General features: G+C 40.9%; 1 protein-coding gene across 1 annotated transcript; it reads left to right on the top strand.

Moving 5' to 3' along the window:
* Window positions 1–1175: 1175 nt before the first annotated feature.
* On the top strand, window positions 1176–38136 carry LOC310942805 (B-cell lymphoma/leukemia 11B-like; the record flags this gene model as incomplete). The annotated part of the gene is made up of 3 exons (XM_083908245.1): window positions 1176–1230; window positions 8179–8640; window positions 36131–38136. The coding sequence occupies 3 exons, from the start codon at window positions 1176–1178 to the stop codon at window positions 38134–38136; spliced, it is 2523 nt and encodes an 840-aa protein (XP_083764371.1).
* Between the last annotated feature and the right edge of the window lie 22812 nt (window positions 38137–60948).

Here is a 60948-nt window from a genome sequence, read left to right as displayed (position 1 = left end):
CGCAGAGCCGAGGGTCACTTTCACGCAAAACACTCCTCATCCCCTGGCTGTTGTGAGACTGTGCCGGGACAGCGAGGAGAAGGAGGAGGAGGAGTGAGAGCGAGTCTGACCACTATACCCTCCACTGGCGCCACGCGCCCGAGTGTTCGGTGTGTGCGAGGGCGTGAGTGTGTGTGTGTGTGTGTGTGTGTGTGTCAGTGTGTGTGTGTGTGTGTGAAAGCCACCACTAGTCGCCCCCAGTGCTCTTCAGTCTCCACTCTCCCTTCTCACCGCAGACTGAACGTCACGTCCGCACTTGAACTTGAGTTTTCTCCCATTGTAGAAGCCAGAGAGCCGCACACAGCCGCACAGCCGCACACAACCGCACACAGCCCGGGGACGCATGCGGGGACTCTGCAGCTCTAGCACAAAGACCAAACAGTGTGGCAGTGTGTCCTCAAACCAGCGCCGGGCTTTGACTTGAAGAGTTTAAGTCGAACCCACCCGCCCGACTGGCACTACCAGTGCAGCAGAAGAAGTGCCCGCCACCGCTTGGCGACTCCCCGAGGTGCTGCGCGGAACAGTTTCTTTCTTTCTTTCTTTTTTTTTTTAAAACACACTTTCCCAGGTAACTTTCAGGTGTGTCCGAAAGGGGCCACGCAGTGTTCAAGGTGGCCGGAGAGTGGACACAGGTAGTGACCCAGCACCGGGAGCTGAGCGCCGACCTCCCGCGCCTCGCCGCGTCTCTTCGCTCCGCTGCGCTCCTCTCTCCGCTGCGCTCCTCTGACATATGGTCTGAAAGCAGCCGCGGCAGAGCCGGACTACTGTCTCACCGCAGCCGCAGTCACCGCCGCCGCGACCCAACAAGGGAGGAGGCGCACAACCATTTTGGCACCGAGCTCCGAGCGAGCGCACGGACGCTCACCCAGGAAGAGCACAGCCGTTACCCGCTGCTGCTGGAGGGACATCCACTGGAAAGGGGTCACTGCGAGGGCCACGTTTGGGGCCAGTGCGGAGGCAGAGTCGGTGTCTGGTGGCCAACGAGCGCTCGGTTTTGGGGCCAGATTGCGGTCGGTATAGAGCAGGAGCAGCAGCAGCAGCAGCAGGAGAAGGAGCAGCAGCAGGAGAAGGTGGAGGAGGAGAGCCGACCCTTCCAGCGCTGCTCTCCGGGCGATGCCAGTGTAAATGCCAGGGCAATGTCCCGACGCAAGCAGGGGAACCCGCAGCACCTGTCCCAGAGAGAAATAACACGTAAGTCAAGCTGCACAACATCATTACGCCATTTTATTCCTTTCATTTCAGTCTTTTTTTTGCTTTTGAGGATGTTTTTTCTACTTCCTCTAGTTCGTAAAATTGCATTTTCAAACTTTGCCAAAAGTGTCTTCTGGAGGCCATGTCTATTTTTTTCTCCGTTTTTTAAAATAAACAATATTAAGCACATATATAAATGCACTTAAGTGCTCACTACAATGTGTAAATAACACGCTGTCATTTTTTTGTGGGGCGGGGGAAAGACTTATTTGACTTTTACGCGCAGCTCGTTGAGAAGCCGCACATCCGTCCTGGTGTAGTTCACTGACCTATGACTTCTTTATCCTTACAGTGTTTGTTTGTTTGTTTGTTTATCTGCGTCACCGGAGAACAACGACACTCTTGATTTGTTTCTATTGACAGTCAAATGTGCCTCTACGGTGATTTAATTAGGTTTGTGTTTTTTAACGCACTTTTACGCGCATATAATATGGAGCTGTGATACATGTCATATTTTGTCACGCGCAAATTAGAGACAGGTTCTAATTAATTAGTTTAATTGTGTCATTGATATATTAGACAAAACAAGACCATATTTTACTTGCATTAGAAAATGGTGGAGTTTATTTAAACACATCATTATATTCTTTTTTATACGCCTCGCGCTGTGTTCCTCTCTTCTCCAGCAGCTCTTTCTCTCTGTCTGTCGGCTTGTTCTCGCGCTGTTTACCCGTTTGTCTGCCGCGTGGATGCAAAGTTTATATACGTCCATCGGTTGTGAAATTAATAATGCCTTTAGATTATTTAACAGCTTAACATCTGGAAACAAATCTTTATATTGTGACATGCCACAATTAAATGGTTGTATGTATTTATCAAATCAGTTCAAAAGAAAAGAAAAAAGAAACAACTTACAAAAAAGAGTGGGAATTCACATTTCATTCATCATTTTTGGGCCAACGGAAATTAACTGTAGTTTATTTCTGTTAATATCAGTGACTTTTAAAAGTGAAATTTACACATATACTAGGCAAATGACTTCAGAAAGGAAGAAGGACCAAAAAAACAGAACCACCTGTTGAAGCAAAAAATGAAACTCCTGAGCAGATTGAAATGTTGTGGCCTTAGCAGCTGACATGCCTTAAGCAGTGAAACTTTTTTTTTTTTTAGAAAAACAAGGGTAATGGGATCATTAATCCAGCAGATCATTGATGGTGTATCAGTGTGTGTGTTTGTGTTTTTGTGTTCAGAATAGAGAGGGTTTGGCCCATGCTGCATGTGGAATAGTTGTCAAATTAATCTCTTTAAAAGCCTTTGCACACACCTACAAACACAGGCTGTGGCGTAGTCTTGAAAACTGCCCTGCATATTGAGACGGATTATTGTTATCACTTCAAAGACAACGGAAAACATTTTTGAATCGTACTCTGTCATTTGTAAATCAAATAAATACAGATCTGACCACACTGTAGTGCCATTCTGACCTGCAAAGGTCAGATTATAGATTATTTAATTTCACTGAGAATTAACACAAAGGGCAGAGAAAAACACAACATGTACACATAAACATGTACGAGCACACACACAGAGAGCATGTGTGCAAGTTAAGGCTAATAAATTAACTTTGTTTAGTGTATCACTTCTACACTCTCACTGTGTGTGTGTGTGTGCGTGCGTGCGTTCATGTGTCCTCAGAGCTCTGAACCCTTGTCTGATAAATGCTGCACATTCCATAATTCACACTCCCCAATTCAGTCTATGTTTGACACACACGCACACACACACACACACACACACACACACACACACACACACACACACACACACACACACACACACACCACAAACACACACACACTTATTGTGATTCTTCTCATGCTCATCAATAACCCTGACAAAACTGAAATTGTGGAATTGGGGTTCTCCTCCTCATAAGAAGGAAAACATTTTCAGGACACTTTCAGGACATTAGATTTTTGTCTTTAATATATGTTGACTGGAATGTGTGTGTTTTTTTTTTTAAAGTGATGAATACGGTGCCTGGGATCAGCTCTTTAGTGCACATCATACAGACTGAATTATAATCATGTCCATGTGAATTGTCCTCTGTCCTCAGTAAACAGGTCTAATTGTGAAGTAAATCTGTCCCCGTGCTCATTCACACTCACTTCCTGTCAAAACCAAACAATCTGCCCCAGAACAACTTCATCTGCACTTTCTCTCCCCCCAGAGACACATGGTAAAGATTCATCAGTGTGTGTGTGTGTGTGTGTGTGTGTGTGTGCATATTTGGGTGTCACCATGCTGAGACAGTTTACACCCAAAGGTGCAGACTTGCCTTCTGCTTCTCATTCACCGCAAATAACCACAGCTTTGCTCTGAGAGGCTGATTTAGTGTGAGGAGATGCAAACGGGACGAGAGCTCCCATTGTAGCCGCACACACACACACACGCACGCACGCACGCACACACACACACGCACGCACGCACGCACACACACATACACACACACACAAACAAACAAAGAGGGAGAGGTTGTGTCGCCCACTTGAGATGCATGTTTCCCTTTGGCTTGTCAAATAGCCATGCACCCTGCTGGGCCTAAGTCTTTGTTAGAGAGAGAGAGAGAGAGAGAGAGAGAGCGAGAGAGAGAGAGAGAGAGAGAGAGAGAGAGAACACTTAAGTGTTGTGTGTGTGTCCAAGAGCTGTTTAAAAAAAAAAAAAAGAAACCTCGAAATGATAAAAAAAACCCTGTGTTTTATTAAGTGTCACAAACTTATTGGACTTGTTCTTTTTTTTAAATCAGGTTCTTCCTGGTCTTGTTGTTCCATCTTCTAACAAACGCACAGGTTAGCTCACAAACCTTATAGTTAATGGCCTTGCGTTGTAACTAAAGGTACAGTCCGTGTTTCACACTGTCCGTTGGACACCTTTTTGTCGATTTGTGCACATTTTTCTATGTTTTTTTCTATTCATCGAAATATGTAAAAGAGAAGTGCACATGAAAGCTGAGAGGTTTGTGTGTGTGTGTGTGTGTGTGTAGGTCTACAGGAAGAGCTGTGCTCATTTCACAGACAGCGCATCCCCTGTGTTGTTGTCGATCAGCCCATGATGTACACACTCTTTCACTACTGATAACTACTCTCTACACACACACGCACACACATAAACACACACAGGCTCTGTTATCGTTTGCTCTTCAACCCCCCCCCCCAAACCAAACCTCCATCTTTGTCACTCTGTCTCTCTCTGCTGTCTTTTTCTATGTCTCTTTCCCTCTCTGTGTTGTCCTGCTAGGGGGAGCTCTCAGGCTGCTGGTGCTGCACTCGCTCTGCTGGTCGGTGAGAGTGTGTGTGTGTGCGCGTGCGTGTGTGTGTGTGTTAATCAGATGATATCAATGCTGAAAGACCACATTCACCTCTTAACTGTCAACACCGAAACACTCTGTGCTTAACTCTCTTAGCTGTCGCTCTGTCACACTTTTAATTTACACCATGTACTGTAAGTTGTGACATGTGCAGCTGTCTTTTGCTCTCTCGCTCTCTTTGTGTAATGCAGCAGGAATAAATGATCTTCATTTTTTTTATGAACATATTATTTATCACTTATATTTTAATAATTTGAAAGTAAATAGTTTGATTAGAAATTAATCTATAAGCTAGTCCAGATTTCAGAAAAAAACACTAACTACACTAAAAAAAACACCCCAACAACTAATTGGATGAATAGTAATAAAAAAATAGGAACACACAAATTAATTAAGTTAAACTTAATTAAATGTGTGTTTTAGAATTGAATACATTTGTCTAATCATTTGTAATGATTTGAATGTGTGAATCTGTGGACTCTTAATTTGTGTGTTACGCGTCCAGGTCCCTCAGGTTGTCTGAGACACAGCTTTACTTTCTGTCAGTCAGAACTCAACGTGTGGAGCAGCGTTCAGTTTTAACACTGTTGCTATTACCATTTATTTCTCAATCTAAATTCTGTTAATAACAGTTTCTCTCTCTAAATGCCTTCTTTCTTCATGTTGTCCTTCTTTTGCAGTTTGTCATGATGCCTTTTTGTCTGAACTCCCCGTATCATTGTGCATGTGAACTCTACAGTCCTCTAATATCTCAGTTTTTTTTTTGTCATTACACTCGTGTATAGGAGTGTGGCGTCACCTCCTGATGTAGCTTCAATCTCAATGGGTATTTACTTGATAATGAGTTACATTTGCAAATATAGGCTGTAACTGAAACTGATAAACTTTTAATATGTAACACTTCCTGTATTTTTATCTTTCTGCTCTATGTCCTGTGTGTGTGCAAGAAACATCTCTGCTTTTACCACAGTACAAGCAAAACAACCACAATTATTAGATCTGCTAAACATTTAGAGGTGAATTTTGATGAAGATTTGAATTCAACCATATTACTGCAGGTGTGTGTGTATGTGTGTTTGCGCATTCTGTGTGTATACAGTATATGCTATACAGAAAATACAGAATACAAAAATACACATTATTATCATTGGTATTATCAGACCAAACTTGAGAACTTTTTTGCAGCAAATTTGGGAACATTTGACAGTTTTTTGTATTATTGCTTCTATTTTTTACTTTTTTAAATGTCGTTGCCAATGCATTATCTAATGATTTGTGAGTGTGAATATAATGTGATGATGGTGTGGGGAGCACGGAGGGTCTAGATGCATTACCAGGACATTTACAGTGAAAGGCCGTCATCAAAGGACGCCAACCTCCCTGATGACGGGAATTCACAGTAGAGCTGTTTTGGCCTCAACATTAGCCAAACTCTATATTTTAGCCTCGCAAACACCTGCTGCTTTAGCCTGACTGTCAATAATGCATGTGTTATTTTTGAGACATTCATTTATAGAGATTGCATTTCCTTTTTTCCTTTTGTCTTCACCTCCGGTTAACCGAAATCCTATTAGCACTCTCGTCTGACTCACCCAAGCCTTATTAGGTAAATTAGGCCAAAGCAATGTTCTTTTTCCCCTTATACATCTGTTGGTAGGGAGCACACTGAGCACTCCACATGCGTTAAATATAGGCCAAAAGAATAAATAAATAAAACAGACAAATGTACACTCTTTGTATATAACATGAAAGTGGATTTGGCTGCATAGGAACCATATGGATCAGTGGTAGCTTCAAATGATATCATGCTATTCCAGGGAAATTTGCCATGATTATTTTTCAAACATGGAGCTGCGTTTTTATCGAGGATTGCAGGCACGACAAATTAAAAAAGAAAAAAGAGAAAGAATGTGCTTATCCATACTTTCCCAGGAATCTGATCACGACCTAAATAGTACATCAATTACCACAAGGTGGCAGCAGCAGCACTACGGAGCAATCGTGTTCTGGTGTGGGCTTAACAATGGGGTGAGTTGACTGAAACACGACAAAAAAAAGGATCGTTTCTGGATTCGGACATTTTTTTATGACGTTTTAAGACGTCCATGAAGACAGTTAGTGATTTCCGCTCTGGGGGCACACATTTACTGCTGCCTACATCAGTGATTACAGATGTTTTATCGTTTTGATTCTGTGTCTTTGTTCATTTCTAGCGAAGTGACACAAACTCACCGAATGAGGCAGCAGCAGCAGCAGCAGCTTCTGATCTTGTTTTTAAGCCGTGCTTGTGTTGCAGTGACGACAATACTGGCACTTTTGTAGCATGTAAAAATGTAAATTGTTGTGAATGATATGATATGACACGGCCCTGGTACACACATTAACATATACACACAGTCAGCTGTGTGTCACTCTTTGAAATCATGTTTCTATAATTATCAATTTCTTCGATTGAAGTCTGCTTTGCAGGGTCACTGTGTTTGTTCCAGGTCAGCTCACACACACACACACACACTCACGAACACGCACACACACACGCACACGCACACGCACACGCACACGCACACGCACACGCACACGCACACGCACACGCACACGCACACACACACACACACACACACACACACACACACACACACACACATGCACAGTGTCCTCATGCACATACAAACATGATATGACACATGGTGCATGCAGTACAAACATGCAACACACATGCAAAGGGAGGGGATGCTGTGCGGAAATGTGGGGCGACCGAGCTTCGCACACTGTACACCTGCTCTCTCGCACGCACACACACACTCACACACTTCCTGTGGCTTTAGTTTGTTTGGCAACACTGCAGTTGTTTACGTGTGTATTTAAATCAAAGTAAATGTTATAAATGTTGTAAACTTTTTTTTTTAAACATTTTTCTTCAGTAATTCTTTTTTTTTATGTTTGTATATTTTTTAAAATGACCTGTGGTCCTTAAACTCCACCAACCTCTCTATCTTTATAATAACATTTGTGTATATGAATGTATTAACATGAGTTTATTTGTTTGAATAAACAGTCATTGTATCTTTTTCTATTTAATTGCTTTTTTTCCCCTGTCTGTTTTAATGTGCTGGTCATGAGAGAAGTTGGCCTCATTTTAAGAAAAGCATATTCGTAATAGAGGATTCATGAGTACAGCGTGTGTGTGTGTGTGTAATAAGTAGCAGTGAATTTAAAATCTGAGGTGTGTGCTGCTCCATCGGGAGCCTTCACCTGATGCCCAACCTGAGGACAATGATGATGATTTTGATTATGATTATGATTACAATTTTACTTGTTCCTCTGTACCTCTTTGGGTCACTTCACTCTAACCTCCTCACAGGAGATGATATAATGACACATGTTCTTCGTGGTGGGCCGCAGATTTTAATCAAGGGCTCACATTATTTATTTTATATAGTGTGTGTGGTGCATACTCGTATAATTCATTTATAAAGAAAAAACGACTTCCTGGTCAGAAGGTGGGGAAACCCAGCTCTATCAGTGTGTAGCTAAATGGCATTTATCAGTCTGACATGTCTCTTCTGTTTTTCTCACTACAGCTGAGATCGAGCACCCAGATGGCGGCCTGCTCTCCGACTCCTTGCTCCCGCAGCCTGTTGGTCTACCTCCCCACCCGCTGGAGCCCAGCCTGGCCCACGCCCTGCCGCCTGGCTTTCACGCCGACCATGATCTGCTGACCTGCGGGCAGTGCCAGGTGACCTTCCCACTGGGTGACATCCTCCTCTTCATTGAGCACAAGAAGAAGCAGTGCCAAATGCCACTGTTGGCCAACGGCTGCTGTGACAAGATGAGTGATCGGGAAGGAGGGAGTCCCGCTCTGCAGGGCCTTCGTCACCTCGGCGGGCAGCGGGTGGAAATGAGAAAGGTGGTGGAGCCGGTGGAGATCGGCATCCAGGTGACGCCGGAGGAGGAGGTGGTGGGAGGAAGAAGAGGGGAAAGAGGTGAAAGGGGAGAGAGGACGCCCAAAGGAATTTGCCCCAAGCAGGAAAACGCACTGGCAGGTAGGCTCAACCTCACTCAACAAAGTATGTCATACTCCAAGACAATGAGTTTTTGCAACAGGGTAGGCAAAGCAGGAATCTCATCGGGGCCTCAAGCTAAAGAAGGCACCTGAGAACAGCAAACAGTCAATTCAACAATTACTCAGTAGACTGAACTCAACGCACATAATACAAATAAGCTTTTTGTTTCAGTTAGTGTGTTGGCATGAGGGTTTGTTCTGGTTCAATGTAGGGTCCCATGTCCCTTTTGCCCTCTTTTTGCCCACAGCTCATTCTTCCTTAAAACACCTCTGGTATTAGACTCTGGTTTTTAGGGTTACACAGACTCTTTCTGTGTTTCTCACCACAGTGGTGTTTAGGTCTTGTGTCACCCAGTGACACGGTGGGGATGGCAACTTTGAGCAAACAGGTTGGAGTGTGTCTGACAACACTAAGAAGCACCCGTGAAAAATTGTACGTTTTAAAAACCCGCCCACCCTTGCGTTGCTGCTGCGTACACACAAACGCTCCCTCAGTCAGGTCTGACAGTTCATAGTAGATTAAGGGAGCAGCATACAAATAATGTTGCACGTCACTTTAATGCTTGATGGCTTTCGCCTCCAGCAACAGGAGTTCTGTCCATCAAGCCTGACTTTTTAGCAAGAGATGCTAATGTTGCTAAAGTAATTATGAAGGGGGTTTCCATTGTTCTTATGTTGTACATTCTACTCTATTTTTTAAAACACATTCAATATTATAAAATTGTATATAAAATGTAATATAAAAAAAGTGTTATAGCAGAATTTGGCCATAATGATAACAAGTTTCATTATTTTCCAACACACACGTAAATATTCAAAGAAATAAAGCAGGTATTATGTGAAATGAAAGGTAATAACTGTAATTTAATCATGTTTTACAGATCATAAACAGTAAATATTTTATTTTAGAGTGTATTTAGTGTATTGTCACTCTGCTTTGAGAAGAAAAAAAAACTATTATACCATACTACCATAAACCAAATTGCCTAACCTTACAGAATTGATTTTATATATGTGAATTAAATATTGATATCGAATGATTTATAAAAAAGAATATCCCATATCGCTAATCCAGACTTGTCTTGTAATGATCTATTTATTTATATTATCTATTATCAATCGTCTCATGCTCCTTTCATAAAAAGACACAAAGCAAATTTCCCAAAATGTTGGTACTAGACAAAAGGGGGTTGAACCAGCAGTTTGAAATCTACATTTTTAGATTTTGTGCAGGTATTTTGTGTAGATGCCCAGCCTATCAGAGAGAGACAGAAGGCAATGTTCATTCCACTGGAAGGGGAGGACAGCAGAGAGAAGGGAGAGACTGGCACATTACCCACTCAAAGTCCTAAACCCCCTCAAGGACTCGGCTAGTTGAAATAAATTGTGCAAAACATGACAGAAAGACTCACCCTGACTTTTCAGCCTAAGCTGTCTGCTTAAAAGGTGAAAAGCTCATTAAAATTCAAATAAGCTAAACAGAAAAAAAAAACACTGTGAGTAGAAGGAGGAGGGCAAGGAAAACAGGGGGATGGGGGGGGGGGGGGGTTAATAAGAAACAATTTTTCTCCGCTGTTCAGTTTTTAGCATTTTAGCAGGAGAGCAGCTGCAGGAGGACAAGCAGCAGTTATCTCTCAAACCAGTCGTCAAATTCAGAGGAAGTCAGAGGACGAAGAGTGCTCTCACACCATCCCTGTCCTCCTACAGGTCAGTGGGTGAGGACAAACTCAACAAAGCTGCAGCAGCAGCAGTCGCAATTAAGTCACACCCAGAAAGATATCAATGACTAAAGATGAACATAGATACAAGATTAATATGTATATATATATATATATATTACTTGGGATTTATATTGTGCTTTGGGTATTGTCTTTTAAAAGTGGGTCCTAAAATTACAATCAATCCAATATTTTGTGTTTTTTAAAGATTGACAGGCAATATGATCCCTGTAATAAAAGACACCGGCAGTTTCTTAATATATAAATACATGAGCAAACATGTTACTATACATAAGAGGCTTGTTGATTCATGTAACGCAGGAAACCAGTTTCTTCTCACCTGGTTTGCTCTTTAATATTTGAGTCAAACCTGCCTGACATTTGGACACAAACACAGACTTAAACTCAGAGGAGAAGAGGTTATTGGCTCAGAGCCACGACGTGGAAATGTTCTCACAAGTTAATGCTCCTCACTCTGCTGCTCTGAATCAGTCAGATTGTGGTTTGGCCTGTAAAACTTCATCACTGGGTTCATATAGAACCTCTGAGAAGCATCATCACGTAACTCCTGAAATGAAACACTGTGTTCATGTCGAGGGCCAAATGAGGTACCATACATACCATACAATTCAGAGCAAATCAACCTTAAAGATGAAGTAAAGTCAGAGATGAAGACGTGTCATATATGTCAAATATTAGTGAATGCAATCAATACTTTCTCATAAAATGAAATAAATTGTATAGCCTCAGAAGGGCTAAATATCAACTACTGTTTCAAAGCTCTATACTCAAAAGAACATCACTCTAGAAGATAAATATAATGCAGACATTATTTATGAATCATTTTCTATGAAATCAGCAATAAAGTAATGACTTGATGTGCTGTATTTCTGTAGCACAGCACATACAGGCCTGTAGTCAGTGTAAAGCTAAAAAAGAAGAAGCAAATACAAATACCCCCTCTTCTGGTTCGGGCTCTGAGTTTTCAAAGTACACATTTATCTGTTTACTTTTTTTTTTACAGGCAAAGTAAATTGATGTGTGATATTAACGTGTGTCTGGAAGAGCAGGAAAGACATAATATCTTATTGGCCGACTGTGGGCTCTGGGCCTTGAGTTTGACGAACACATAAGGAAATGCAACTCTCTTACTGTAGTTGGCCACAATTTTAGGTTGGTATTATTCATGTTTATGTGTACAGGCATGTTTTTCCTGCTGTGTTTAAATGCTTGCAGTATATCTCACTGTTAATCCTCCTGTGGAATCAACTCCACATGTGCAACGTTTAGAAATTCGGGGGGCGCAATTGTTATGATATTTCTTCATAACAGAGCGCGCAATAATTTTCACATTAAAAGCAAAAACATATTAGCGGCTGAATTGGACGTGCACTGCAGCGGCAACTGTAAACTATATTGCCGCAATAATGTTTTTATGTTTCAAAAATTACTCTCGGTATTTCACAGTTTCCACATGAAATATGTCTGACTAGCACCTTATTAACACTCAGCGAGGACAGAGGGGTTTATTAATGGATCCAGAGTTTAATTTGGTGGGAACACGCTCAGCCCTGCTCATAATCACCGGGGGGATTGATATATGGCAGGTGGAATTTTCTTCCCCTTTGTGACACTTGCTGAGATTGTTCTCCCATAGATTTCTTTTTAACATTTAACATTAACATCTTTCATTGCCTGGTGAAGTGGAGGGTGGAGAAAGGCATAAGTAAAGGTAGAGAGAGAGAGTATGTGTGTATGTGTGTGTGTGTGGGCGGGGCGTCTGCGGTAAAAGTGATCAGGGAGTTTGAATGTCAGCGCAGAGCACGGCTGATGACAATGCTTCATAATTGGCTCCCAGCAGGTCGAATAAACAACTCCTTTGTTTTCAAACTTTTTCATCACTTCCATTTGTTTCCTTGTGTGAAATGGAACACACTTTCTCTATTGCTCTCTCTCTCTCTTTCTCTGTCTCTCTCTCTCTCACACACACACAGACACACACACACTGGTTTATATGACTTCAGAGGAACATTACATTGACTTCCATTCATTTCCTGGAGACTTACTCTAACCTTAACCACAACTGCTACTGGGCTAACCCTATTTAAATAGTAGCTCAGGAATGAACTGATTGGTTTGTTTTTTGTATTTGTTTCATATTCCAGAACCACGACCATCCTTGTTAGGGATGAGCCCGATATGATACTCAGTACCAAACTCACTGGATCAGATATCGGATGGATAAAAAATTTAATTATATATATATGTATATATATATATATATATATATATATATATATATATATATATATATATATGTGTATACATACATATACATATTTTATGCTTCACTATGCACAGACAGTAAATATGTCAGCAACAACATTTTAGCAGAATTATGTGTTGGGCTGTTTATTTATTCTTAATGGGGGGAGAATATTTGTTACACAGTTGGAGAATGATGTCTTGGAAATAGCCTGAGACTGTAGGAGGTAAATTCATCAACACAAATGCATTTTTTATCAACTACATATTTGGAAAGGTCTAAAATGACTGTACTGGACTGATCTGAGGTCCTACATGACCTTGGTATTTATTATTTATATTATTTTTTATCTTTATTTATATATTTCTTTCTTTTTTAATTTTTATGATTTTAAGGTATTTATCCCATTAAATAACACCCAGAAGTCTGAACTAAGCCTAACCATACAACATGTATTCATTCCTTAACGTGTAATAATTTATGTCACGGGAACTTATCACCGTAATGTGAACAGATTTAGGCCCCCACAACATGAGTTATACATGTTCTTTTCTTTTCAATGATATGTTTATTAACAGTTTTGTCAGTCATATATTTGTATATATATGCTTTTCATGTTAAACATGCCTCATTATCCAAAGTGCAGAATGTTTGTGTAGAACTGTAATAAAGGGACATTTAAACAAATACAAAAAAACAAACAAACAAACCAACAAATGATTTCATTTCTCAGTTTAAGTAGAATGTGTGAGGGACAGTTAAGGGTGTTCAAACGTGTATCCTGCTTAAGAAAAAGTGTAGATCGTGTTGCAGGCAAGAAAGCAGCGACTCTCAAATGTAAAAATAGAATAAAGAAGTAGAGAGCTGATGAACTCAACACACAAAAAGGTTGTTAAAGTAGTTAGAGTAGTTAATAATACAGTTAATTCATACAGATACACAAAATACAGGGCTGACCCTTTAGTGGCTAATATGTATGTTTGTTATTGTACTTTTCACATTTTCAGGGCGGAACAATTGTAACACTAGGTGTAAACAAGTTCTTCTTCCACACTGGCGGTGTGTTTCTATGTGTTTTTGTTAATATGGTCAAATCCTCCAGAGTCTGGTAAAGGCACTTGCAAAGAAAAGGTTTAAAATGGCTGGTAACTGCATTGTCGGACAATTGTTAGCTGGTTGAACTTCAAGTGGAACTTTGCAGGAGAAACAGGAATTGCTTTATTGCACCACACACACACATCTCCCAGCCAGACACTGGCAATAAGATCAAGGTAGTGAGAACGTTATTTTAGACATTCATCATGGCAGAGCCGAGCGAGGGGCTCATTAGTCGGATGGGCTTTTTTTCCGAATGGCGAGAACTGAAAAACACAGAAGCATGCAAAACGGATGCTCCACGGCTTGTGTTTGTCGGCTTCCTTGAAAACAAAAATGCACATGGCCAGGAGAGAGGAAAGGAATTAAGTATTTACTACTCATGTTAAGATTTCAAACAAGAAATGAAAGAAAGTCATTTTTTTACGGAGTTGAGATCAGGGGGCTGGTTTATTTAATTTTCATGCACGAAAAAAGTGATTTGTTCTCATGCACCTGATTGAAAATATTACATTTTCACTTTATGCACTGATACACACTCAATGTGGGTGCTTTGTCACGTCAAGTTAAAATGTATATTCATCAAATTGTTTTTTGTTTTTTCAAATTAAACACATGTTTTTATTTGCTGAAATGGCGTTGATTGTTATGAGCCTAAGTTGAGTAGCACTCACTCTGCCCTCTGATCCAACCTGCTGGACATTAATGATGACCACCACAGGGTGATGCTCCATGACAGCACAGCCACAAACACTCTGCTGTGCTGTGTGAGTGTCCACCTCTATGACACATACACACATATACAAACACATACACACACACACACACGCACACACACACACACTATGGACAATTAACTGTATGTGTAATATGCAAATTTTGAATTTTGGCACAAGAAAACACACACAATTAAAATATTTGTTTAAACTGCACACACACACACACACACGTACACACAGGTTTGTGCAGCTTTTCTTCTTAGGACTCTGCATTGACTTCCATTCAATAGTGAACTATTCACAATATGCAAAGTTTGGCGTCACAAAAACACACACAATTAAAATATTTGCTTGAAAATTACACAAACACACACACACACACACACACACACACACACACACACACACACACACACACACACACACACACACACACACACACACACACACACACACACACACACACACACACACACACTGAGCACAGTTGTGTGTGTCCTTAAAATATTTACCGTACACTTATTTAGAGACTGAACACACACTTAAGCTTAAGCACAGCGTCAGTATGTGTGTGTGTGTGTGTGTGTTTGATATAACAGCCTGTACTTTAAAGCCATTAAGGCGCCCGCTGCTCTTGTTTTTTTTTTTTTTTCTCTGTGTGTGTTGTTTTAATAAAGCTGCGAGGCCTCTTGGATGGAACGCCGGCCTTTTTTGAAGTGGTAATTACTCTGGTTTGTATCGCTGCTCGCTCACTCTCCCCTCTCTCTACATCTCTCACCCTCTGTGTGTGTGTGTGTGTGTGTGTGTGCGTGCGTGTGTGTGTTAAGTTTAGATAGAATCGCCCCGAAGCATTTAAAAGGCCTGAAAGGATGTAGACACACTTACGCACACAAAGAGGAGGTACAGTTAACGTGTTGGTAGCAACTTGATTTGTTTTCTTTTTTTCTTTCAGTTTGCCCATTTATTTCCCCCCTATTTTCCTTGTTTTTTTTAAATGAATTATATACATATACAGTATATTCACACTTCCTTTACTCTCTCTTAAGTATAATAACAAAGAAAATACATAATTATATAGAACAAACAAGGACATCGACACAATTCTCCTCTTTTTGGCTCTATACACCACTATTTGAAATGAAACGAGATAAAGATGTGCTTTAACTGCACATTTTCAGCTTTAATTTGAGGGTATTTATATCCAATACTATATGTGCCTCCCACTTTGTAGTGTGTATGTGTGTGTGTTCTTGTATTTGGTGACTGTCGAGACTAAAACCTGACCCTAATGAGGCAAAACCTCATTTTTGAGACTCTTGTTGAAATTTAGGGATAAGATTTTGAATTGTGGTTAATGGGGTGGTTATGGTTAAGGTTATTGATATGGCTTTGTTTAGGCTCACCAATATGATTGGAGGACAGAGTTTTTGCGAGTCAGTCCTGAAACTCCTGAGAGGAATCGTTATGCTAATGTGTGTGTGTGTGTGTCACGCACTTCTTCGAAATAACGCTCTAACTTTCCTGTGTGTAAATCCAGCATCCTGGATACAAACCAGACACCAAGAGCAGAAACAAGTGAGACGTGGCGGCTGGACCAAACACACACACACACACACACACACACACAGAGAGAGAGAGAGTATTTACCATCAATAGAGCATAAAAGGGCAAAGCAGCATCTCATGTGCTTCTTAGCATTTTCAAAATCTCTTTTCACGATTTTCGCCTCGTCGCCTCTCTCCGCCACGTTAATCACTTTGCATGCACTCATTTAAATATCATTTTTTTTTAAATCATCAAAGCCAGTGAACATCATGCATATTCATATCATCTCAACCCCCCCCCCCCCACCCCATCCCTCCATCCCCTGAATCTCAGGTTCATTACTCTGCTGTGTAGCCATTAGCCATCTCCCTTATCACATAGTTTACACACACATGCACCCTAGCCTGCAATGAGTAAACACACACACACACTCTCAAACATAGAGCTAGCTACCAGCGCTAACCAGCACTAATCCACTAACTTGACTCAAACACGCACAGGCTGGGGCATCGCTCCAGTCTGCACTGAGTGAGCAGACATGTCATCCATCCTGGCTGGCTGCTGGATGGCTGATGCTGGGAGTATTTGTCAAGAGGCTTGGTTAAAAACCCTCATTTGCATAATGACTTTGTAGTTCTGCATTAATAAAATTTGCATATGAAGCCATGTTAATTACTCCTGATCAGCCTTTTTTGCATTCATGCATGGTAATTTTCAGCAACTTGTGAAAATTGATGTCCTGGCATCAGGGATGCAGAGATTGTGGAAGAGAGTGTGCGTGTGTTCTTGTATTTGTGTTCTTGTGAGTACAGATTTGGAGACCCAAAACCTGGTCCTAAAGAGGCACAACCTCATTTTCGAGGAACTTGTTGAGTTTAGAACTAAGATTTGAATTGTAGTTAAGGTTAACCGGTTGAAGTAAAAGTTTGGGATAAAGGCATTTTTAAGGCTGTGTTAATGAATGAAAGTCAGTGCAGATTCCTAAGAAGAATAGCTGCAAAAGCGTGTGTATGAGAGAGAGTTTCAGGTCTTACTTATGACCTAAATCTGTTTACACAGTCACATTATAGGGACTTGTCTCCCTTGTGGGAACAAAAACCAAGTCCCTCTATTATACATTATTACATTTAAGCTGAAGGCATGTCGTATGGTTAGGATGAGGTTAGGGAAATTAATGTAAGTCAATGTAATATGTGTGAGAGAGGATGAAGGTGGGAGTTTTGGGTTCTTCTGACGTCTCGATTTCTACGTCTGTATATAACATTTATGAAATCTGCTTTAATTGTTGAGTGTAACAGGAGATGCTTGTTATTAGAATCCCATCCCCTCTCTCTCTCACTCACTCACACACACACACACACACACACACACACACACACACACACACACACACACACACACACACACACACACACACACACACACACACACACACACACACACTGGGGTTGGCTGGCAGCCATCTGTGAAGCTATTGTTTACTCTCAGTTCTTCATTTCAAAGAGCACAGACTGTGCTGTGCGATTCTCAAACTGCAACCGTGATTCACAGCATTCTAGAGATGCATATTTGCTTCTAATTTTGGTTCCAATCAGAATACTATTACCCTGTACTCTTTTCCCCTCTCTCAGAAACGTGTGTGTTGTAGTCAGTGCATTTCTTTGATGTTTATTCAGACAGCACACTGATGAAAACTCAACCACATTTATGTTTTTATATATTGTAGTAGAGGTTTGCCATTTTTTATATTTAAGTAGCTTTGTGAAACATTTTCCTTTATGAAAATTGCTTCTTAGTGTGTGAATGCTGATTTTAGAAGCTTTCCATTTACTTAAAGCTTTTTTCCCTCAAGGACAAGCTCATTTGAATTCCCCGCAGGACTGATCAGGTTTAGCAGACCTGCTAAACCCGGTTAGAGAGAGTTTCTTCATGCTGCCTCCACACTTCAGCCATTTATTCATACATTTCTTTGACCTTTGGTTTCAGTGTTGGGCTTTGAACGACACTGTATGTGTCGCGTGTGCTTTTCTCACAGTAGATGAGTAAAAAGTTGAGTGAAACGGAGAGAGCCCCGTGGTTAAAAAAAAAAAGGAGCGAAAAAATGTGTCTCTGATTCACTCTATGTAACGACAGAATTAAAGCCAGAAGCTATTAGCGGCACGGAGAGTCCGGGGCACCAGCCAAAGCAGATGCATTTCCAACAGGATGGACATGAATCACAGGCAGCTGAAAAGAAAGGTTTAAGAGTGGTGAAGCTGAGCTTCTTCTTCTTCTGTGTTTGTTTTTCTTTTCTGGAGAGGTTCCTGCTCCGCTCTGTTCTGCACATCCCACTGATCACCTGTCAGTTATTTCACTCTCAATGCTCACACTAACCCTCTCTGCCCATGTGCAACTATACACTGTAAAGGTGTAAAACACTGTGTCCTGTGCTTGCTGAGGTGCACAGAATCGGTGCAGCTTATACTGTATTTCTTTTTGAAGTGCCACTTCCTTGACTCAACAGAGTTGGTTCTGTTTTTGACTGTTAACACTCACCATTTTAACATAAAGGAGAAATAATGGCTGCAGTGTGTCAACCTCCGAAGGTATTTTGGTTGATGGAAATGATGAAACACAAGTCTGAAAATAACCATAATAAATTTTTTTTGCCATCTCTACAATGTCTTAAGAATAGTTTGTGTAACTTTGTAAACCAAACTCCAGAGAGAAAATCATTGATTTTACATTACATCATTATTGCCACCATAATTAATTCAATTAGTCATTCAAATTTGTTATTTTATGACTTCTTGTTCATTTGGATTTTACGCCAGTGACACAAACTAGAGCTAAAAATGCTGCTTTTGTCTGTGTGGTTTTACAAACTTTAGTTACCAGTTAGGAAATAAAATCTAAAGTTGAGTGGCAAGCTTTGTACTATTAAGCTGTTTTTGGTGAAGTGCTCTCTCAGCTGGCAGCCATGCTTTTAGTGAAAGTGAGCATCTTTGTCTCACATCTGATAAGACAAATACGAATGTAGAAACAAAAATAAAAATCCTCAGTCAAAATGAAGCAATGATGATCTGGTGCTCATTTTACATAAAGAAAGGAACAATAAATGATAAATGAATACATTTTCATTGCTGATGTGAAAGCTACAAAGACTGGATAGAGGTTTGAAAGATATTATTAACATGTCTTTTGTGCCAAGGCCTTAAAAACTCACTGTGCTAATTTTGCACCTATAGACCAGTAATGTTTTAATGCAGCGTTAAATCTCATGGTGCTGTATTAAAATTATTCTGAGTTATTTTAAATAAGAAATGTAAGAAAAGGGAGCTCAGCCTCAGTTCGATTGAATTCAGTCTAACATGAGAACATCCACATCATTTCCATCAGGTGTCATCAGAGCTGTAATGATTGCTATGAGGGGAAACGTGATCTGTGAATAAAATATAGGTTTCCTGGTGCTTAATCCCTGTGTGGATGGGAGCGTTTGTCTTAGCTGGCTTTTGCGACTCTGGAGCGATCGTATCAGGCGATAAAGCACTAGACGCAGTTTGTTTGTTGCCATTGTGTGCTTGAACAGGAGGCTGAAGTTAGGCAGGTCGTGTGTGTGAAAGTGAATGGAAAGAGGAGAAAGGCTAAGTGAGGCTGACTGGGCAGCTTTGTAGAGGTGACAATGGCTGGATATAAATACTATACTTCCCTCTGCATTCATGCGGACTCACTGCTGATGATATTTCAGGACGCTCCAGGAACGGCTGCACTCCTTGAATTCCATTGTTACACTGCTGTGTGTAAGCTTCAGGTATGGGTGTTAAAAATGAGGTGTTATGTTATGCTGATGTGTGACAGTCGCAACTACATATAAACAGGTCAGTCACACAGATGTTATTATAACACACGCTCCAAAACAGGGGTGCAAGATAACTTTTGAATATTCAGAGACGCACAAAGTGAATTAAATCAAAGAAGGAACAAAGTTGCACTATTTTCACCCCAAGGGTACTGATGTACACAATTTCATTCTTTTAAAAATGTAAAAAAGGAAATTTTCCTCGGAAAGTTATTGACATAAGTGCTGCACATTTTTATGTTTATGTTTGTAATTCTTCTATGGTGAATTAGGTTTTTATTCCTGGGGGATCAACCCAGTGGATGATCCACATATCTGATTTAGCAAAGATTTTCACACTGGATGCCCTTTCTGATGCAATCCTCTCATTTATCTGGGCTTGGGACAGTTTTGACATAATATAAATACATTAAAAACAACCTGATCAAGATGCACCCAGTTTAACGCAGTTTCCTTCCTTGTTCTATACATCAAGTTGCCATTTTATCCATGAAAAGGAGAAGTGACCTTGACGTGACAACTCGGATGATGTCAAGCATCAGTTCAAAAGTCAGTTTTATTGATTTACAATGTGATACGATCAAACCATTCAATAAGAATTTGAAGATATAAATAGCTTCCAACACGCATGTATTACATAAGAACATTTTAGGATCCTTTATAGAGAAATAAACGTTTGAGCTATACAGTATACTGTATGCTGCTGTAAATTGCTGCCTTTGCTAATTGTGATAAATTGCAATTTCAGTTTGTTATAGGACTGCATCTAACTATATCAATCATCTGTGGATTATTTTCTCGATAAATTGAGTGTTTGTTTGGCCCATAAAATGTCATAAAATGTTGAAAAATGCTGATCAATGTTTCCCAAACCTCACATGTCTTAAACCAGAATTATTCAGTTTAATGATTTCTTTGTTATATGGAGCAACTAAAAAATATTCAGATTTAAGGAGCTGAAAAATCAGAGAATTTTCAAACCGATTAATCGATTCTCAAAATGGTTGACAATTTATTTCATAATAATTGATTAATTGAATAATCACTGCAGCATTAGTTTGAAACCTTTTCATCGGTCAGCCCAAGCTTTAACCACCAACTACTGTGATAAGAAGTTGAATGTAGAACACATCTCATCACCAATATTTTCATATCATTGCACAGCGTGTTGCACTGCAGCTTTAATTACTGAGAGATTTTATTTCTTCAAATTCCTGAAAGGTGTTCAGAAAAGAAGGTACCACTACAAGAGTGAGACAGTATATATACTGTATCCAGTGTCCAGGGGAAAATGAAGCAGAAACAAAGATAAAGCAACAAATGATGCAGACAAAATAAGTGAATCTTTAAGAAAACCACATCTGTATTCGTGCATAAGGTGAAGTTGGACACATGCTGTGTCCTATATGAATTCAAGTTATTGTTTTCCACATAAAGATATCAAACTGTGTGTGTAAATCCATGCTCAGTCGTAGTGTGGCATCTTAATAAATTTGACAGTCTGGCCTGGGATTGGCCATAAAAAATGTTGCGTGTAGGGCATTGCCAACGCTCTTTTTCTCTCTTTGCTCTTCTTATAGACTTTTTATTGCCTGAAAATATATCCTGATTTCCAACTCCAGTGTTTTGATAAACACTGCCATTGCAAAATTCTGTGAATGAACCCTGGAGTTTTGCTCGGACGGAGACCAAGACGAGGGATTTTCTGTGGCAGATTTCCCCCCCACTGAGACTCAGAGACAAGTCTCCTGCTCGAGCAGTCTGCTCCATCTCACCGGCTTTGAGGAGCTGAATCTGCGTCTCTCAGCCTGACATCGATGGCTTCCGCTACAACTCTGCATCCAAGATTGGATTTTGTGAAATCAGGGATGGTATAGTCTACAAAATAGTCAAAGTCACAAAGGCAAAACCCTTTATGTTACATTGGAACTCAGACATCAGAACTGGCAGTCATGTCACCCCCAAGATTATCGCATTCCAATTAGAAAATTGTTAGCAATACCAGTATATTACGCTGTACGTAATATTTTGCACACAGTGTAGCAACATGGTTAAAGGTTGACAGATTTCCTGTTAACCAAATATGACAGAGGTGCTATTAACAGTTAAAGTAGCAGTGTTTGTATGGTGGCAGCCATCTTGGAATCCCATGTTAAAGGGATAGTTCGGAATTTTGGACACAAGACCTATTTTCCAACTCAGCCGGTTTGATGGAGACGTGTGGAGACGTTTTCAAGAAATTTCATTCAGTTCTTCTAGTTGCAGAGTTCGCTGGTGCTATGGCTTGTGCAAGTCAATGGTACCTGCTAGCATGGCATTAGAAACACTCATACCGACTCCACAGCGCACCCGAGGCAAGTCAGTTTGTAACGGTTGACTATCGATGTACATATCGGTGTTGATAGAATAATATTTGAAACAAAACTAACCTCGCATCGCATGAATTTTTGAGGGACTACTTTCTCAGCACTATACTTCCGGCAGTGGAATCAGTCCGCCGCTGCCGGAAGTATGACGTGCTGCTGCTGCTGCTGAGATCCTTCAAATTGCAAGGTTGGTTTTATTTCAAACATTCTATCAACACATATATGTATATCGATAGTCTGCCGTTACAATTGATTTGCCTCGGGTGCACTGTGGAGTGTTTCTAATGCCATGCTAACTTGTATTATTGACTTGCGCTAGCCATTGCATCAGCGAACTCGGCAACTAGAAGAACTGAATGAAATTTCTTGAAAACGTCACCGGCTAAGTTGGAAAATAGGTCTTATGTCCAAAATTCCAAACTATCACTTTAAGGTTGGTGAGGTTGCTCCAACTTTTCGAGTTGGAAATCCGAGTTCAGGTATTGTTTTTGTTTAAGGAACTTCTGGAATCCGAGTAGAAATTCCGAGCACAAAAGATTTGCTAACTTTGCAATCGGTGATGTAGAAGCTGAAATACTTTCACACACACCACTTTTCAGATATCCTAGCTCGCAAGCCATCCTATCCAAACTGGCCTGTTGATGCTTAAAAACAGAGTGGCATCACTCTCAGTGAAAAATAACTTGGCAGTGTTGTCAGTGCACAATACCAGGCAGCAGCAGCGGCTCCATCACGACCGCACAGACAGGAAGGGATTACCACAGTATTTTGCTGTGTTTGGTGGGGGGTGGGCGCTCACGACTGCCCCTCTACTCTACAATGGGCTATTGGCGTTTAGCAGCGGCCAAATCGGCACTTAACAAAAGCTAATTTCTCACTTGGTTAAACTGGGAAGGATTAGGGGCCCAGTTGTCGGCGCAATCCATGTTTGGTGAAGAGTGAGGGGATATGTGTGTGTGTGTGTGTGTGTGTGTGTTGGTGGTGGTGTTAGGAAAGGATTTAATCCTCAATTACAAGGGACTGAGGGTGTTTGTGTGTCTGTGGCAAAGGTGGGACGCTGAGGTTTAGGAACTTTGCTGGAAAAGACTGCTGCTTTGTCGTCCGTGCACATGGGGGGAGCGTGTATTTATGTGTGTGCATGCAGCCGAGGGTGGCACAGCCTTTCAAATACATGGTGATCCCAGTGTTTAGGAAGGTGTCAGCCTCCTAGCTTCACACAACACCGCCCAGCCTACATGCGTTATGGCAACAAGGATTTAAACACGTCCTGTGAGTGTCATAGAGACAGTAGATGGGGTGGTATATTATTATTATTGGTAACACTGCTACTACAACTGCTTTTACGTCTACGACCACGACCACGACCACGACTACAACAACAACTATTCCTACTACTACTACTAACAATAATAACAATAATAATAATAATACTCCATTTCAATTGGCAACTACTTTTAGGTATGCTGTGTAAACGAGTGTAACACCATTAAAGGTCCGGTAGTCTAGATTTTTGGCCTTATTCATCATTAATTCTAATCAATAAAACAATAATTGATTAAATTAGTAAATAGTTCCTCTGGACACTGTTTAGACCCTCATAAATAAATTTGTTGTGACCAAGGAGATTTTAACCAAAGGGAAGTTCATGGAGAGCGAGCGGGTGCTCCTATTAGTTAGTTCAACATTAGACTTTCAGAGATGGAGTGATTGCCTCAGGTCCCTTTTCCAATATGAAATGAGTCCAACTATTTTTGCAGGGATACTAACTGCATCCACCTGTCTGTTGCTGCCATTAACAGCGTCCCTTGTCCCTAAAACAACCTTATGACCATGTTTGCCGGTTTGTGTCACAGCATTTATTCACCAACAAACATCGTAACCTCAGAGCAGAGAGGACTGCCTCTTGGTGGAGTTCTGGCCTCTAACTGGATAAACTAATGTGGGAGTCTGGAAAAGTTGCTCTTAGATTTACTGTCAGAGCCTGAGGCTGAGAGACTCACACTCACAGTTTAATCCAGCTAAAGTATGACTGAGACAGATAATCGTACATGTTCACCGTAGTACAAATGATATCGAGTATGGCTCTTGTGATTGCTGTGTTGTCTGAAGAAAGCTGCCATTTTTAGGAAAACGCTACTGTTCAGTAGAGGTGGGCGATATTAGCTTAGAATTATATTATGATATTCCATCATGAGTTTCAAAAAGACATGCATTTATGATGCAAAATGAATGTATTCCTAAAAAAATTTGAGTAACAACTAATAAAGAGTTGATATAGATTGGAGGGCCACGTAAAATCAATTTGAGGGCCGCATGTGTTGCAAGTTTGAGATCTCTGCTTTAAACCCTTTACCACTACATTCAGTCAGTGCAGCTTGTCACATAAGGAGCATCTCGATCTCTTCCTCCGAGAACCAACTGCGTTCAGTATCTCTATATCTCCTCAAGACTTTTTTGTAGGGAACAAGGATGGGGTTAGTTTTTTCCCCCTGAACAACAAACCCGTTCGTTTGTATCAAAGAGCTGGCTCACCCCTGCTGACATCCCTGAATTATTCACTTAAAGGAAAAGATAAAGAAAGTTTGCTAGCTACAGTTGTTCCATCGATTTCTCTGGGCAACATCACAGATAAGAAAAAGAGGCTGTAGGAGAGGTGCCGGGCTGCAGCCAGCTCTCCTTTTTCCTTCGGCAAATAAATCAATGTTATGTGTAGTTTTTCTCTTGAGAAAGCAGCACCAGTCCTGTTTCTCAGGAAAGCAAATATTGCATTATTTTTAAAACGATATCTAATTTGTTATGTAGGTGTTTGGAGTGTAGCTTTAGGGGCATTTTCTGTGAGAACAATCTTTTCTTTGTTAGTTTGGCTAACATTGGTGAGTAAACAAAGCTGGGTGAGGGCCAGTAACTGGTATAATAATTCAAAAGACACGATTCCTTTCTCTTATTCTTCACTTTATTCACTCAAGAAGGTAGAGGACGTGCTTTAAAGTAAGAGCTTTTGATCGCCTGCTCTCTCTGTGAGTAATGTCACTGAAAACGGATAATTAGATTATACACCAAGAGAGTCTACACACATATTTGCACATGTGCATCACACCTTGCTACATTTTTGGCCCATTTTGTGACATTCCCAGCCAGCCACAAGATCCCTTAAATGCCCCGTTTGGCAACACTTGAAGGCTTGCAGATAAAAAGGGGACCTGGGAAGAAACTGCAGGTTGGCAGGTGCTGTGTTTTTCCTCTCCCTGTCTAAGACTGCTTAATCACCAGAGGGCTTCTGAATTGTTTAGCTCCCCAGGCCCTGTAGCACATTATTAAGTCATCAAGATGTTTTGGGCACACTGCAGCACTATATTCTATGTCCGCCCATATAGCCATTCACATCCATCCCAGGACTAGAGACATTTTCTCCCTGTGTCCAGCTGTGATTGGCCATTGGCTGGTATTTGGACCCGGAAAAATCTTCCCTTCATCTGCCTCATTGTGCAGTGAGAGAGTAAATGTGCAGAGTAAAAAAAAAGGTCTGTATTTATATAGCACTTTTCTAGTCCTGATGGGTTACTTCAGTTTTGCCATTCACCCATTCACACGGCGCATCTATGTGTAGTGCATTTTCTGAATCACATATCTTTCATACCCATTCACACACTGGTTGCGGCCATCAGGAGCAACACAGGTTATTGTGTCTTTTGCGAAGTGTGAATTAGATGGATGCGCACACTGTAAACTGTTTGACTGTACATTCACAGTATATTATATCTATATACTATATAGATATATATATATCTTTTTTTTTAATACATAATTTGTATTATGTATTAGTCTTTCTATATTGCACATTAATTAATGAATAGATAGTGAAAATGCATGTTATCTTGTTGGCTACTGGGCACATTACTTCCACAGCAAATGACTGTGTATATATTTTGTATATACAGTAAATTATTGTGCTAAGATACAATGATTCTGTACTGTACTTTGACAGTTGGTTTCTGTATATTTTACAGTATATTCTCATAAATTGGCATCTCTTTACAGTAGAGTTATACTGTACATTACTGGATTTAACAGTTGTTTAGGGTTCTTCAATCAGAAGAACAGGGCAGTGGTCTCCAGGACCAGGATTGAAGAACCCTGCCATAGAGTGATAATTCCTCTGTGTTTATAGTCGATTATAGTGATGTTTATAGTGGCTCTACAATCCTCAGGCTGAAAAGCAAGCAAGGTTCCTGAATTCCTAAAAACATTCTTGCAGTGAATAATTACACCGTGATGTGACCCCCCACACCAGTCAGACTTCATACTTCTCAGAAACATTCTTCTGCTGCTCTCCCTGATCATCTGTCATTCCCTCACTCTCTCCTCGTGTCTCTGCTGTTTCGTCTGATGTATGTATTTTGAGACAAGACTCTAAGACCGTCATGCCCTCACATGACAAAAGAGGCTTTTCCTGTTGTTTTTTTCTCGAGCGCTTTGTCTCCTCTTGCAACTTTCGTCTTTGCACTCATTATGCGTGATTGTGTTTCAAAGTCCGTGAGGAAATGCACTGGCGTGAGGCAGCTAACAAATAACTTGCAATGGCTCATGTTGCAAAATATTGTAGCTTGTCACAGGGTGTAGCAGCACAATGCTCTGTGTTTGTGTATTCGTAAAATATGAATATAGTTTTATTGACTTTATTGACACTCATTGACTTTGAACAATGTGTTGTTGCTTTACTTTGCTTGTGTTAAAAGGATACAACAATTTTATCCACTTACAAAAAGGCTCATATAGTAAAACCATGTCTGCTTATAGGTAGGGCTCGGCATATTAAGATTTTACTAATACTTTTTTGATACTTCTTATCGAACCGGTGTTCTAACGGTACTCTTGTTGTTACTTTTTCTGAGAAAGAATTAAACAGAATAAGTAAACCATAAGTTTAATGTTAGTAAAATGAAATATTTGTTATAAGCTTAAACAACCGTGTTATTGACAATGCACCATTGTGACAGTTCACCTGACTTAATAATGGTTACTCTTAACTCATTGTACTTCAAGATTTAGCCCTAGGGCTAAATCTTGAAGTACAATGAGTCCATTTAGTACCAACTTTCAGTACTCACTCCTACTTATACGTCAACCATATCTTAAGAATGCATTTGCTCTTTTATCTTGCTGTTAGACAACATTATGTAGTATGTGTATGTGAGCAGCTCATATTCAAAAATCCATAATCAATTTTACAACATAGGACAGGAGTTGTTCATCCACTGCTGCCTGCATCCGCTCAAATGTCTTTATTTTTTCTTCTTGAAAACATTCATTTTGATTCGGTTTGTGACACAATCTTACCAGAGGAGGCAGCAGAGCTCCCATAAAAAAGAGCTTTTTGTGGCCAAAATCAAGTTTTTCCTTGTGTGAGAGTGTGTGTCCAACCATGTCTGAGGATGTTTCTCAGCACAGGGTGGGTCACCAGGGGCAAGCCCAGAGCAGTCATTGTCGACTACATGTCAGTACCTCATATAACCACTTTTCAGTAAACCTGAACTATGCTTTAGAGGTTAAGAATCTTTTTTAATGCAATAGATGGCTACTGTATGTTGTGTGTCCTGAATGGGACATTGTTATTGGTTGTTGTCTTTTTGACATTAAGTATTAAGCACTGGAAAATAAGTCAGTGCTGAGTTAATAATTACTCACTGTGGATTATATGATCATGTAGCTCTGCTGTTGTATGAAATAATGATAAGAAAACTCGTTTCAGAGGTGTAGCAGTCTTTTTCAGACTGTGTGTGTGTGTGTGTGTGTGTGTGTGTGTGTGTTTGCCTCAGCAAATGAAAACAGATTGGAGTGGTTATGGGAGCAGGCCTGCTTCCAGTTATTGTGGAGACAGCAGGAGTACACAGAAGCTTCTCTCCTTTCCCCAAGTTGAGGCCTTGAATATTCCAACTACGAATCATAACAGTGGACCTCAGTCAGGCAGTAAATATCCTGTAGTAAAACTATATAAAGAGTAAAATATAAATGCATTTTTTTTTTTTTTTTAATCTTCCATATTACATTTGTTTTTGTCATCCCTCAAGCAGTACACCACATTTCGAGACCAAACTTCGGAAGATTTGATGCTGATTGTTGCCATTGTAGGTAACGAGATGTCAGATGCACAGGGCATTCTGGGATGATTAAATAGCGTAACCATAATAGTGTGGTCACACTAAACTCAGATTACCTACAAAAATCAACTCACAGATGAGAGTAGACACAACGGTTTGCATCTCTCATTCCAGGCCACGCAAACACAAACAATACAGTGACGCAAATTGCAAAAAAAAATTGCTTCTGCTGTAGGTATTGTGAATTGCTTGGGAATGTGAATCTTGGTTGGATGCTAACACGTAGCTGTTAGCCACTGTTTTCTCTCACCACATCATTTCTTCTTGCTTGTTTGATCGCTGTGAAACGATTCCTAGTTAGGGTGTGGTGATATCACATTCCAGTGCTTTTTTTTGTTTTTTTTCGGGCCTATTAGCAGCTCGATTGTCAGGGAGAAAACACATGGCTACTTAATATACAGCCAAGGCAATGGCGGCTCCTCATTGCTGCTGCAGAGCTTTGTGTGTTCACTGTTGAATGAAGATGGACAAGGAAAAAACGCAGAACTAAATTGTGGATGTACTTCTTAACAAAGACAGAGGCCGAGAGAGATTTCTGCTATGTGATTGGACTCGTTAGGATTTAAAGGTGAAGTAAGTAGTTTATAGTGCCATCTAGAGGAGAGGCTGAAATTTACAACAAAAAACTGCTCCTCTGCTCACCCCCTCCCTTCCCTGAGCGCTACGGTATCCTCAGAGGGTCAAATGTCATCCTCGTCGTCTTTCTCCATGGAGAGAGTGGAGGCGGGACTTCCGCTACAAGTAAAGAGACGCTTGATTTGTTCTCTCGCGTTTGTCCTTACAGGCTCCGGTAGAAACATGGCGTCTCGCTGCTAACAGTGGCTATGCAACAGCGGCCTGCAACCATGTTATTTTACATGACTTTTGAAACACTAAGAAAATGAAACGAAAACTATTATACAGCAACTAGACAATGCAGGAGCACATAATATGTATAAAAAAGTGGATTTTGGGTTATATAAACCCATAAATACTACACATTGTCCCTTTAAGCTAACGGTATTAGCATAAACGTTAGCAGACTTCATCGTTGGAAAAACAACATACAGATAGATTATTTAGTGGCCTTTTATTTCTGACTAACAGAGCCACTTAAATGTATTTCATTTGATTTGATATTAGAAATATGTATCTGTCTTTGATACTCTTAAGTATATGTTTTGTTTTTCATTTCCATGAAACAACAAAAACTTAACTATAATCAAGCATTCATTAATCTTTATTACTCTTTATTAATGTTCTTTGTGAGCCTTATTGTAAAGTGGGAAACATGTTCCACAAATTACCAATGGTTAATAGATGCTTAATTAGCATTAAGTAATTTCATAAACCCTGAAATAATGTTTGAATTAATAGCTTAATTAACCTGAAAAAGGTTAAACGTTAATTAACATTAGTAAATGCCTATGACAGCATTTAATAATGTTTATTCATGTCACCTCATTACCAAAGATGATAAGTTTGTCCAATGTGGGCTACTAAACGTGGTGTTGTAAAATTTTGACGATTGATGTATAAAAGGCTCATTCTGGGGTAAAGATAAACAACCATACATACATCAGGTAATTATAGACCTAATCATTTTAATCTTCTGCGCGATAGAAAAATAATTTTACATTTTACACACTGGACTTTTAAGTTCATCCTTCTTTGGGATAGTTAAACTCTCTCCAGCCTCCTGCTCTCTGTCCCTTTATTCTTTTTGCAGTGTCTTTCCGAAAGCTCACTAGTCATCCAGGCCTTATAAGGGCCTGCAGAGACAGAACTGTCCCCTCATCTCTCCCTCTCTCCCTCTCGCTCTCTCCATCCATGCCCTTCTCTAACCTCCATCTGGTCTGGATCTGCTCTTGTCCTCAACCTGCCCCCCTCTTCTTCTTCTTGCTGCCATTTCTGAATAAACAAGTGAAGTCTGACCATAACACTCACATAGTCCAGTCTTGCACTCCTTCACTTTCACCTTCCTCCTCCTCCTCCTCCTCTCCTTGCTGCCTCACCTCTCTTTCTGCCTTAGCCACAGGTTGTTTCTCACCTCCCCTCTTCTATTGTTTGTCTGGACAGAAATTTAAATGGTTGCTAAAGGTTAATTCAAGAGAAGATCCGAGCTGATCAGAGGCCATCATGTTGAATTCATAAACCTGAGCCTGCACTCAACTCCGTGATTCACTGCTGGAGCTTCAGGTAGGAAGAGTGAGAGAGGGACGGAGGGAGAGAGATCTTTTCTTCTTGATGTCACTGTCAGGCAGCGTTGTAATATGTCTTATTCAGACAGGAGGGGCACTGCTACATCATAGTCTGGGATGGGACTGTGGAGTGTGTATGTGTGTATGTTCCAGGAAACTCCCACTTGGCAATGTACTGTTTGGATGAGCTTCATATAGGGGAACAGGAGGAGGGGTAGGATTGAGACGGAGCAGGCGACAGGGAAACATAGAAGTGAGCGAGAAAAGGATCCAAAAAATGTGTTGGAATGTCGTCGTGGTCAAATCAGGCAAAGTATTTTGTGGCTACAATGGAGACCAAGCCAACACTTCACCTGACAACATGTCAATGATGAAACCTGAGAATCTCCACAGAGGAGCACGCAGAGTGGATCTGCCACATCCCACGCAGGAGTCATCCCACACCTCCTGCCATTGAAATAAATCACAGGAGGGTGTACATTTATTTCATATGTCCATCCATCTGTTCCTTTGTCCTTTTGTCCCACTTGCCATTTTCTTGAGTGACAATGAACTTCACATTTAAAGGCATTTCTTCAAATTTTTACCTGGATTTATTCAGGAGCACATTCACCAACCAGGTGAAATTTTGTCAGCTTTGGTCTGGTTTACCTTCTCAAAAACGAGGTGCTACAAGCCATTAACTACACTACGACTACACTATTGCCACTAAAATTAAATAGTTTTCTCTCTGTCATGATGATAAAACTGGAAAATCAATGAGATCAATGTCACTCTTTGGAATTTTGCTCCTGAAGTAGAGCAGGTCATCTTCTAACCATAAGATCAGCAGTTCACTCACTGACTCCTCTGGTCTGTGTGAGGAAGCGTCTTGATGATTTGTCTCGTGACAAGACACCAAACAACTTCTGGTGGCCATGGGGTTGGATTTGGCCCACAAACCACTTTTATCCGGCCTGCACTGTCCTCACAGGTTACCTCAAGTTGATTTTTATTTATTATAGTTTTATTTGACATTCATAAATGTGTTGAATTATTTTTGCCTTTGCTCAACCTTTATTTAGTTCATATCTGTATGGTTGTTAATATAAAAATAACATAATATAAATATCAGTATGAATACCTTATGAATGTTACAAAAAAAACAAACAAAAAAATCTTGACCACTTGTGTTTTGAAGTGTCTTTCACCATTTTTTGACAAATTGTAGCTGCTACTGCTAATATAGGCAGTGGACAGATATACAAGTGTCATGTCTTGACTCTCCTGATATTAATGTGACAATTGTAACAAAACATTTTGATAAAAAAAAAAAAAAAGAATGTGACCAAATGTGCCACAATTGGGGGCTGCATGTTTCGTTTTTTTTCTTTGATTTAAATTTTTTTTTTAAATAAAATTAACATGCATCCTATTTGTTTTTCAGCCAATGCATCATAATCGTGAATTGCAGTTATGTTGGTCAGGATGATCGTGGTTATATCATCTCGCGCCTATGCAAGACTGACTTTACTGCTCATGTTTGTTGCTAAAACGTAATAAAGATTCAGATAAATTGGCAGCAGATAGAGAAAAGTGAAAGTGGAGATGTCAGGGTTCGGATTTAAAGCTTTTGACTTGGAGTGTTTGTCTTCCTCTCAGCAGAAAAATGATCTGTGTAATCATCTGACACAATAACGCGATGGAGCTCTTCTGCAACATTAATCGCACTCTTTAAAGCGATCTGCTCTTCCTCCTGTAACAGCATATTTGACTACCTCTCTTCTCTCTCTCCCTCCCTCCCCGTCCGTAATAGCTGTGATTTAATTTAGCTATTTAACCTGTAATTCCAGCAATATTTATTGAGGAGTGAGGGGGAGAAAATTGGGCCATTAGCCGCCCCAGATGAATACACCGAGATGAAAATGAACGCAGCTAACTGCCAGTTGACCTTCGCACCGGATTTCGAGCCGTTCCCTCTCTCTCTCTGCCCCCCTCTTTTATTAGTGACAGCCACAGTAATTATGGCAAATTGAATCATAGTGAAAACTGGAATCAGTCGGTAATGAGAGTTTTATACTGTGTGAAAGTGAGGTGGGAGGGAGAGACACACACAGACGTGAGAGTGACCGAGGGATGAGGAGTGTGTATATTGTTTCTCATCCATATGGCTGCTGCTGGAGCGCTCGCATGTGCGCACACGCATGCACGCACGCATGCACGCACACAGTATGTCAGATTCTCACACACTGTGTCCAAATACATGCGTCTAAAATTATCAAGTCTTTTTCTAAAGATCTATGGGGTTTAAAATAAAAATAATGCAGTTTTTCATCATCCACGCCAGAGCACATTCTCTTTCTTACTCACACTTGTCCAAACAGGTTGTGCTGGCAGTGTGTAAAAGAGAGAAAGAGAGGAGTGTGTGTGTGTGTGTGTGCGAGAGAGAGAGAGAGAAACTGTGAGCCAAAGAAAACACAGGCAAAGGGCCAGACCGCACCTCCACTGACACTAACTCCACTACACAGAGAGAGGCTTAAACAAGCTGCAGAAACAGAACGAGAGAGAGAGCGACAATATGTGTGGGAGAATCGTCTCACTAAGGAAGGTCAGAGGTCAGTTATCTCTGTCAACACCTGCATGTTTTTTATGAAGTCCTCTCAAGCTAATAATTTTCCACTCCATAACTAATTTTCCACATACATTCGTGACTGTACACTCCTGTACTTCCTACACTATAATGGTACGTTGGGAAATAATTTGTTCATAATGTGAAGTCACAGAATATTATAAATACATAATTCTATGCAATAAATAATTTTTGCCGTAAAACAAGTATAAGAAATTCATACACATTGTATAATTTAAATAACAACAATAATAATAATGATAATAAGTTAGGATAGGCCATCTATATTAACAGGTAAATAACAAACAATAAAATAAAAATGATAAAATATCCACATGTGAAATGGAATAAATCATTTCTAGCCCAATATATATTTCTTACAGTAATAATAGGGTCATTATAACCAAATAATTGTTGATATGACATTGAAATTATTTTAACTGAATCAAGTCAACTTAATTTGTCAATTAAAAATCATAAAATAATAATAATGAGTATATCATTTGTGAGACAACAAATGACATGTATCGCCATAAATCATATGTAAGAAGGGGATTATGTATGAAACGTATGTTTTATGTCTAAAGGTTGGTTTATCTCTGACTGGTTTTTCAATGAATTATTAATTAGTCTTATTTTGATGCACTTTAGTCACTACACTTCACATGTGCTCCATTATCTGACCACACACGACCATGCATTCAGATGTGTGCGCGCAGACAGAAGGATGGACAGAAAACATAGATTACGGCTGAAACCGGCTGACAGGAGGCAGGATGCAAACACAATGCCTTGATGTCATTAACATTCTAATTAGCACATTATGTCATCATCTACTGACATTTGGCAATGTTCCGATAACTTTTTAGTTTATGTCATTTTTAAATAACATGAATAAAAGTGATATAACAACGTACAGTAAGCAGTGTTCATGGTTTTCATACACTTTATTTACTTTTTTTACACTCATCAGGCATATTCTGTACACAAGGGTGTGGAGTTATAGTGGGAATATGTTTTTGATGGACTCCTTTCTCATTGCCATAACCCAACCACTGTTTCCCAAACTTTCCATATGGGAACCCACTTTTCACAGATGGAAAACTATACTGTGACCCAAAACACGATATAAATTGTGTAATCTTGTGGACCTTTTCTGGCAAAAACACTGACCGTGTCGGGACCAGCAGTAACACCTAATATAATTTTGAATTGGTAAACAAATAATTTATAATGTTATTTAAAACACAGATGAAAATCTAAGCTTAAATTATCCTATTTTTTTTCAAACTGATTCTCCTACAATACATCTGAGGGTCCCTGTGGGAGTAAATGTGGATTATATTATATTGTACTTTGAAGATTGCTCAGATTTCAGCAGGTGTGAGTGGGCTATTTTGACCAATGGAATAGGGGCTCTACTTTAATCTTATTAATAATCTTAATGCTAAAACCTAATACAGACTAAATATGTAATAGACTTAATACTATAAGCAATGTATGCACACAGACTGTAAGTGCACATACATTAGAAGGCATAACTCAAACTGTGAGTCGGTGTGTGTGTGTGAGACAGAGAGATAGATAGCGAGAGAGGAAAGTATCTCTGCAGACCCCCCCCCCCCCCCCCCCACACACACACAACACTCACATAAAACGTGGGTCTCTGCATCTTACCAAATACAGTGATGAGCAGTCCTCTCTCTCTCTCTCTCTCTCTCTCTCTCTCTCTCTCTCTCTCTCTGTCCCTGTGTGTTTTTTTCATATGGAAATAGGAAATAATGGGGTGATTAAATAGAGTCATATATTAAAGTACAGCTGACATTAGAATTAGCATAATGTGCTCTCGCCTCAGGCTGCATACTTTATTTGCCATCTGCGTTGGACTCCCTTCCCCCAGGAGGGGCACACACACACGCACACACACACATCCCAAAAATAAATACCACGACCCACTCTTTCCACTGTGGCCAGAAAGAAATGTGCACACGCACACGCACACGCACACACACGCACACACCCCCCCCCCCCACACACACACACACCTCAGAAATGAACATCGGATGCCCGCTTGACTTTTGTCAGCAGATGAGAAGTTCAGCTGAGGTTACTCACACGTCAATGAGTGAACAGAGATTTATTATTATATTTAATTTTTTTGTCGTTTTCTGGGTCTTAAGGTTCAGTGTCTGGGTGTTTGTGTGAGACAAGAGTGAAAGCGTAGACACAGAGAAGCATAGACAAAAGCTGGGACATGGGGAGCTCCTATTGTCATGAGTGTGTGTGCATGTGTGCACGCGGTGTTGTGTTAGTGGTGATCTTAGGGTTGCTGTCCCCTATAATTAAGTCAAAAAGGGTCTACAGGACTGTGGAGCTGAACAGCTGTTCCACTTCTATCCCCCTTCACATACACACATAGGCTCACATGAGGGTGAGAAGAGTTTAAATGAATAATATAGGTTATTTAGGCAGTTTTTTTTTGTTTTTTTTTTAAACTGTCATTTATGAATAACACATTAAACATGGTATCTATTTGACCTGAACTCTTCCTTTGTGAATCAATGTCACAGTACATCTAAAGGGAAACAGAGTGTTTTATCCACGTGTGGTTCTTTTAAATACATTTAGTGACATTGCAATTTCCTGGTTGTGAATGTGGTTTAGGCACAAAAAGTTTTGAGCTGCAATTTCACAATGGTTTGCAGAAAAGACAATTCACAAACTTTTAACTGTTTATGCTAACAAACAGCAACATATATTTAAGCTTGGAGAGGTTCCCAGCTTTTTAAAAATGATATAGTTTGATATGTATGCACACACCTAAACATGTGGGTACAGATACATGCACATACACACACACACAGAGTGAACTTTGGCCTAATGAGGTTAAACTTCTCATTATTTCATATCTGAGTCCTGTTCTAAGGCCAGCCCTCAGCTGAAATATTTCATGAATCTTTTTCTTTGTGTGTTGCAGGTGGTAGGGATGAGCCTTCCAGCTACATATGTACCACATGTAAGCAGCCCTTCCCCAGTGCCTGGTTCCTGCTGCAGCATGTCCAGAACACCCATGGAATTCGAATTTATCTGGAGTCCAATCCCTCCAGCACTGCCCTCACCCCACGCATCACTATGCCTCCACCCATGGGCAGCGACTCCATACCACAGTCCCCCCTCGCCAACTTTCTCGGTGACAACAATCCTTTCCACCTTCTAAGGATGACAGGTCCTTTGCTCCGCGAGCCTCCCCCCGGCTTTGTGGAGAATCGCCTTCCCAACACTCCTCCATTTGTCAGCCCTCCACCCCGCCACCACCTGGACCCCCACCGACTGGAGCGCCTTAGTGCAGAGGAAATGGGCCTCATCTCCCAGCACCCTAGTGCCTTTGAAAGGGTGATGCGGCTAACGCCAATGGCCATGGAGTCCCAATCCATGGACTTCTCCAGACGGTTACGCGAGTTAGCGGGTAACAACAACAGCACCACACCACCGTTGTCACCCAGCAGGGCCAACCCTATGCACCGACTACTAAACCCCAATCCCTTCCAACCTGGACCAAAATCTCCTTTTCTTAGTACCCCTCCCTTACCGCCGATGCCCCCAAATAGCACCACCCCTCCCCAGACACAGAACAAGGTCAAGTCCTGTGAGTTCTGTGGTAAGACCTTCAAGTTCCAGAGCAACTTGGTGGTGCATCGGCGTAGCCATACTGGAGAAAAACCTTACAAGTGCCAGCTGTGTGACCATGCCTGCTCTCAGGCCAGCAAGCTGAAGCGCCACATGAAGACCCACATGCACAAGGCAGGATCCCTGACAGGGCGCTCAGATGATGGACTGTCTACTACAAGCTCCCCAGAGCCAGGAACCAGTGATGTCACAGGTGAGGGCATGAAGAATCGAGATGGGGACTTCCAGGGCGAAGGTAATGAGGAGGAGGAAGAGGAGGAAGAAGAAGAGGAACTTGAAAATGAGAGTCGACCAGAATCCAACTTCAGCATGGAATCTGAGTTCTACCGAAACAGGGAAAATGGGTCTAAACAACTGACAGAGGAGAAATCATCACATCATGCCCTTAACAAGATGGTAGAAGGTGGGGGGCTCAACTCTATACAACAGTACAATAGTTTGATAGTTGACAATCGTAAAAGAATGCCCTTCTCCAAGCAGGGCTCAGATGGACTGCGGGACACTGGGGATGAAGAGTCAGTGGCTGGGGAAATGGACCACCAGCAGCAGGAACAGAGGACCACCATTAATGGACGAAACTGTGGCTCTGGTGACTCTTTCTCAGGCCTCTTCCCCCGTAAGCCCACCCCAATCACCAGCCCCAGCCTGTCCAACTCTTCCAATAAGAGGATCAAGATTGAAAAAGACTTGGACATTCCCCCAGCACCCCACATTCCCTCTGAGAATGTCTACTCCCAGTGGTTGGTGGGCTATGCTGCCTCACGACACTTCATCAAAGACCCTTTCCTAGGTTTCACTGACTCCAGACAATCTCCGTTCGCCACCTCCTCTGAGCACTCGTCAGAGAACGACAGCCTGCGATTCTCAACACCTCCGGGTGATCTGCTGGACGGTGGCCTGTCGGGCCGCAGTGGCACAGCAAGTGGGGGCAGCACACCACATCTGGGTGGAGGCCCAGGCCCTGGTCGACCGAGCTCCAAGGACAGCAAGAGGTGTGACACCTGTGAATATTGCGGTAAGGTGTTCAAAAACTGTAGCAACCTGACAGTGCACCGGCGCAGTCATACTGGTGAAAGGCCCTACAAGTGCGAGTTGTGCAACTATGCCTGTGCGCAGAGCTCCAAGCTCACACGCCACATGAAGACACATGGCCAGCATGGTAAGGAGGTCTACCGCTGTGACATTTGCCAAATGCCCTTCAGCGTGTACAGCACTCTGGAAAAACACATGAAAAAGTGGCACGGAGAACATTTGATGACCAATGAGGTCAAAATTGAACAGACAGAGAGAACCTAAAGAAGGTTCCCTATTTCTGTACTTTGCGCCAGACTTTGACTTAAAAAAATAAACAAATGGGGAGCTGGATACTCTTTTTCTGAAATGTTACTTTTGGGTAGATTGTTGTGTTTTTGCCTAAGAAACTGCCAGCTGAGAAAAAAAAGAAAAAACAGAGATCTTTACACCAACTGAAGCTGTCTAAACTGCCTAATTTGGCGTTCCTTTTAAACAATCACTCACTTGAGTTATAACATATGTGGAGCCTTTAACTGTGCAATAATTTCTGTATTTATTGGATTTTGTATTTTGGCATGTGCAGGTACATTTTCATTTAGGCTTTTATTTTATTTAGTTTGACTTTGCCTTGCTGTCTTTTTTTTAGTACCCCCACATGTTATCCTGAGAGGTTAAAAGTCCATTTAAGTAAACATTTTTGGCCGCAACATGTAGGAAATTGTATATTAAGCTATATGTGATTTCTTGAAGAGGAGCTGAATTCAAGCTTCAGTTTTGAAAGTTGCGTTTATAACTGAGAATGCTAGAATTTGCATTTTCATTTTATGTGATTATGATGATATGCGGACAACAATCCTTTGGCACTGTAGCATGAACTGACTCTAAAACATGTCAATATAATTGGATATGTAGCACTGAGTGTCATATTTGACAGTAAATGTAAAATCAAACAGGTTTCCTCATGAAAAGACCATAAAAAGCCAGAAGATACTGATTCTATATGAGGCAGCTGCTGACTGGTATATAGTACCAAGCCCTGACAACGCTACAACTCACTTTCTTTTTTTTTTGCTTTCTACACCCTTGACTTACTACCACCTTACCCACATTCAAACATCCATGTATTATATTTTGCATGAAGCCATATGATCCAGGCTATATTATTTATTAGGAGTAAACTGAGCATGAAGCCATCCATAATACAGAGACATGAAAGAATGAGACATGAGAGCTAGCACAGGAACATCTCAGGGTGAGCTATACTACTTTTCTATGTTTATCCTCATCCAGAGGCATTTCCATGTCATTCTGAAATCCTTTAAGGGACAGTTGTCATCTTGACTCGACCGCCACCATATCTGCCTAATGTCCACACTTTGTTCTTATTTCAAAGAAAAGTCACAGCACCTACTTTCTGTAGAACATGAAATTGATAAAAGATGGTTAAATGTAGGGCTGCAACTAATGATCACTTTCATAATCGATTAATGCAGCTGTTATTTTCTCGAGTCATTGTTTGGTCCATAAAATATCAGAAATTGACAGACCATTTACTTATTCAAACCTCAAAAATTATGATTCAGTTGTAATGATTTATTTGTTGTATGAAGCAAAGAAAATATTCACAATTAAGAAGCTGAAAGAATCAGAGAACTTGCTTTAATTATAAAATGCATCTATTATAAAGTCAGTAGAAAACTAATTTAGTAAGTGATTAATTATTTCATTTAGTAATTGATTAATCATTGCAGACCTATAGTAAAGTGTATGTGAATAAATGGCAGAAGCTGCCATTTAAAGTGGATCTTATTTAATTATCCAAACCTGTTTAAGAATCAACATCCCTATGTGTTTCTGTCATGACATTCATCACAGTTTGTTAAAACATAACATTAGTAGTACATTTTTTTTCTTTGTATTGTTACAGTGATTCGCATAATGTGATTAATGAAGCCTCCTATGTAGGAATAAGAGTCGCTCAAAGGTTCACCATTACACATGGGAAACATGTATGTTTGTTCTGAGAAAGTAGGACTAAAGCAGCACCAGCTCGCTCCATGCTATTTGAATATCATGACCCCAGTTTCCTTTCAAATGGCACTTTAAAAAAAATAAAACAATAAATATCAGATCTAATTTAATGTTAATGAGTTTATAACAATAGACCTGCACTTTATGGTTCTCTGTACGACACACACAGAAACCTGAACAGAAAAGGGTCTAGAACTTGGGATCTTCTGACACTGAAGTGCCCAGGGTTGTTTGGCTTGGCTTCCCTAATAGTGGCACTATAAATAATAAATCAGAATTCTAATAATCACAATAATGAATCCAGGACAGTTTCTGTACCACCATTCAATTTGACATGAGTGTGCCTTGAATAAACAATCTTCCTATTGATTGTCACAGAGAAATGCAACAGATTAAGGAAGCATCAAATTAAACAAACAAAAAAGTAAAACATTTATTAATTTTAATGCGTAATGTGTACATCTCAACTCAATAATTGAATTCAGTCAATAATGGAACAATGCTGAGAGCTGCTAATGCTGTAGACTTTGGAATACCCAGCACTCAATACTATCGTGTCTGTGTGTGTATATATGTATGCATATGTACATATAAAGACACAAACAAACATTTATATAAATATATACATATATATAGAGAGGTAGATATATATCAAATTCTTCACAAAAGTCTCAGCAGAAAAACACCATGAGTGAACAAAAGCCACACAAATTCAAGGAAGACCTGGGCAGAAATCAGGAAAAAAAATATTTTAGTGCACTCTGTCTTAATATAAGTTTACAGTATTGAAACAAGTACAAGGGTAAAACAATATTTTGTGTGTATGTGTGTTTTGAACAAATATTTTTCCCCCTTTTTATTTTCTACTTCTAAAGTTTCTCGGAAAGGCGTGCTGGCGACATTATGTGTTGTTTTCCTTTCTCATTTTCTGTTATTTTTATTTTGGTGACGGGGTTTTTTAAGTATATATATACATAAAAATATATATATATGAATATATATGACATTTTTCTTGTTTACTGTAAAAATATACCAGTATTTGTAATATTGGAGAATGCCTGGGCATTTTACAAAAATAGAAAAAGATTGTTTCTTTTTAAAAAAAAACGTTTTATTTTTTTTTATTTTGCAGTCCAATTTGAATTGTGGGTCTCTTAAAACTGTTTTGTCACTGTAATTGTAAAAGTCTTAAGTTTAAGTAACTTTTCTTCTGAATTGGGTGTCATGAAATAATAAAAAAAATGAATTAAAAAAATGACTGAGCTGTAACACACTTGGATTTGGTGTGGGAGTTTGACGTGTGGGTAAGTGGGTCGATGCTACTCCATTAAACAATAGATGGTGGATGGAGGTGTCATATCAGAAATGTCTTTTTCTGGAAAAATCACATGGAGAATCTTGAGTTGTGTATCTATTTTCCTTCTCCTGGAATGAATTGCTTCATGGCTGGTTTGAAATACATGTGAAGGCACTTGTCTTTTCTTTTTTTTTTCTTGTAGGCCTTTGTGCATCCTTTGTGAATATGGTACTCTGAGTACCTCAGTGACTTCGTTCCAGGGACAAGATATGGGCTGCCTCGATTGATGTTTCCTCGCACTGGGCAGGATAAACACAAACCTGATGAATTTGTACTGTTGTATTGAATCACATTGTACAGTTGGGGGGGAGGGGGGGGGGTGTTGTGCGGTAGGGGTGGGGGGGGGCTGTTTGATGGCCTTTGAGTGACAAAAACAAGAGTTGATGTTTTGTTTACATTGGTTGTACATATTTTTCTATGACTATACTTTTTTTTTCTTTTTTAATTTGTTAGTGATTTCTAACAGGCACTAGCAGTGAATTCCTGTGTTTAGGGATGCGGGTGGGTGGGCGGGTGTGGTGGTTGATTCTTCTGTTTGAACTTTGTGACCTCCATGTCAGTTTTCAGGCACATGCCTCCCCCATTGATATTTTCTCGGCATGAGAACAGAGCACAAATACAAGCTGTTACAATTCTCCATCCTCTGCTTGTTTGTCTCATTTTTTACAGAGCTGAACTGACAAAAGACATGATTGTGGCATAAATGTGAAAATGTTTGTTCATGCACCATGAGGGTTCAGGATTCGTATTATTACGTACAACAACCACTTTCATAATAAAATAATATTTCAGTTAATTAAAGTGTGGTTGTATCATGTACATGACATAGATGCATAAAGACTTACCTATTAAAATCTATGTCTTCTTAAGTCAACAATATCTCATTAATATTTTCATGTGATTATGTGGTTATTTTCATGGCATTAAGTTTGTGTTAGTTATAGCGCCCCTTGTCCAGGTGCCGATTGAAAGCCAAGTCACACTATCAAATACATCATTATTAAGGTTATATAGTTTTTGTCCAATAAATATGTTATATTTAGGGATGCACAAACCATTTGGTGGCCAAAACACAGAGAGTACACTGTGGAACAGCACCTATTAAATGCTGGAAAGTCTCGAAACTTATGAACTCCCCGCGACATTCAGCTCACACCAGAAAACCTTATCTCTCTTTGAGCAGCTAACTTAAGAGATCAGCTCATCTGATGCATCTGTCATTCCCTGAATTACAGCACTAAAGTGTCTTCTACACAAAAGATTGAGACAACCGAGTGAAAACAATGAAAAGTGAGTCTGTCGCCACGTTTTACTAAGATCTACTCGGATCACCTGCACTTCATCCCGACTGTTCTCGATCCTCGCCATAAAGATCATTATTTGTATGTGGGGATAAAGCTGCGCATAGAGAAATGATCCAGTCTGCGTTGGATAAGGAGAGCCCGCTTGGAAACGGAGAAGCACTTGGCACAGGAGCGGCACACGGCACAGGAGAGGGAGAAGAGAACAGGGCAGTAGCGGTGCACAGAAAAAAAAGACAGTCTGTCTGCACCAAATGAAGGGGCACTACTACTTTTTTTTGTTGTTGATTTTTTTACTTTTAAATGTGACCAGCATTGCATGGCTTGTTTTAAGATTCACCGGCCGATTACTTAACTCAAGTGAAAACAGTTAATATTATTTATTTTAGTCTTTTTGTAAGACTATATAGTTGTGTTTAAGTATTGTTAATACACGTCTTACAATAACAAATAATAGTCATTATTTCAAAATGTCAACTTTTAACATTAAAAACACAGTGGGCCGCCAGTGGGCTGCCCGAGAGGCCCTACCACTGGGCTTAGCAGGTTTTCTGGGGGAAACCCTGAACTTCCTGTCTTGTTCTACGCTCTCATTTTATCATTCATGTATTTGATTTAATTTAGGACAATCTTGCACAACATTTGAAGAAATTGTTACAAAGTTGTTCAGAAAAGCATTTCCTAGAATACTCTGTTCTCCCCTTTCACCCCTTTACCTGGTAGTATTAGCCACCTGACACGTCGGTTAATGTCAGTTAACACTTCCTTTTTTGGTCACATTTTTAATGACTCAGTAGGTCAATCTATTCAGGCCTCAGCACACACACATTGCGATTAACCAGACTTTTTATTAAACAAATCACATCATAAGAATCTTTAACCTGGTTTTCATCATTAATAATTAAACATTAATCAACATCTGGTTTACTTTCTTATTTGCTTGTCACATCAAATCAGAGGCAACTGTTCTTAGTCTGTTTTCAGACAGTCACCACCTTAGATTTATGTTATTTAAATACTGAATAGGAAGTTAGTATATCTATATATATTTTTTACTTAGAACACATGAGCACCCATGAGCTAAGCAACCGAAAAAAGGTGTGGTCTCAGACCGGTTGCAAGTGAACTCCGGAACTGTTCATCGCTGGTGTGAACTCTATCTGCACCTTTCACTGGAAGTATAGTATTTACAGCGACAGCTTCAGTTTTTTCATCTACATCCACATATGAGGAGAATGGAGAACTGGGAGGAGAGTGCAGCTCAGTTGTCCTCTCTTTTGGAGTTGCACTGGAACGCAGCATAACTTTCAATCAGAGCTGGACTGGCACAAAAAAACCAGCCCTGGCATTCCTTGCAAAGGTGGCCCACTGTTATTGGTGAGAAAGTAATCGCTAGATATTGATATGAACTTGCAGCTTGGGAATTTTACTTTGTCTGTCAAGTGTCGTGTGTGCACATAGGGATCAGATCATTTCCCCACAATAATTTAACAGTCACATGCCACACATGCTTACATGCTGCCACACAGCAACGTTGTAACAACGTTTAAATCCCTTTGCAAGATATTGTAATTATTGTGATAATTATGTTTTTTTTTTTATTATGGAAGTGATAAAATTATGCCTGTAATGTAGTAATTTACGCCATGGGGACAGAGAAGTCTGTCATGCCTTTGTCTTGTTTGTCTCCTTTTGTGTCTCTCTCTCCATTTTATTTTGTGTTTCTCCCACACCTGCTATCTCTCCTCCCTGCCCCGTTCTCTTGATGAGCCTCATCCGGTTTGTGGTAGTTGTGGATGAGGCTCTTTCTCTTCTCAGATAGTAAAGCTGCTGTTCTTCCTGGCAAAAAGCTTCCGGTTGCTGCAAATTGTCTTGCTGTCTTGCATGAACTACATGTTTGAGGTCTCTCCAGAGTGGCTTAATGATATTGAGGTTCGGAGACTGAGATGGCCACTCCAGAACCTTCACTTTCCCCATGACTTAGAATCCAAGAAATGTCAGTGCAGCACTGGATGAAAGATACAAGGCTCTGTCAGAAGTCCAGAAACTCATTGACCTTTTATACCCACCGACTAATTTATTAATAATAATAACATTAATAATGATAATAATAATAGCCATAACTAATAATAGCCATTCAAACCCGTTTGTGACAAATTGTGTGCAGTTCAAATCACCAGGGTATGTAAACTTTCAATCAGGGTTAGGCAAGTTGATAACGCGGACGGCTCGTTCACATAGCCGAGAGGCATTTTGGTAGGGACACTACTGTGCATGCTCTATTGGCCCCATAAAAAATATAAGAAATAAACGCGGAAGTCCAAAACTTTTTTGGCATATGCGCTGGGTGAGCAGCTTCATAGGAATGAACGGAAGCAAAGGGGCAGTGCTCTATCCAGTTCATATAATACATCCATGGTGTACGCCTACAGTATAACTCATAACTAGAAAATGTCATCAAAAAAGGTATGTGAGCGGATGGGGCAGCCGGGTGGAGGGACTCCCTGGGAGCACATAACATCACTCAAAGAATGGTTTGGTAGCTGAATAGTGCATGAGCGGACTCTCCCGTCTCAGCCGGAAAATATTTCCTGAACTGTCCATCCTCATCTCTCCAACTCTCGATACTGCCACCATTTATTTTTTGTCAGGACAGTGTGCATGTACAATAATCATTTAGATAAAATGAAAATTTGGGTGTCCGTACATTGAGACGAGCGTGCGCACAGGCGTCCGCTGCGTTCACACGTGGCATGACACTTATCACCCGTCACCATTCATTATTACGTGTGTCTGTATGCATGTGTATCGGACGCATGTTTTTCAGTCTTTATGCAGGCATAGGCGACGCGGTTAAGCGTTAAGGTTGTCCTCATGCGACATTACTCCAGTTTATATAATGAAGGCAATATCCAGAAAGGTTTGTCTGCATTACAGAGAATGTATTAAATTATAAGGTACAATCTAATATACAATACATGTAATATAATGGACATCTAGTGGAATGCATTTAAATAAATAAAATAAAAATAGTCAAATCAATATTGAAAGCTGCACTATGTCCAAGAATCATCAAAGCGCTTCATTGTTGAATTGGCACATGGAGGCAAATCAGCTTCTTAATTTAAGGTCACTAACTCTCTCATCACGTGCCTCACACTCCAGATTTTTCTTTCTGATTTTGATTTAATTTCATCTTTCATTTTCATAACAGAGGAGGAGAAAGGGGAAAAAATAGAAGAAGAGGAAATCCAGACCCACAATTAGTCTGAGGGAGGCAGTAGTTCGGAGACGGACAGACCGGGGTGAGTTGTGATTTGGCTTGAGTTTCAAGGCAAATGGGTAATTAAGGCTTTTCCCTGGTTGGCCTGCACTTTGAAGTCTCCTACAGGGAGGATTATCCCAGCCAAGAGAAAGAAAGTGAGAGCGAAGTAATGAGACCCAATAAGAGAGGGAGAGAGGGAGAGAGCAGGGAGTGAAGCATTGCTTAGAGGAGAGATTAAAAATCACATTCACATCCATTTGTATTGCAGGTTAAACAACACTCTAAACAAATCTCTGAGCACTGGAGCATGTGATACAGTAATGACATCATTGTTACAGCTACAGTGACTGTCACAAATGTAAATGTTTGTTTCTCTCCATCCATCCATTATCTATACCGCTTTATCTTCCACCTGAGGGTCGCAGAGTGTGCTGTGCCTAAGCTGACATACGGCGCTAGGCGTGGTACACCCTGGACAGTTAACCATTCACGTTGCAGGGTCACATAGAGACAACAACCATTGACTCTCACATTCACACCTATGGTCAATTTAGAGTGACCAATTTACCTAATCCATATTGACAAATTATGGGTATTAGGAAAATCCCCATGTTTTTGGACTGTGGGAGGAAGCTACTCCATGCAGAAAGGCCCTTGTTCCAACCCTAATAGGAACCTGGGTCTTCTTGGCAACAGTGCTAACCAAGACACCAACCGTGTGGCCTTGGAGTGTGACGACTTTGGGTACAAACTATATATGGCATATTGAGGGATTTCCAATAAAAAGTATTTCCTGAAAATGCATGTGAATGCTGACCGCTGAAAGCTGAATGAATACAGTACTGTAAGTGCTAAAATATGACACCTGGAAGTTGAAAAATGTAAAAGTGCAGAATCAAAATCTAAACTCAATCTATAGATAAAGTAGATCTGTAGTATATGATGAAGTAGTAGCAGTAAATGAGGATGTACTTGAAGTAGTAGTAGAATAAAGGAAGTAGTAGAAGTAGAAGAGGGTGTTGTTCAGCAACTGCACCCAGGATAAAGTGTTAGAAAAGCTAAAATGAACATAAAACTAACGTCATAGAAAGACACAAACCATAAAAGATATGAAAAAGCTGAATGACAGCTGACTAGTTAGTCTGGTAGGCTGGATTAAAGTTCACATGAAGTATCTATGTAGCTGGAAGTGGCCCACAGTAGTATCATTTCAAAAATGAGCAAGAGGATTTGAAGATTTCCCCTAATCATTTGAATGGAAAAAGGCTGGATATGAAGGATGAGAAACATGCCAAAATGTGCAAACACACTGATAATGTTATCAGGTTTTTATGTTATCTGTTGCTTTATGAAATATCTAAAACAACTATGAAACTATGACCTACGAGTACAACAGGAAGACACTCTCTTAAAGTACTCTATTAAATATATGAGATAATTGCAGCTCTGGTTTACATCTTTTTTTCTCAGCTCCACAATGTTCAGTAATATGGTATAATATAAAAAATGACCACAAATTATGACTGAATAGCATAGAGGAACATGTCATGATTTACTTGATTCAGAGCATATAATGACAGGTCAAGGATTTTCTTCTCTCTGCCACCAAAGCTTTGTTATCAGCCCTGCAACCTGCCTTTATTTCCAATACCTTTTATGTGTGTGTATGTGTGACAGAGAGGTGAAGGGAGGGGGGTTGGATTTAGTTAGACAGACACCCCTGGTTATTCAGAGGTATGGAATTATGAGTGGCTGTCAGCGTTTACTGTACCTCCTCCCCTCCTCATTAAAAAAAAAGCAACTTCAAATGACTTAAGCCGCTGGTCGTCAGCACCAAAGCCACACTGTTGACAGGTAGAGTAGAGTCTTAAGCCTTCAAGATCAATGCTGCTGTTCTCCCTCGACAAACTCCCCCTGCAGGGCTCCTTCCTGACTGAAGTGCAGAGGAATGAAGGAGAGAGGCGGAGGGAAGGTGGGGGGTGAAGGAGAAAGAGAAGAGGGGTCAGGTGAGGAGGGGGACTCATATCTCATTTCCACAGGTTAAAAGACAACAGCTTAAACCTGCAATCCACGCAAATTGTTCTTTGCTGTTATTTGTTCTACGTTTTTATCATTTCCGGTGACTAGTCGTTAACCGTGAATCCTTGTAGCACACTTTACTTCTACATCTTCCTTCCTGCTCTGAGGGTTAGTGGTTCTTTAGGGTCTGTGTGATCCCTCTCCCTCCCACAAAGGCAGTGAAGTCCTGGTGTCAGGCACACCCCAGCGGGCAAACAAGGAGGAAAGGAAGTCAGTCACCACCTTGGTGGTGACCTGACCCGACGGGCAGCACTTCAGGCCATTTGGAGTGAAGGTCGTAGAGCATCAGGAGGAAGCATTGGTGCTGAGGGATGTCATAGAGTTTGTTGCATATGTCCACCTGGATGTGGGTCCACGGTTCCGATGGCCATGGCAAGTGCAGCAAAGGTGAGGGCAGGTCATTCTTACCACTGCTGAGGCAAGCTGTACATGTGAACTTGGTCAAAATGAGTTGCTCAGTCTCAAATGAAATATGGGAAAAATGGCTCTGGCTACCACCAAAAGATACAGGAGAGCCATTTGGGAATTAGAGATGTTCCTCTGAAAAATGGCCAGTCACCAGCAGAACTGTTATTTAATAGAAAACTAAAACCCAATAGTGTTAATGGAATCAGAAGCGGGTCAGGGCAGTGACAAAATGTTGCATAAAACTGTGACATAGGTGCTAGGTCACTGAGCACTCTTTATCCAAAAGACAGAGTTAAAATCCATGTGGCATGATTCTTGTGACGGACATTGTGCTTATGACTCTTGACAACACTCTCTGACCAATCAGTGACCAGCAGTCTGTTGACATCACATTTTAGTATCGGCTCAACTCTCTTAGAACCTTGCCAAAGCAGGTACCAAAAGAACCCACCAGGTAACAGTTACTATGCATAATAAGAGTTAGGTCTAGCCGAGTATGGAGTATGGAAAAGCACCTTATATGTAGAGAGCGTCACAACTTCCACTAACATGTCAGCTCCTTTTATTCTGGTTATTGTTAATGGGAAACTTGACTATTTTCAGATGATGTTAGCAAATAAAACATGTTAAGATTGTCTTTCAGTCGTTTTTAGTAATTAGCCCTAGATTCAACATGACTGAAAATGCTAAATACAGAGTGTAGAACATCTCTGCATCATTGGCTGATAGCTTACCGGAAATTGCCGGGCTGGTTTATTGAAAATAAGGAGTAGACCGTGCCCATAGTCAACTAATAAGAAAATAATCCACTTTGGCTACTTCCTTATGTGAAAACATTGTAGTATGGATGTAGCTTTAGTATGAAAGAGGTGACAGTGTATGGAGGTACAGCTGGGAGGATAGTACTGGGTCCAGGCATGATGTTTCACAGCCAATCAGAGAGGAGTCATCCGATACGGTTAATAATTATTATCTTTCACCAGCCTTGTCCCCATCCAATGGATTGACATGCTCGTTTCATGGCTCTTTCCCTAAGATGCTTCTATCATCTCCTGGGTCACTGTTGTACTTTCCTGCAGCAAATGAATCCTAACATCACATTTCTGCTCGGTTTGATGCCCGAATGCAGAGGAAGCAGCACTAATTCTCAATGAAGGAAGTGATTGTTAGCTAATAGCTCCATACACGTGGTGATTTAACTCTGGGATATGTTTGATTGAGCCTTTTCTGTTATTAAGCGAAGATAAATGTGATGGTTTTACGCTGCGACAAACTTCTGATTGTGACACTTTTGCGTTTGATTCTCTGTGACTTCTTCAAAAAAAGAGACTATGTGAAAAGACGGAGAGATAGAGTGGAGTAGTATGTTAGCTGTGGAAGTACTGAGGGCACCGTGTAAGAAGTGCATGCGCTCTTTTTTGATATTCAGATTCGCCTGCCTACACACAGCATTATGACACATTTGGATGATCGCATTGTAGGATTTACGGGCCTGCCTTGTCATTTTCAACAACAATGCCACGATTTAAGGATGCTATTTCTCACACGGCGCTCCGCATTAACGCTGGGGCCCCTGAAAGATTTACATAAATCTTTGTCTTAAGATGAAAGCAGAGTGGGGCTTGAGACAATGAAGTTAAGCTTGGAAATGGGAGAGAGAGGAGAAGAGGAAGGAGAGCCGTCACCGGGTGTTGGTGGTGGAAGGGATGAGGAGATGGAGGGAGGGAGGGAGGGAGGGAAAAGTTTGAGGATAAATCAACCAGTAGTCATGCTTATTTGTAGAAACACTCAACCCCCTCCCGTTTCTTTCTGGCGTCCATATGGTAGAAATAATTAAAAAAGAAAAGAAAGAAAAAAGTGAATAGGGAAGGAGGAGGGAAATTTGCATTTCTGTATCGGAGAGGAGTTTGTGCTGAGGGGATAGACAAATGGAGGTGAAGGTGATGAATGCATGTGTGATTTAGTGTAGCAGCCTGAATGAAAGGCTTCTTCTTCATCTTCATCCCCACCCCACCCCCCGTCCTCTAATCTCCTGGCCTGCAGCAGTCAATGGGAAAAAGTGCCCTAGTTTGTTGCTCCTCCCCCTTTTGCCTTGATTTAATTCATCCTGGCTGATTGGGAATCTGCTTACATTAAACCCAATGAAAGACAGAAGATAGGATCATACAGATCTGACCACTAAAGGCAGTCTTTTTTTGCTTTGAAATAGAGAGGAGGTTACAGGGGGAAAAAACTGATTATGGGCCACAAGAGACAGTAAGAGAGACGTGAAGCGTGAGTGACAGTATCAGCACCATTATCACTCAGCTCCAGCCGTGTTTCACTGCCTCTATTTCACAAAATGGCCATGAATATATAAATTAAGCCTTTAAGGAAGAGGCAGGTGGCGTCAAAGCAGGTTCTGCATGTGACTGAATGGTAAATAGTCTGCAGCTACTTATCTAACCTTAATGACCTCACAAAGAAGGATCATGGATGTTGTGAAGGACAGTTGGTTTGACAGAAGAGGATGCAAGGCACAGGGCAAGATGGAGGCAGATGATTCACAGTGGCAACCCCTAAAGGGAGAAGTCGAAAGAAAAAGAAGACCTCTCAAAGCATTTCACACAGTTTTGCTGTTCACTCATTGGCACCCATTCACACAGCGTATCCATTGTTGAGGAAATATTAGGTGACTTACCCAGGGACAATTTGACATCCAATCTAATCCAATGTTATGTAGGTCATACTATGAAAAACAATAAGACATGAGCGAAAAAAGCCAAGTGTAAAAGCAATATGACACAAATCAAAAAGCTAAATTTCACTTACTTTGTGTTAAAACTGTAGCACCTAAGTTTTAATTTTAACAAGATAGATTCAAACCAGTCCATACAACTTTCTCAGGTCACTTTTTTACCTTTTTCATCAACGAAGCTCTACCTACAGTTTCGGAGTACATATCGTTACAACACCACCGTAAACACCCATCCATCCAGTCTACCACATTTTCCTCACCGCTGACAGCCACCCTGGCAATGTGCATTTGTTTTCAAAGGAGCTGGGGAGATTTTTTTTAAATGAATTTATCATAAATTAAGAAAAAAAGTTGATGGGAGGTCGGCTACAAAATACCCACTCATAATTGACCGAAACCGCCGAAACAATGTGCTGTCCAACTTGCTGGAGCCCGGCAGCCTCGGGTTGGTCTTTGCTGCCTGTCTGTGTTTTGGAGTTGTGTGTGTGTATGTGAGGGCGATTGGCTATGACCGAATGATCTGTGGGTCTGCGATTGTGCGTTCCGGTCAGAGTCTGACTGGGGCACGGCGGGAGTAGTGTTGTGTTCATCACAAACGATCAGTTCGAAAGAACTGATCTTTTGAGTGAATTAACTGACTGGAATCACCTCATGAACTGATTCGTTCCTTTCTTAGTTCAGTTGAGCTCAGCAGCGAGCATGGAGGACGTGAATCACGTTCACAGCTCACGTTGTATCGCGAGCACAGAACTGTCCAGTGACTTGCTTCCGTGGCTTTCTAGGTCTTTTGGTGTTGCTGAGCTCACCGGTGCATTCTTTTTAAGAATGTTCCAAACAGTTGATTTGGCCACACTGTTTTTGCTATTTCTCTGATGGGTTTGTTTTGATTTTTCAGCCTAATGATGGCTTGCTTCACTGACAGTGACAGCTCCTTGCATCTCATATTGAGAGTTAACAGCAACAGATTCCAAGCTAGTCTACAAGCCGATGTGTCCTTGGGCAAGACACTTAACCACACGTTGCTCCTGACAGCTGTGCCGGCAGCGTGTGAATGCAAACTGTAGTAGTGTACAGCAGCTTTGAGTGGTCATCAAGATGGGAAAAGCGCTATATAAATACAAAACAATTCACCATAATGAGGCAAAAGCCCACACCTGTCCATTAGTAGCTTTTCAGTCAATTGTCCCATTACTTTTGATCCCCTAAAAAGTGGGAGGCACATATAGAAAGTGTTGTAATTCCTACACCGTTCACTTGATTTGGATGTAAATACCCTCAACTTAAAGCTGAAAGTGTGCAATTAAAGCACATCGTGTTTGTTTCATTTTTAATACATTGTAGTGGTGTATAGAGCCAAAAAGAAGAGAATTGTATCGATGTCCCAATATATATGTATAATATTAATGTTTAATTTATTCTAATTTTAAATTTTAGATTCGCACTGTCATTGTATATGTATTTAATGGACACTATAATATAATGTATATAAAAGTATTTTATATGTTCATTCATCAACACTGTAGGTTGCGGTAATGAGGCTTAAGTGCTTAGCACCACCCGCCATTCAACCAGTAGAACAAGGAAGTACACTGCTGTTCCAATTGAAGAGATCGTACTCGTGTTCTCCCATACTTGGCGAGTATGTACTCCAGTAGTACTTCTCAAGTATGTATTTCTCAAGTATGCAAGTATGTACTGGCATACTTGGGTATTGAGAAAGGGCCCTTGTGTCTCTGCTCACTCCCCCTCCCTTCCTGTTTTCTTGATGAGCCTCGTCCGGTTCACCTGCATCTGATTTGCCACACCTGATTTCTGTTCTCCACTCACCTTCCTCCCTACTTAAGCCATTTCCAGCGTATCTTTGTCAGATTGTCCCTCGGGTCTTTGTCTTGCTTCCCGTGTGGTCATTTCTTGCCCTGTCCTGATTCCATGTGTTTTTTTATTTATTTATTTATCTGCCTGCCTGTTTTTTCCTGACTGCCTTTTTAATCTGTGACCTGTCTGCTTGCCTGTGTTCTGACTAGTTTTGTTTGACCATCCTGTTAAATAGATCATGCTTTTTTAAAATTCTGAAACATTGCCTGTGCTTGGTTCCTCTGTGTAAAGCCTGACACGCTTGAAGTGGTGATAAGGTCTTAAAATATGTTGAGATGGTCAAGAAAAAGTCTTGTCTTATTGAAATGTTTCCTTATTTTATGACATTGAACACTTCAATTTCCAGACATAATGGTGCTATATAGGTTAATTGTGGCAGCCTATACAAACAAAAGGAGACATTTCTGCAGAAAGTACAAACTTTTAACAATGTTGTGAATAACAGTGTCAATGATAACAAAACATTTTACCATTACACAACAAGAGATGCATCAGACCCTCACGTACATCTCTGCCCTCCTCTGCAACATGTACGTGAGGGCTCAACAGGCTCAACCACTGTTGCTGCTGTGAGTAGGGATGTGGCCTAGTGGTCAAGCTTGAGACCGGAGGGTAGCCAGTTCGATCCCCAACCAGTCCGCGGCTGAAGTGCCCTGCTCCCCGAGCGCCGCTGAATGAAGACGATGATCGGTATGTGGGATCCATCAACAGTGAGGGAGCACCCACCACTCATTGTAGGCATCATCGATTCATAGATTACTTATTTATTTGCGGTGACTTATATCGCTTATCAGGAGTTAGCCTCAGCAACCTTTAGTTATACTCTTTAAAAAATAAGTTTCCGGAAAGTTTGAAAAGGCTGTGTGGGTTTGACATGAAACTGCATTTTAAAAATTACACTAATGGACCTAATGAGGGCGCTCTGATTAAATGTCAAGCATCTGAGCACAAATGGTGAGAGGCCAAGGCTGCTTACACTTTAACAAAAAACCACAACTGATGGTATATTTTGCAGCTCGTCAGCTCTGACATTGCTGATTGGCTCGGTGGGGTGTCTCTGAATTAAAGGTCAAAATTTTAAAACTCTGAAAGGCCAGAGAGAAAGTGACACCAGTCCGATTTTGTAGAAACTTAAAGAGATAATGCATCTTGATTGGCCCACCAGGTATCTGCATTATCCATGCAAAATGATGGTCTTGAAACTCCAGACAGCCATAATGCCAGTTATCATAGCAATTTTTGGTCAAACATTATTCCACTTTCAAGCTTATAACCTTTATTTTCAAATCATATACCAGCCGTTGAAAAAGACTTTGGTAAAAAGGAGTGAATGAGTGTTCTAATGGAGGGGTTGGGGTTCAGTTACAGATCCTCCAGTTCGCATGTTGATGACATTTGAAAACCATCCATCCATCCATTATCTACCACTTTATCCTCCACCGGGGGGTCACTGTGCCTATCTCAGCTGACATAGGGCGATAGGCGGGATACACCCTGGACAGTTCGCCAGTCCCATTTGAAAACCATTTTTTTAAAATGTCAGATTGTGATGCATCAATATCAGAGTCTTTAAAACACTTTAATATTACTGAATCTTTTTTGACCTTGGGACAAATGAACTATTAGTCTGGTCAGGAGGTCGGACAAGTGAAAATAAAGTCAGTGTTGCCAGTTGAGAAATGTAGGATTATTGTACCAGAGACATAAAATGATCGTATTTTGAGGGAAATTATAGTACACCCGTCATAACCAAAATAACAAGTGTATTGATGTGCTATAGTCACTCTAGTGTCGAAAAGTCACTCATGGCTTTGTGGCGTCATTGCGGAATGGATTCATCAGCGGCTCCATAGTTGCGTTAGGCTAATGTGTCCCCCATAAACAATGACGGTGGGAACTAATGAGCCAAATCATGAGGCCTGGAGGCCACCTACTGTTAGGAAATAGACATAGCACCAGGTTTACTCTTTTGACAAAGAGGAACAGTATTCATGATGACTGACAAGAAAATAAAGATCTGGCTTCACATATTAACATTTTATTTTCAGAGCAACGACATGACTCTGTCGTCAAAAACTAATAAAATAAACAAAAACAACACTTATGCAAATGTAAGTGCCTGGTACCAGGTTATAACTTAAAGGCGCCATCTGTAACAATGCGGCCAAAAACAGTTACTACACTCAAAATCAAAACACTGCTGCGAGTCTTAGATTAGAAAGAGACTAAAAGACACACCTCTGTGTCATCTGAACTGCCGCCGCAGCCCGCGCCGAGCAGAACCAGCCGCAGCCGCTGACAGAACAGAGGGGGGTTGTGGAAGCGGGTATAGCAAGTAAAATACTTCACAAGCTTACATAAAATTTAATGTTAAATGTAATAACGTCACAAATATAGCTGAGTATAAATGTTTGTTTATGCTACTTATTTACTTGGGAAGGAGGTCACGGGCAAGCTTTTGTATAACCTGAAAGTAAGTGGTGGGCCACATGATATTGACTGGGGGTCTGCATGTGGCCTCTGCAACACAGAAACAAACGGCCAAAATACTTTATAGAGTCATAAAAGGACAGACAATCCACAAAACACACAACAGATACAGAATAACTGAGCTTTTCCAAGGAATTGGAACCATTTCAAGACCTTTGCGACATTTGTGTGTTACCAGTAACCCCTCTTATTGTACATAATGTGTAGACTGTACAGACATTAAATGGTCTGTAATTATATTGCACTTTTCATGTCTTTACTCAAACATTCATACAACACGTGGAGTGTATTTTTCCTATCACACATCCTCGTACCCATTCACAAGCTGCCAGCACAGCCATCAGGAACAATGTGGGGTTAGGTGTCTTGGACACATCAACATGCAGGAATCTAACCCTTGACCTTCCAGTTTAAAGATCACAATCTTCCACTGACCCACGATGCCCCATTACTCTTGATTTGTTGCTTTTTTCTGCCTGTGCATAATTTTAGTAGAATGGCCATCTTTAATGTATCTGTCATTTTAGTCTGCAGCTATAACATATGTAATATATATTAATGCCCTGTATACTTTATATCGCACCTGAAAGAAATAATAAAGAAAAGAACACGCGATACCCACAATAAAATGACAAACTGCATTCACGGTGGCTTTTGTTAATGTGTTTTTCTTCTGCAGTGGCTCTGAAAAATGCCAAGTGCCTTCTAATTAGTTGCTAATTTACAACCGAATGGATCTACATCCAGGAGGTTAATGCTGCCTGATTCCACAGGAAATAACTGGCCCTGCTCCAAACAGCAGTGATGGCTGAGGCACTGCATCTTCCCTCCCCAAGGAGATGTGGTAACATTAGTAATTACCTCCCGGACCACAGGGCCAGATATCTATCTGTCCATCTTTTTATGAAGTCCACACATTGAGATCAGTCAGGGAGGGAGAGATGCTGTGAGGTGTTTGTCATTGTGGTTAAAGGACGTTTTAGGAGGATTTACAGAATTACAATTAATTATGTGGCGAGTAAATTAAAACATCAATTAAAATAAATAAAACCTAGCGTTACAATCGATCCCTGGTCCTACATGTAATCTGGGATGCATATTATACATTGTGGTATACAGGAAGCCCAAGGGTTAGTAGATAGAGGTGAGCTTGGCTTGACGTCACTACGTTCTCGTCACATGTTGGTAGCCATCTTGATTGCCCAAGAAGCCATCGAGAGCGAGAGCTGACAATAATAACACACGGGATAGTTTTAGCAATGGGAAGGATCTGTTCCAACCAAAAGGAAACTAACTCGACAATCGACTATCGTTTTGTGGTTTTCATTCGTGGAAGCAGCTTCTCGTAAGCCTTGTGTCCGACACTATGAAGAGGATACTGGGATGGCTGGGATAGAAGCCATACGGTGCTCTGAAATCAAGTTTACTAGCATCACTGGTGAAAGGCTGACTGTGGCCCCAAGTAGACAGCAGAACTCCCTCCAGAAGTGTGAGACGAATTGAGGTCCTGGGTCCGAAACAATGTCTCTGGGGAAACCATGTATTGTAAAAATGTTATTCAACATGACCTGCACTGTTTCTTTGGCGGGGGGAAGCTTGTGCAGGGGAATAAAGTGAACCATCTTAGAAAATCTGCCCACCACCGTCAAGACCACTGTGCTACCATATGAAGGGGGAAGTCCTGTGACAAAGTCCATGGAGATGTGGGGCGTTGAGGGCACCCTTCGGGTTTCTGGTGAGAGACCTTGTTAGCGGCACAAACAGAGCAGGCACTGACATAGTCAGATAAGCCGTTGACCATTTTAAGACACCAAAAACGTTGTTGCAAAACGAATAAAGTCTTTTAATACCAGGATGACAAACAGTCTTATTGGTGTGGGCCCAAAGAATCACCTCCCCCTGGACAATCTGGGGGAATAGTGACACCTTCGGCCGCCGCTTTAACTTTACCATCTATCTCCCATGAAAGAGCTGATATGAAACATGTTGCGGGAAGGATCGCCTTGGGTTCCGAATTTACTCAGTCATGGGTGAATATTCAAGAGATATTTGAGATTCTTTGAACCGGATCGATATGAGAGAGTAAAGTTATAGCGGCTGAAAAAAATAGCCCATCTGGCTTGTCTAGCATTTAGCCTCTTAGCTGATTTTGGGAATTCAAGATTCTTATGATCAGTTCAGACCTGAAACGGCTGAGAAGCTCCCTCCAGCCAGTGTCTCCACTCCTCCAGGGCCACCTTAACTGCCAGCAGCTCACGATCACCAATGTCATAATTACATTCAGCTTATATTCAGGACTGGCGAACTGTCCAGGGTTTATCCCGCCTATCGCCCTATGTCAGTCATAAGGAAGGTGAGGTGGCAAGGAGGTAGCTTTTATTTTACAAAAACTTTGGCTAAGTCGTGGTAGCATGGCGGAATGCATGGTGGAACGTTGGTGAGGTCAGGGTTAGTGTAACAGGAAATAGGTAATGTGCTGTGGGGTTTTGGCAGACAGATGTTGGCACATTTTGGCCCCCAGGAGGTTATTTTCCGACTCATCCAGTCAAAATTGGAATTGTGATTTTCCATCCACGGCCGCCCTAAAATAGCCTGATGAGCCAGAGTCCAGAATGTGAAAACTTAGCTTCTCTATGTGGGAGTCCGGGAAAACTAATGTCACTGACTGGGTGAGGTGGGTAATTCTACCCAAGGAGCTGGCGGCTACAGCTCTCACCTCAAGGGGGTGTGGGAGCTCGAACACTCTCAAACCGACGCTCATGACGAGTGAAGAATCCATAATGATGGCATCAGCTCCATAGTCAATGAACACAGGAATAAGCTTGGAATCAGAGTCAGAAATAATCTTTACCTGAGGCTGGTGCAGGGCTGGGTTATTGATCACGAGGCTACAACCCACTGTGAGTCGTTTCTTGGTTCTGCTTAGTTCCGCCCCCCTTGACATGACAGGGGCTCACCAAGTGCCCCAGTTTACCACAGTAAAAGCCCCTTCCAGCTCTCTGTCTAAGAAGGCACTACTCAGCGGAGAGATGGGCATGGCCCAGTTGCATGGGTTCCTGAGGAGGAAGAGCAGACAGCCTCCATCCCCGGGGAGGCGACGAACGAGCCCGAAGGCGTCCCGGCTCCTGGTCCCGCTCAGTGAGTCGCTTGTCAATTTTTACTGCGAGCGCGATGAGAGAATCCAGATCTTCTGGGAGATCGGTGGAAATCAGCTGATCTTTCACAGTATCAGAAAGTCCTTGAAAAAATGCGTCTGATAGGGCAGCAGGGTTCCACACACTTTCAGCGGCGAAGGTGTATGTCTGTCTATGGTGTAGTCTGTAACGCCTACCTTGCCTGAGCTTGAGCAATGTTCTAGCGGCTTCTCTACCTTGTGTGGTCTGCTCTAAAGCCCGTGTGAATCTGACGAGTGAAGAGCAGGCTGTCAAACGTCGGTTGCCCAAGCCTCTGCTCGTCCCATGAGGTGGAACATGAGAAACGCCACATTGGACCTGTCAGACGGGAAGGCTGATGGCTGTAGCTGGAAGTGCAGCTTGCACTGTGTTGAGAAAACAAGTCTGAATCTGCTGAGTCCATGTCTGGCCAGTTTGTTCTGTTAAGAACTTGGGCTAAGGCAGCACAAAGGACCCAAATGCAAGATTCAGAACATGATTCAGTCAATAATCAGCTTCCTCCTTGTCTGCTGCTCCACCACATTCCTGAGAGGGACCAGCCCCCTGCAAAGCAAAGAGTTGGCCTTTTTCACCAGTTTGTTGAGGCATCTACAGTTTTTGTCTATAATGTTGCTCCCCCAGTTAACAGCATAGAACAGTGCAACTGCTAACGTTGATTGGTAGGACATTTGCAGCATGTCACTGCAGACTTTGAAGGACCTGAGCCGCCTCAGAAAAAAGAGAAGTCTTTCTTTTCCGTTTTCTGTACACTGCATCTGTGTTAGCAGACCACTCCAGCTTTTCATCCAGTACCACCCCTAGGTACTGGAAGGATTGTATAGTCTCACCCTCCAGGGAGAGCAACCCTCATACCGAGAAGCTTGTATCTCAGTATCTGGGGCTGCAAGGTGTTGAATGTACTTGAGAAGAAGAACATGGTCCTCACATATGGACCAGGCATATCCCGCTAAGAATATGTCTGTTGCAGCATGTACAGAACCACGTCTTCCACTCTTGTGTGTTCCTGGTAGGCAAACTGTAGGGGGTCAAGATCCTCAGCAACCTGCAGCCTCATGCGACAGACTAAGAGCGGCACCATGGTCTTCATAATGTCAGGGCCACAATTCAGCTCCACCGGTCACCTTATTTTGGGGTAAAATTCTAAACCAGTGTGAGGAGTGCCTACATTCAAAAGGCCACACCTTCTTCAAATATATTTGTAATATGTTGGCTTGTAATTTGGTATCTGATAATACATTTTAAAGCCTTTATAGTGCCGATAATATTGTAAATATGCGTAAAACCAAGTATTTGTTCTTTTCAGCTGTGACATGATGTGATATACCACATGCAAATAATACAAAATAGCCATTAGCAACACAAATGTCTATATCCTTTAATCCTTGGTTGATCCTTTGATGTCGAGTCTTTCTATCATTTTGAAGCACAATTCACCAAGCATTCAATTGTTCACCCACTAATAGTGAACGAGAGCTGGGATTAGACCATTGCGAGTAGGGCAGGGCGATTAATCAATTTTAAATCAAAATTGGATTTATTTGTTTAGACGATGTTGAAAAAATTAAATCGATTTTTCCTTTTTACTCTGCTCACTCAGCTCCCGTTCCCTCTGCTCTATTCCCACCCCCCTCCCCCTATAGGTCTCTGAAAATATACTGACAATCTTGCATTATCCCATGATGATGTCCCACACTTTATAATCAGAGGTAGCTGTTGCAGACCTGCACTTTGCTTTTTCTGCACATACCAATGTGCAGGCTGAGGGTCGCAGATGCAAACGGACTGAACAAACTCATCTCCAAAGCCAGTAACATTGTGGTGGTGGAGTTGGACTCTCTGACGGAGGTCTCAGAGAGGAGAATGTTGTCCAAGTTAAGGACAATACTGGACAACAACCTCCATCCACTCCATTAAGTACTGGTTGGTCACAGGAGCTTGTTCAGTGAGAGACCAAGATGCACCAAGGAACGGCACAGGAAATCATTCCTGCCTGTGGCCATCAGACTTTATAACTCAAATCTGTAGAGGGATCCGGTCAATTTATTAATTATCATATTGATAATTTCTATCCTGTACACATTGTACATTTTTGTCATTCTTGTTTTAAATAAGGGCTTTGTACTGTTTTATTTTTTATCTTAATTTCTAGCACTCTATTTGTTGCTCTTTTTAATTTTAATTTTAACTTCAATTCTTTAATTTTTACTGACAGTCGGGATACACACTGGACAGGATCACCAAGTACTGTATGTTGTCAGAGGTAACATAAAGTTAAACTTAAATGCAGCACAAATTCACAATGCAATTGCATGATACAGCCTAATAATATTTTCATCAGATCATATTACAATTTCTTGCCAGGATATTATGTAGATGAA

Source organism: Microchirus variegatus (genome assembly GCF_963457635.1).
Source record: "Microchirus variegatus genome assembly, chromosome: 21".
Lineage (NCBI taxonomy): Eukaryota > Metazoa > Chordata > Actinopteri > Pleuronectiformes > Soleidae > Microchirus > Microchirus variegatus.
Note: the sequence above shows the minus strand (reverse complement) of the source record. Positions and strands in the feature narration are given on the sequence as shown.